This window comes from Zea mays, chromosome 5 (assembly GCF_902167145.1).
Source record: "Zea mays cultivar B73 chromosome 5, Zm-B73-REFERENCE-NAM-5.0, whole genome shotgun sequence".
NCBI classification, from domain to species: domain Eukaryota; kingdom Viridiplantae; phylum Streptophyta; class Magnoliopsida; order Poales; family Poaceae; genus Zea; species Zea mays.
The window spans coordinates 132,303,464-132,375,552 of record NC_050100.1 but is presented as its reverse complement, the minus strand read 5'-3'; positions in this window follow the sequence as shown (position 1 = coordinate 132,375,552).

Below are 72,089 nucleotides of genomic sequence, written 5' to 3'. Positions count from 1 at the left end.
AATGATGAAAGGGCCAGCATTGCTTAGCATAGTCATCAAAATTCTCAATCTTCAAGCATGACTTCTTTCAGACCACCGGCTCCGAGGGGCAGAGGAGGAAGAAGTTTCAGTGGAGGAAGGTTTAGCAACCAACCCAGGAAACTGTATTGTCTTTTTTGTGGTGAGGACAAGGGCCACACAACAAGGACATGCCATGTCACAATTCAAAAGCAGAAGGAAAATGCCGAAGCTGAGGCGCGGTAGAGTCAATCGAAGCAAGTCCTCCACACTGCTTCGTGTTACTCTCCATACATCCTAGAATACGTGAGTAATCAACAACCCCCGGCTTCTATTGCTTCGGCAAGCCATTCCCAAACTTCTTGGCCCTAGTTGCCACCACCACCACCACTGGTCCACAACCAACAGCCGGAAGGGCGCAGTCATACTCAGCAGCAACGTGACCTTCGGGAGGAATCTGAAGCTCGTATAGTCAACAACACTGTGCCTGAGTCAAAGCATATTTACTAAAAGGGCTACAATGGCTTGGCCAAGAAAATTGATGATCTGATGTATCTTAACATTTTCTGTCTTTTTTATTTTCTTGAAAGAAAAACAATACAGAAAGGATGAATTTTCAACTTGATATATTGATATTGTCGTTACACCATCAAGTGTGACAGCAGTGTAAGTCCCGAAGCTATGAAGTCGTTCCTAAGGGAGTGCAGTGTAAGTCCCGAAGCTACAAAGTCATTCCTAACGGAGCGCAGTGTAAGTCCTGAAGCTACGAAGTCATTCCTAAGGGAGCGCAGTGTAAGTTCCGAAGCTCAAAAGTCGTTCGTAAGGGGATGCAGAGCCAAAATGCCACCTAAGTGAAAGGTGAAGAAGCTCCAAAGTCGTTCCTAAGGGGGTGCAGCGCTTAAATACCACCTAAATCAAAGGTGAAGAAGCTCCAAAGTCGTTCCTAAGGGGATGCAGAGCTTAGCTCTGAAGTCGTTCCTAAGGGAATGCTGAGCTAAAATTCCACCTAAGTGAAAGGTAAAGAGACTCCAAAGTCATTCCTAAGGGAATGCAGAGTCTGAGTGTGTTTTCGTGTGGGTGATTATCTTCAACATAAACATCATATTGCATCATACCATCACATCATTTCGCATGGCATTACAACATACATCATATCGCATCGGCAACAAAACTGTGGAGAAGAAAAGATGTTTCTCCCAAAATATTTGATGGATTATGGAACAACGCACTGAAGCACAAAGTATACCTTCGGCAGATATAATTTTACACACCAAGGAAATCTTCGTCGATAATGATATTATACACAAGCTGTGGCATAGAATGGGTGATCTTTTCTTTGCAAAACATGAAAAGAAGGGAAGGTGTTTTTTCACCGAAGGCTCAAAAATGGTATGTACACAAATTTCATATATCATTTACATTAATATACATATAAAACACTTGATGTTTGACTCATACACAAATATTACATTTCCTAGTAAAACAAGAATCTATTCTTCCTTCAGAATTCTTTCAGCAACTTCATGTAAAAGTTTGTCGACGACTTCGTCAACAACTTCGTTTGCAATTTGCATAACATCTAGAGCTGCCTTCATAACTGGATCAGCTTCGGGGTTGTATGGCTCCGGTGGGGGAGAGAGGCCGGCTGTAATAAGTATATGATAGTGAGTTGCGAAAGTAAAAACAAACAACAAGGCAAAATATTTAAAATAAAAGTACCTATAATCATGGCACGTTTGGCATCTTGTTTAGCTTCGTCACGGGCGTCGTGAGATTCTTTCTCATTCTTTTTAATGGCTTCGTCAGCCATCTCACGTCCGCCCTTCATCCACACATCGGAGTAGAATTTGCCGCCGAGGGTAGAAGCTTCAACTAAAGGGTCCTTAATTGTCGGCGTTTCGAGACAGGGGGGTCCCTAAGCCGACGAGTGAGTGTGCTGCGTGCCCCAGCCCAGATGGGTCGAGCGCGTGGGCGAGCGCGAAGGGGGGAGAGGCGAGGTGGCCGGAGTCGAGCGTGAGAGAGGTGGAAGTCCCGCGGCCTTCGTGTTCGTCCCGCGCCCAGGTCAGGTGCGCTTGCAGTAGGGGGGTTACAAGCGTCCACGCGGGTGAGGGAAGCGAGCGGCCCCAAGAGAGCGCCTGTCCCGTCCTCGGTCCCGCGCGGCCAACCTTTTCTAAGAAGGCCCTGGTCCTCCCTTTTATAGTCGTAAGGAGAGGATCCAGGTGTACAATGGGTGGTGTAGCAGAGTGCTACGTGTCTAGCGGAGGGAGAGCTAGCGCCCTAGGTACATGCCAATGTGGCAGCCGGAGAGATCTGGGCACCCTGCTGGCGTGATGTCGTGGCTGTCGGAGGTGCGGTGGAGCCTGGCGGAGGGACAGCTGTTGGAGCGGTCGAGTCCCTGCTGACGTCGTCCAGCTTCCGTAAGAGAGCTGGGGGCCGCCGTCGTCATAGAGCGTGTGGAGCGCCATCATTGCCCCTCCGGCGGAGCTGGCCGGATGGGACGCCAGTCTTGTTCTCCATGACCCGAGTCGATTCGGGGTAGGATGATGATGGTGCTTCCTGTTGACGTGGCGGTCTATGCCCTAGGCAGGGCGACGTGGGGGTTCCTCCGAAGCCGAGGTTGAGTCTGCCTTCCGTTGCCGTGGCCGAGCCCGAGCCATGGGGTCGGGCGAGGCGGAAGTCGTTCGGCCGAGGCCAGGGCGGAGTCCGAGCCCTGGGGTCGGGCGAAGCGGAGTTTCGTCGTCTTCCGGGTGTTAGCCCGAGTCCGAGCCCTGGGGTCGGGCGGAGCGGAGTTCGCCGTCTTCCGGGTCTTAGCCCGAGTCTGAGCCCTGGGGTCGGGCGGAGCGGAGTTCCGTCGTCTTCCGGGTGTTAGCCCGAGTCCGAGCCCTGGGGTCGGGCGGAGCGGAGTTCGCCGTCTTCCGGGTCTTAGCCCGAGTCTGAGCCCTGGGGTCGGGCGGAGCGGAGTTCGCCGTCTTCTGGGTCTTAGCCCGAGTCCGAGCCCTGGGGCCGGGCGGAGCGGAGTTCGCCGTCTTCCGGGTCTTAGCCCGAGTCCGAGCCCTGGGGTCGGGCGGAGCGGAGTTCGCCGTGGCGCCTTTGGCAAGGCCTGACTACCTGTCAGACTCACTCTGTCAAGTGGCACTGCAGTCGGAGTGGCGCAGGCGGCGCTGTCCTTCTGTCAGACTGGCCAGTGGAGCGGTGGAGTGACGGCGGTCACTTCGGCTCTGCCGGGGGCGCGTGTCAGGATAAAGGTGTCAGGCCACCTTTGCGTTAAATGCCCCTGCAATTTGGTCAGTCGGTGTGGCGATTTAGTCAAGGTTGCTTCTGAGCGAAGCCAAGGCCTCGGGCGAGCCGGTGATGTGTCCGCCATAAAAAGGGGGCCTCGGGCGAGACGGAAGTCTCTCGAGGTCGGCTGCCCTTGGCCGAGGCTAGGCTCGGGTGAAGCGTGATCGAGTCACTCGTGTGGACTGATCCCTGACTTAATCGTACCCATCAGGCCTTTGCAGCTTTATGCTGATGGGGGTTACCAGCTGAGAATTAGGCGTCTTGAGGGTACCCCTAATTATGGTCCCCGACAGTAGCCCCCGAGCCTCGAAGGGAGTGTTAGCACTCGCTTGGAGGCTTTTGTCGCACTTTTTTGCAAGGGGACCAGCCTTTCTCGGTTGCATTTCGTTCTGGTGGGTGCGCGCGAGCGCACCCGCCGGGTGTAGCCCCCGAGGCCTCGGAGGAGTGGTTACACTCCTTCGAGGTCTTAATACCTCGCGTAACGCTTCGGCTGGTCTGGTCGTTCCCTCATGCAAACTGGCCGTAGCCCGGGTGCACGGTCGGGGCCCAAGCTCTCGGGCTGGTATGTTGACGCTGTCAACGATTTGGCCGGAGCCGGTTTTTGCGAGAGCAGCCCCCGAGCCTCTGCACAGGGCGAGAGGACGATCAGGGACAGACTCGACTTTTTACATACGCCCCTACATCGCCTTTCCGCAAGGAGGAGGGGGGGAGTGCGCCATGTTACCCTCGATGGGCACCGAACATGGTGTCTCCGGTGAGCTGCAAGCGGGTAATCCGAGTGGACGTCCGTGCCCCGTTCGTTGGGGGTCGGCTAGGGGCCCAGAGGCACGCCCAAAAGTACCTGCGGGTGATTTGCCGAACCCGGTCCCCTGGCGACGGGGTCCGAGGGCTCGATGCCTCCCTCCGATGGGATTCCGTTACTAGATCGTTCCCGCTGGTCTCGGAAATGTCATAGGGTACCTCGGGAGCGCAGCCCGAGCCTCGGTTATGTATCGAACGTACCCCTGGTCATCCCTCGCTCGGTGTCTGAGGCGACTGTGAACCCTTCGGGGGCCAGCCTTCGAACCCCTGATCAGTAATGGGTGCGGAGCCCGAGTAGCCTGAGGCGGCCATGGAACCCTTCGGGGGGCTGGCCTTCGAACCCCTGACCAGTAGTGGGTGTCGGGCCCACGCGATCTGAGGCGGCTGTTGAACCGTTCGGAGGGCCAGCCTTCGAACCCCTGATCAGTAGTGGGGGGCTCGGAGCCCGGTTCCTTCGCGGAGAAGGATCCCTTTCGGGGTATCCCCCTTTCCCGGTCCCTGTTGCAAGAGATAGAGAAAGAGGAAAACGGAAAAGGATACGAAATCGGACGACGTGGCATACCTTTTCTGACGCGGTTATTATGGCGAAGGTGAAGCGTCGCGCGCTCCTCCCGTCAGAGGCGCCGCCTGTCCCGCCGCGGAGTTAATGCGACGGGGCGAGTGGTTGGCGGGGCGGCCGTTGCGCGCGTGCGATCCGTTCGAGGAACGGGTCACGGGTGCACCGTCTCCACGCCGTGAGAGGAGGCTCTCTTGCTGTCTCAGGATGGGACGTGAGCCTGGCTGACGACGTGACCGCTGCGTCCGCCCGCCTGTCACCGCTATTACTGCCGGCCCACTTTCGGTCGCTTTGACCGACGCGCCAGGCTGGCGCTGTTGGGTCGCCTCGAGTCGCGGCATAGGCTCCGCAACCGAAGAGGCGCGATGGTGGCACAAGTGGCGGTGCGGTTGCTTGCATGCAGCAACTGGCGCGCCGGTTGCTCGACGCGTGGGCCTGGGTTCCCAAGCTGGCGTGTCAGAAGTCAGAGAAGCGCGTCCATCTGGCGCGGTTGCATGCCGCCTGCATGGCTGCCCGCCCCTTCTGCCCGTTGGTCTGGGCGAAAATGGGGGGTCGCTTGTAACCGCTGGACGGTCGTGCGCACCACGCGCGGCGGTTTGGCTTCTTCTGCCCTGAGCTGGTTTGTATGACATGCGGGACCCAGCCCCCGAGTCGCAGGGGAGGGCCTTGGAGCGTGTTGGAGAAGACTCAGCCCGCGGCGCCTGGGGGCGCACGTAGGGAGAGTTGCCTTTAAAAGGAGGGAGACTCCTTTCGGAAGGCAACCATGTCTTCTTCCTCCCTTAAGCGTCGTGTCTTCCCATCTTCCAAGCCCCCGGATGGGGGGTATCCGCCGCCTTTCCGCCTCCTCGTTGGAGGAACGCAACTCCATGGGAGTTGGTACCTCTCAGCCATCGTTCGGCTTCAAGGATTTTCATCACGCAGCCCGGTCGCACCCCTTCACCGGCGGTCACCCGAGATGGCGACCTCCGGCTTGATGGTGGGGGAAAGCGAGCCGGGCTGCGGCCTCCGCCCCTCCCTCAGCCTCAAGGATTTTCATCACCAAGGCTGGGGAGGGGAGAGTGCCGAGTTGGGGTCGGCCCCTGCGTGGGCGGTGGCCCGCTCCTTCACTCAGTGATGGGGGGAGAAGCGGGTATTGCCCGTGGCGCCCGGCAGCTGCAGCGTGCCCGGTCTTCAGCCGCGAGTGGCTTCGGGGCCGCTCGCGGCGCCGGCGTCCGCCACGGCAGCTGGAAGAGGTTCTTCCGCCGGCGCGGCGGCCGGGACCGGCCACGGGCTGACCTCCAACTTCTCGGCCTTCTGCCCGTCCTTGCCTCACAAGTTTTGGCATGGGCGGGGGCCTCCTGGCAGCGGCATCGACCCTGAGGTCAGTGCTGCCGCTGTTCGGCCCCCCGGAGCAGAAGTCGTCGTTGTCGCCGCTGCCGGAGCAGGTGACGGCGCGCCGTTCGTCGGCCTTCCGTTGCTCCGCAGGCCTTCCCCCTCGGAGTGGGGTCGTTCGTGCCTGCGGAGGGGGAACCGGAGTTCCGTTCGTAATGGCACTTTGAATGCCAGTGTTTTTTGTTCATTGCGGCTGTCGGGGCCTGAACATGTATGTAATTTCGGCGCGGAGCCGTGTTTTTTCCTCATTTTCGAGCACTAAGTCTCGCCTGTTGATTATCTGAACCGCTTTACCAAGCATGAGTCGCCCCGTGTCAAGGTGACGGGTGAGGTATCCATATCCCGGAGGCGTAGGAATCCCTCGGCCCGTTCGGCCTTGTTGTCTGGGGCTCCTCTAGCTTAGTTAAAGAGACCCCTCGGCCGCCCTTCGGTGGACCGAGGCCAGGGGTAGCGATATCAGTATGAACAGAGGCGGAGTTGGCTCGAGAATGGGAACCTGGTTGGCCGGAGCCTAGCCGTGTTGTCCGTCAGCGGAGCCGACGCCAAAGTCGATCAGTCGAGGCCTCGGGTCGGGCTGGCGCCCTTGGAAGCCGGTTGACCGAGGCCCCAGGGGTAACCGGTCGAGCCGCCTGCTCGGGCCGGATTCCCGGAGGAGTCCCTGGACCGCGTCGCCGCCCGAGGCTGGGTCGGGCTTTGCTGAAGACGTCGTCGATGCCGAGGGTGCTACGGCTCCCTTCAGCGTGAAGACCCGAGCCTGCAGGATCAGATCATCTTGTAGCGTGTGCTTTCTGCGGCCGCCGAGGCCAGAAAAACACACCCTCGCCACGCTTGCGAAGCTGCGTCTTTTTTCCTCTTGTTTCGAGCATCTGGACTCTGTCGGTAACAGGGATGTTTGTGTGAGCGAGAGTTGCTTTTCGTGGAAGGGACGAGTGAGGTATCCGTATCCCAGAGGCGTGGGAATCCCTCGGCTCGGTCGGCCTTGCCGCTTACGCGTACTTTCACCCGTCCATGAGGCCCTGTCCCCGACTTAGTCGAGAAAGCTTGAAGGACTGCTTCGGCAGGAGAGCTTCCGAACGTGAAGACTTGTTCGGTCCACGGAGTCGCTTTATCCGAGCGCAAGTTACTTATCGTAGAAGGTGATGAGTGAGGTATCCGTATCCCGGAGGCGTAGGAGTCCCTCGGCTCGGTCAGCCTTGGCTGCTTACGTGTACTCCGTCGTTTCCAGGATCCGCTTTCCGAAGTAGTCAAGAAGCACGAAAGAAATCCTGCTAAAAAGAGATCCTTTTTCGAGGAAAAATTCGACGCAGAGGGGGTCTCCCCCCTTTTAGCCCCCGAGGGAGGGTCGGGCTTTGCCGAGGCTAGGCCGACCCTTCCTTGACGACTAAACTTTGCGTAGGTGCGAGGTATATGAATAACTTGAAAACATCTTAAGGGTAGAAGCGACGTAGCTGTTTGATGTTCCAAGCGTTGCCGTAGATCTCGCCTTGATTGTTGGCCAGCTTGTATGTTCCGGGCTTCAGAACTTTGGCGATGACGAATGGCCCTTCCCAGGGGGGCGTGAGCTTGTGCCTCCCTCGGACGTCTTGCCGCAGCCGAAGCACCAGATCGCCCACCTGGAGTTCTCGGGACCGGACCCCTCGGGCGTGGTAGCGTCGCAGGGACTGTTGGTACCGCGCCGAGTGTAGTAAGGCCCTGTCCCGAGCTTCCTCCAGCTGGTCCAGCGATTCCTCTCGGCTAGCTTGGTTGCTTTGTTCGGTGTAGGCCCTCGCCCTCGGGGAGCCGTATTCCGGGTCAGTGGGCAAGATAGCTTCAGCCCCGTAGATCAGGAAAAACGGCGTGAAGCCCGTGGCACGACTCGGCGTCGTCCTTAGGCTCCAGACCACCGAGGGGAGTTCCTTCATCCATCGCTTGCCGAACTTGTTGAGGTCGTTGTAGATCCGAGGCTTGAGCCCTTGTAGAATCATGCCGTTGGCACGCTCTACTTGCCCATTCGACATGGGATGAGCCACGGCGGCCCAGTCCACCCGGATATGGTGATCCTCGCAAAAATCCAAGAATTTTTTGCCGGTGAACTGGGTGCCGTTGTCGGTGATGATGGAGTTCGGGACCCCGAAGCGATGGATGATGTTGGTGAAGAACGCCACCGCCTGCTCGGACCTGATGCTGTTCAGAGGTCGGACCTCGATCCACTTGGAGAATTTGTCGATGGCGACCAGCAGGTGCGTGTAGCCCCCGGGCGCCTTCTACAAGGGACCGACGAGGTCCAGACCCCATACAGCGAAGGGCCAGGTGATGGGTATTGTCTGCAGAGCCTGAGCGGGCAGGTGTGTCCGCTTCGCATAGAATTGGCACCCTTCGCAGGTGCGGACAATTCTAGTGGCGTCAGCCACCGCCGTTGGCCAGTAGAAGCCTTGCCGGAAAGCATTTCCGACAAGGGCTCGGGGTGCTGCGTGGTGGCCGCAAGCCCCCGAGTGTATTTCTTGCAGCAGTTCCCGACCTTCGGCGATGGAGATGCATCGCTGGAGGATGCCCGAGGGGCTGCGATGGTAGAGCTCCTCTTCGTCGCCCAGCAAGACGAATGACTTGGCGCGTCGTGCTACCCGCCGAGCCTCGACTTGGTCGAGGGGTAGCTCTCCTCGACGGAGATATTGCAGGTACGGGGCCTGCCAATCTTGATCTGGCGTGGCCCCGCTCTGCCCTTCCTCGACGTTCAGTGCCTCGCCCTCGGAGGACGAGGGTACCTCGGGCTGAGTCGAGGGTACCTCGGGCTCGGGCGCGTCGTCGAGCTTGACGGAGGGTTGATGCAGATCCCGGGAGAAGACGTCCGGGGGGACTGTCGTTCGCCCCGAGGCTATCTTAGCCAGCTCGTCTGCGGTTTCGTTGTAGCGCCGAGCGATGTGGTTGAGCTCGAGCCCGAAGAACTTGTCTTCCAGGCGCCGAACCTCGTCGCAGTAGGCCTCCATCTTCGGGTCGCGGCAGTGGGAGTTCTTCATGACTTGGTCGATGACGAGCTGCGAATCACCGCGGGCGTCGAGGCGTCTGACCCCTAGCTCGATGGCGATCCGCAATCCGTTGACTAGAGCTTCGTACTCGGCCATATTGTTGGACGCCGGGAAATGGAGGCGCAGCACGTAGCGCAAGTGCTTTCCGAGGGGCGAGATGAAGAGCAGGCCCGCGCCGGCCCCCGTCTTCATCAGCGACCCGTCGAAAAACATGGTCCAGAGCTCCGGTTGGATCGGAGTCGTTGGCAGCTGGGTGTCGACCCATTCGGCCACGAAATCCGCCAACACCTGGGACTTGATGGCCTTCCGAGGGGCGAACGAGATCGTTTCGCCCATGATTTCCACCGCCCATTTTGCGATCCTGCCCGAGGCCTCTCGGCACTGGATGATCTCCCCCAGGGGGAAGGATGACACCACAGTTACCGGATGAGACTCGAAGTAGTGTCGCAGCTTCCGCCTTGTCAGGATCACAGCATACAGCAGCTTTTGAACTTGTGGGTAGCGGATCTTAGTCTCGGACAGCACTTCGCTGATGAAGTAGACCGGCCTCTGAACGGGCAATGCATGCCCTTCCTCTTGCCTTTCGACCACAATCGCGGCGCTAACCACCTGAGTGGTCGCGGCGACGTAGACCAAGAGGGCTTCTCCGTCCGCCGGGGGCACCAAGACAGGCGCCTTTGTACGGAGCGCCTTCAGGTTGCCGAGGGCTTCCTCGGCCTCAGGGGTCCAAGCGAAACACTCGGCCTTCCTTAAGAGGCGGTACAGAGGCAGACCTCTTTCGCCGAGGCGTGAGATGAAGCGGCTCAGGGCCGCGAGGCATCCCATGACCCTCTGTACCCCTTTTAAGTCCTTGATGGGTCCCATGCTGGTGATGGCCGCGATCTTCTCCGGGTTGGCTTCGATGCCTCGCTCGGAGACGATGAACCCTAGGAGCATGCCTCGGGGCACCCCGAAGACACACTTCTCAGGATTAAGCTTGACTCCTTTCGCCTTGAGACACCGGAATGTCACTTCAAGGTCGAAGAGGAGGTCAGAAGCCTTCCTTGTCTTGACTACGATGTCATCGACGTAGGCCTCGACTGTGCGACCGATGTGTTCGCCGAACACATGGTTCATGCACCGCTGGTACGTCGCGCCCGCATTCCTCAAACCGAACGGCATGGTGACATAGCAGTACATGCCGAACGGCGTGATGAAAGAAGTCGCGAGCTGGTCGGACTCTTTCATCCGGATCTGGTGATACCCTGAGTAGGCATCGAGGAAGGACAGGGTTTCGCACCCAGCGGTGGAATCCACGATTTGGTCGATGCGAGGCAGAGGGTAGGGAACCTTCGGACATGCTTTGTTGAGACCAGTGTAGTCTACACACATCCGCCATTTCCCCCCTTGCTTCCTCACAAGCACAGGGTTTGCAAGCCATTCGGGATGGAATACCTCTTTGATGAACCCTGCTGCCATTAGCTTGTGGATCTCTTCGCCAATCACTCTGCGCTTCTCCTCGTCGAATCGGCGCAGAGGCTGCCTGACGGGTCGGGTTCCGGCCCGAATATCCAGCGAGTGCTCGGCGACATCCCTCGGTATGCCGGGCATGTCCGAGGGACTCCACGCAAAGACGTCGGCGTTTGCGCGGAGAAAGTCGACGAGCACTGCTTCCTATTTGGGGTCGAGCCCGGAACCGATCCGGACCTGCTTGGTGGTGTCGCCACTGGGGTCGAGAGGGACGGCCTTGACCGTCTCCGCTGGCTCGAAGTTGCCGGCATGGCGCTTCACGTCTGGCACCTCCTTGGAGAGGTTCTCCAGGTCGGCGATGAGGGCCTCGGACTCGGCGAGGGCCTCGGCGTACTCCACGCACTCCACGTCGCATTCGAACGCGTGTTTGTACGTGGGGCCGACGGTGATGACCCCGTTGGGGCCCGGCATCTTGAGCTTCAGGTAGGTGTAGTTGGGGACGGCCATGAACTTCGCGTAGCATGGCCTCCCTAGCACGGCGTGGTAGGTTCCTCGGAACCCGACCACTTCGAACGTCAGGGTCTCCCTTCGGAAGTTGGAGGGTGTCCCGAAGCAGACGGGGAGGTCGAGTCGCCGGAGGGGCTGTACGCGCTTCCCAGGGATGATCCCGTGGAAGGGCGCAGCGCCTGCTCGGATGGAGGATAGATCGACGCGCAGGAGCTTGAGGGTCTCGGCGTAGATGATGTTGAGGCAGCTGCCCCCATCCATCAGGACCTTGGTGAGCCTGACATCGCCGACAACGGGGTCGACGACGAGCGGGTATTTCCCCGGGCTCGGCACATGGTCGGGGTGGTCGGCCTGGTCGAAAGTGATGGGCTTGTCGGACCAGTCTAGGTAGACTGGCGCCGCCACCTTCACCGAGCAGACCTCCCGGCGCTCTTGCTTGCGGTGCCGAGCCGAGGTATTCGCCGCATGCCCTCCATAGATCATGAAGCAGTCGCGGACCTCGGGGAACTCTCCTGCTAGGTGATCTTCGTTCTTGTCGTCGTCGCGGGCCCTGCCACCCTCGGCGGGTGGCCCGGCCCTGTGGAAGTGACGCCGAAGCATAACGCACTCCTCGAGGGTGTGCTTGACGGGCCCCTGATGGTAGGGGCACGGCTCCTTGAGCATCTTGTCGAAGAGGTTTGCACCTCCGGGGGGCTTCCGAGGGTTCTTATACTCGGCGGCGGCGACAAGGTCCGCGTCAGCGGCGTCGCGTTTCGATTGCGACTTCTTCTTGCCTTTCTTCTTGGCGCCGCGCGGAGCAGACGCCTCGGGAGCTTCTTCCGATGGGCGGCCCTGGGGCTGCTTGTCCTTTCGGAAGATAGCCTCGACCGCCTCCTGGCCAGAGGCGAACTTGGTGGCGATGTCCATCAGCTCGCTCGCCCTGGTGGGGGTTTTGCGACCCAGCTTGCTCACCAGGTCGCGGCAAGTGGTGCCGGCGAGGAACGCGCCGATGACATCCGAGTCGGTGATGTTGGGCAGCTCGGTGCGCTGCTTCGAGAATCGCCAGATGTAGTCCCGGAGCGACTCCCCCGGCTGTTGCCGGCAGCTTCGAAGGTCCCAGGAATTCCCGGGGCGCACGTATGTGCCCTGGAAATTGCCAGCGAAGGCTTGGACCAAGTCGTCCCAGTTGGAGATCTGCCCCGGAGGCAGGTGCTCCAACCAGGCGCGAGCAGTGTCGGAGAGGAACAGGGGGAGGTTACGGATGATGAGGTTGTCGTCGTCCGTTCCACCCAGTTGGCAGGCAAGGCGGTAGTCCGCGAGCCACAGTTCTGGTCTCGTTTCCCCCGAGTACTTCGTGATAGTAGTCGGGGGTCGGAACCGGGTCGGGAATGGCGCCCGTCGGATGGCCCGACTGAAGGCCTGCGGACCGGGTGGTTCGGGCGAGGGACTCCGATCCTCCCCGCTGTCGTAGCGCCCCCACGCCTGGGGTGGTAGCCTCGGTGCACCCTTTCGTCGAGGTGAGCCCGACGGTCGCGTCGATGGTGCTCGTTGCCGAGGTGGCCCGGGGCCGCAGGCGCGGTGTTGCGCGTGCGCCCGGTGTAGACCGAGGCTTCCCGCATGAATCGGGAAGTCGCGGCATGAGGTTCCGAGGGATATCCTTGCCTTCGGGAGGCAGTGCTCTCGGCCCGCCGGGCCGCAGCGCCTTCCAGGAGATTCTTGAGTTCTCCCTGGATTCGCCGACCCTCGGTGGTTGACGGCTCCGGCATCGCGCGGATGAGCATTGCTGCGGTTGCCAGGTTCTGACCAACCCCGCTGGATGCGGGCGGCGGCCTGATCCTGACATCGTTGGCGACGCGGTGCTGGAGACCTTGGGGCAGGTGACGTATTTCTCCGGCCAGGGGTTGGCCCACCCATGCCTGTCCGACGTCCCGACGGATCGGCTCAAGCGCTCCTGTTCCCTCGTTGAGCCTGGCCTGCGCCTCGCGGACTTGCTCGAGTTGTGGGTCGTAACCCCCCGCCGGAGCGGGGACCACAACTAGCTCCCGTGGGATGTCGGCGCGAGGCACCGGCCTAGGGAGATCACCATCCTCCGGCATGCCAAGATGGTTGCCTTCGGAGGGATCCCCTAGCTCGATGTGGAAACATTCGCGGCTTGGGCCGCAGCTCTCGTCGCCAAGGCTGCGGCTTCCATCGGAACAGTCGGATAGGCAGTAGTCACATGCGGTCATGAAGTCCCGCACTGCACTGGGGTTGCCAAGTCCGGAGAAATCCCAACCGATGCTGGGATCGTCATCTTCCTCGGACCCAGAGGGCCCGTAGGTCGAGACGTCCGTCAGTCGGTCCCAAGGCGACCGCATACGAAACCTCAGTGGGGTTGCACTCGCCTCAATGAGAGCGCCCGCCAAAACGAGGTCGTTTGGCGGGTTGAGGCCGAGTCGAAATGACGCAAGATGGGAGTTAGTCGGTACCTTTTGGTCGACGAGGAGCGACGTAGCCACATCGGGGACTGGTTGCACCGTCATCTCTGGTTCGAGGGCGACGTCCTGCAGGCTTTCCGCGAGCGCGCCGGCGTCGTCTTCTTGCTCGGGGTCAGCGTGCCGCGGGGGGACGACGCTTGCCTCCGTCTTGAACGCGAGGTCGACGTCCGGCGTGCCTTCCGTCGGGGCGTCGGGGGCGTCGATTCGCTCGACGGCCGACGAAGCGCGGCCTCCCACCTGGCCTTGACGGCCCCGCCTCCTCCTCCGTTGGCGGGGGAGAAAACGGAGCGAGCCCGAATGTTGCCCTTCCACCACGCGGGGAAGACGTCGTCGATTCCGCCGCCGGCGGGCGGGTTGTCGGCCGCCATTGTCGTAGTCGCGCGGCGGTGGAAGAAGTATCATGTCGTAGCTGCCGTCAAAGGACATGAACTCGAGAGTCCCGAAACGAAGCACCGTCCCGGGCCGGAGAGGTTGCTGGAGACTGCCCATCTGGAGCTTGACGGGGAGCTGTTCGTCAGCACGCAGCAGGCCCCTACCTGGCGCGCCAACTGTCGGCGTTTCGAGACAGGGGGGTCCCTAAGCCGACGAGTGAGTGTGCTGCGTGCCCCAGCCCAGATGGGTCGAGCGCGTGGGCGAGCGCGAAGGGGGGAGAGGCGAGGTGGCCGGAGTCGAGCGTGAGAGAGGTGGAAGTCCCGCGGCCTTCGTGTTCGTCCCGCGCCCAGGTCAGGTGCGCTTGCAGTAGGGGGGTTACAAGCGTCCACGCGGGTGAGGGAAGCGAGCGGCCCCAAGAGAGCGCCTGTCCCGTCCTCGGTCCCGCGCGGCCAACCTTTTCTAAGAAGGCCCTGGTCCTCCCTTTTATAGTCGTAAGGAGAGGATCCAGGTGTACAATGGGGGGTGTAGCAGAGTGCTACGTGTCTAGCGGAGGGAGAGCTAGCGCCCTAGGTACATGCCAATGTGGCAGCCGGAGAGATCTGGGCACCCTGCTGGCGTGATGTCGTGGCTGTCGGAGGTGCGGCGGAGCCTGGCGGAGGGACAGCTGTTGGAGCGGTCGAGTCCCTGTTGACGTCGTCCTGCTTCCGTAAGAGAGCTGGGGGCCGCCGTCGTCATAGAGCGTGTGGAGCGCCATCATTGCCCCTCCGGTGGAGCTGGCCAGATGGGACGCCGGTCTTGTTCTCCGTGACCCGAGTCGATTCGGGGTAGGATGATGATGGCGCTTCCTGTTGACGTGGCGGTCTGTGCCCTAGGCAGGGCGACGTGGGGGTTCCTCCGAAGCCGAGGTTGAGTCTGCCTTCCGTAGCCGTGGCCGAGCCCGAGCCATGGGGTCGGGCGAGGCGGAAGTCGTTTGGCCGAGGCCAGGGCGGAGTCCGAGCCCTGGGGTCGGGCGAAGCGGAGTTTCGTCGTCTTCCGGGTGTTAGCCCGAGTCCGAGCCCTGGGGTCGGGCGGAGCGGAGTTCGCCGTCTTCCGGGTCTTAGCCCGAGTCCGAGCCCTGGGGTCGGGCGGAGCGGAGTTCCGTCGTCTTCCGGGTGTTAGCCCGAGTCCGAGCCCTGGGGTCGGGCGGAGCGGAGTTCGCCGTCTTCCGGGTCTTAGCCCGAGTCCGAGCCCTGGGGTCGGGCGGAGCGGAGTTCGCCGTCTTCCGGGTCTTAGCCCGAGTCTGAGCCCTGGGGCCGGGCGGAGCGGAGTTCGCCGTCTTCCGGGTCTTATCCCGAGTCCGAGCCCTGGGGTCGGGCGGAGCGGAGTTCACCGTGGCGCCTTTGGCAAGGCCTGACTGCCTGTCAGACTCACTCTATCGAGTGGCACTGCAGTCGGAGTGGCGCAGGCGGCGCTGTCCTTCTGTCAGACTGGCCAGTGGAGCGGTGGAGTGACGGCGGTCACTTCGGCTCTGCCGGGGGCGCGTGTCAGGATAAAGGTGTCAGGCCACCTTTGCGTTAAATGCCCCTGCAATTTGGTCAGTCGGTGTGGCGATTTAGTCAAGGTTGCTTCTGAGCGAAGCCAAGGCCTCGGGCGAGCCGGTGATGTGTCCGCCATAAAAAGGGGGCCTCGGGCGAGACGGAAGTCTCTCGAGGTCGGCTGCCCTTGGCCGAGGCTAGGCTCGGGTGAAGCGTGATCGAGTCACTCGTGTGGACTGATCCCTGACTTAATCGTACCCATCAGGCCTTTGCAGCTTTATGCTGATGGGGGTTACCAGCTGAGAATTAGGCGTCTTGAGGGTACCCCTAATTATGGTCCCCGACATTAATATTGTCAGCTGAGAGAGTGGATTCTGTCTGGGTCGTGGCCTTGACATGTTCACACCCATCCTTTTCTAAGATTGTCGCAATCCCTCGGGCACCGGAAAAAACACAAAAATCTCCGCGATCGCTAAGGATCTCATTGAAGGATTCGGCTTCTTCACCTATCCATTAGATAACACCCTCAGGGTCGCCGCGAATAAATCTCTATTCTGAGGAATATGCCCCCACCTTCGTAAAGCTATCTTTTAGCTTCTTTGCGCACTCCAAGGATTTTTCATAACACCTTTCCCTGGAATCACGAAGCTCTTCAACATTCTTTTCCAGCCTTAAACTTGTCCATTCACTTATTTCTTGCTTGGCTTTAGCAACTTCAAAATTTTCATTCATGTCTGCAACTTTTTTCTTCAGATCTTCAACTTCGGTTTTGTGAGTTTCGGCTTTGGCAATAAGCTTGGTGTAACACCCCTGGTGTTACTGGCACTAAAACTTGAGCATAACATCATATGCATTGACATTTCATATTGCTTGTCACACCTAGAATGCATTCACTAGGTAAAATTTCAAACAAGTTGTGATGTTATGATTTGATGTGTGGTTAACCCTAGGATAGGATACTTAACCCTGGATTAGGGCTTAGAGATGTAAGTGAAGTCAAGATGAGTAAAAATCTCAAGAGACATTAAAAATGTTCACAAGATATCAAGTGGATGGACTTTTGTGGCACAAAAACCCTAATGTGCCTAAAACCCTAAAAATAAACCCTAGAAACCCTAATTAAAACCCTAGGGGGTAGATGTAATTTTTGTGCACTTTTGGACCAAAGTGCAAATATCAAAGTAAAAGAGCACCTCAAACCAAATATCTTTCATATTGGAGAATTTGCAAGTTGAATAGTGGAATTTGGACCTATTTGCAAAAAAGTACCCCATGAACCTTATATGCTTAAGTCTGAATTCAGTTGAATGGGGTCAACATTGGAGCTCTATATCTCAGAATTCTTGAGGATTTTGCTCCAGATCAATATAGAAAACTTGTAGAGCTATGTAAAGAGAACAAATTTGATTAAGTGAGTAAGCCCTAGCACTACATAAAAATGGGAGAAAAATAGACCTGAAGTTGGTCTATCAGTCGAGTGTAGTTCTGAAATTAGACTGACAGTGAACTAGGACCAAGTTTGGGAGCTATTTTGAGTATGATCCAGTGAGTATTTGATTGTGATTGCTATAGCAAGATTAAAGCTGAATTGTAGGACTAGAACTTTGTTACAGAGGGATTAACGAGTTGCCACATAGAAATCAGAGATTAATGCCCTGCAAATTGCTCTGTCAGACAGACTGAATGGAGTTTTGATTGTATAGTAACTGAAGAAGATCGTTGGTGCAGTACACCTTGCCGTCGGCGACCCCCGCGCCTGGATTCGCGCCGACGATGCGATTCGTGCCCGTTGGCGCACAGATAACGCCTTGGGGTGAAAAGATCTTCACCGCAGATGAGATCGGGAGCTGGCCGCCGTACCCGCTTGCCTTATCGTCGGTCCAGATAACCTCGCCGGCATTGGCCGCTTACCGATGGTGCGCCATGTGCCTAAGCGCAATACCACATCGCAGTGAATCGCCTTAGCATGTCCGTTCATCGCCGGTACTCTTGCCACGGTGAAAGCCACGCATCTCTTGCGCCAGTGACCTCCCCTCTCTTCGGCCGCCAGCGCGCCTTCGCAAAATTGGACGCCGCCGCTGATAGAACCTATAAATTACCGCCCAAGTGAGCTTCGCTAAGTAATCACGCATCCAGCGCACCCACTCGTGTCTCAGATTGTCCACCAGAGAGCTCTAATTTAGAGTTTCCCCCAATTCAATTCTCCGCGCCGTCGTGAGTGAGCTCGCCGTGGCCAGCCTTCTGCAGGTCCGTTCACTCCATCCTCACTCTCGTTTCAGCACCCTTGTGTGCTATAGATGCTCATCGACCTAGCCAATTGAACTAAACCGCGTTAGATCACCGGGAACACCTCTATTTGTCATCTGTTCGCGCCATCACCGTGGACAGAGTGACTGTGAGCTAGAACTTTGCAATTGATTGAGGGGTTATGGTCGTTATGGGTGCAATTAGGTGTCAGCCACACCTGAGCGCCGGTCATTGTGTTATCCTGCCGGTACAGGCTCGTCGGAGCCACTGCTCCACCGTCCATGGTCGGGGACCTCAACTTGCGAAGGAATAGAAAGGGAGGGGCCTCGACGCAAATGTCAGTGACACATAGAAATAGTGCGCAGGACTCTTAACTAGTTTTTCAAATGGCCAGGGTCTTCTGTGCAAACCTGGCAACGCGGGCGCGCACGGACGTGCGTTTCCCTGGACGTGGGCCAACTGAGGCCGGTTTCAGCCCATTACTATTCATCTTTTTGTTTTTCTTTTTCTGCCAGACTTAGGAAATTTACAGGAAATTATAGAAAAAATGATAAAAATATGAGACCAATTTTGTTGGACTCCTAAATTTCTCTAGTATTTAATAAAAATGGTTCCAATATTTTTAGCCCAAACCAGGAATTATGTAGTATTCAAGAAGGCCAAAAACTAGACTTTTGGAATTTTAGAAATTATTTGAAGACTTCAAAAATCATAAATTTTTTTGGATAAACTTAATTTGATAATTAGAACCCATGGGTGAAGTTTGACATGTGTTGGACATTGTTTGATTCCCAAACCCAAAACCCTAGCTCCTTAGGGTAAAATTGTCTAACCCTACTAGGGTGTTGACCTAGAAGACCCTAGTTTCCCTAGTGCACCGTGAAGAAAAATTGTATTCAAGATACAACTTGATGTATCTCTACTATCTTTGCATTCTCATAAGCATTACATGAGCATTCATGGTTATATATGGTTATGTATAGAAAACGAAGAAGAAGTGACTGTTCAAGAAGAGGAGACTGCACCATCAACTGAGAATCCACCTGCCGGGAACTGTTTTTTTATATTTGTGGAACAGAGCCCGACTCCCCTACAATACAAGGCAAGCCCCGGTGCATTTGCCACCTCCTTGCTGTTTTAAATCTTTATCACCTTATATGATGCATTAGGTGATAGGAGTTGTGTGCTAAACCAATTGCTGCATTTCCTTCCTTGGAACTGTTTACTATTCCTTGATTACCTATTTTATTAAAAGGTTTTCTGATGCTTAGTCCTGCTATAGAAAAACAAATTTTTTGTTTTGAAACAAAAGGTGGTGCTTCACAATGGAAGGGATTTTTCCAAAAATAAAACTTGATGGTGGATCCATCACGACCATGATAGGTTCAACATCGGAAAAGATGTACCTCTGCCAGGTACCAAACTTTGGGTTTTAAATGACAAAGCTGAGACCGGGCGGGTGACTTGCATGAGAAGAGAGTATCGGTGTAGTGTCTCCGTCTGAGTCGCTTAAGGACCATGTCGATGTGGGCCTGCTGACCGAGGACCCTTTAACTGGTCACATGCCTCGTCATGGGTAAGCTTTGCCTCGGGCAGACTAATACCAGAAAGGCCAAAACGCAATGGGAGTGGAGAGATGGTGAGAGTAGCGTGTACCCTCCGTGGCAAGAGGCTGGACGGTGGTGTATCTGTGCTCTCGGTTGGCGTGAACCCGGTCTGGTCTTAAGAAACTCGGTGGCGAGTTGACATATGCAAGGGTTAAGTGCTACATATGTCGTGTGATTGGAGATCCTCAGCTGAGTATTAATCGATTCAGATCGCTGTTACTTCTCGGATATGAAGACTTGGTCACTGACTTACACGTAGCATTCCAGTGAACTAAAAGGGTTGATAAAAGACTGCTAGTGCAGGTCAAGTGCTTGAACTAGGGTAGAAAGAACTCTAGTTACAGGTAATAACCTAACATGCTGATAAAACTGGATTTTTAAGGATCCATTTTTAGTAAGCATTTCTGCAAAACAGAGTCTTTGATACTTGATCAGCCTTACCTTGATTCCCTCAAACTAGCATATCCTTGAGAGTCTTTTCTTTTGACGGGTAAGACTTGTGAAAGTACACTCCGTACTCAGGGTTTTCGAACCCATGTTGTTGTAGGTGAGGAAACAACAGACTTTTACTATTTTTGTTCTTAGGTGGTGCCCAAAGAAGAACCTCAGCAGTGAAGCCGCGGGAGGATGTTGGCCTCCCACTAGGTGTTTTTGCCTCCCAAGTCTGTAATAATAATACTTTATGCACTCGTACACCCTGATTTTATAATAACAATAATACTCTTTCTCTATATTTGAATGAATGTAAATTAAGTTATTGTAATTACTTCCGCTATTCTTTCCTCAGATGTGATGTAATATCTGCGTGACGGGGTGAAGCGATCTTGGGCGAGGAAATGAGGATACAGTTACCGAACTTGTCAAGTAATTATGTGCATCTACAGGGTTGTCCAAGGTCCGTTGGACAAGGACAACTATAGGTGGGCCTAATAATTTGGGAGGTTCCATCACACTTGGCTTCACTGATTTTCAGTCTATCCACTAACGAGAGCAGAATTCTATCTTTTTCAAGGGCTTCATTCCTCAGTGTGATGACCTCTGACCGAAGGTTCCGAAGTCCAATTCGGTAGCTTTCGTCATCGGCCTCTTTCTAAGCCCTTAAAGCTTTACTAAGAATTAAGCCCTAATAGCAAAAATATATGTGTGAGAACATAAAAACGATAAGAAAACCAATAAACATAACTTATTTTACGAGCAAAAGTATCTATACCTTCAAGCTATTATAAGCAAGGCTGTCTGCAAGATCATCCTTCGACATCGCAGATAAGCCAAGCTCTAGCTTCGGGAATCCCACATTCTTTGCCATTTCTCGACAAACAGATAACTCCTTGTTGTCCGGTAGGCAATATAGAAAGTCATCTTCGTCAATGCCGTTGAATACCAAGGATCCTGGGGCATACTTCAAATCCTTGGCATATTGCCTAGCTTCGGCAATTTGTTCCTCTGTTAGTTTTTCCCTGCAGCATGACGCACTATAAATTTTAAATCCTCAGAAGGTGCATCAGGAACAGGAAATTCAGATCCTTCGGTAGCCTTTTCTTTTTCTAGCGGCAATGGTACTTTACTGGCATCCGAAGATCTCGATTCAGTTTTCTTTTCAGCAATCTCCGCAGGCCCCGCTTCGGCGATAGCTGACGGCCCAGCTTCAGTTTCAACCTGCGTCATAGCAGCTTTGGCATATTCCTTTGTATTTTTGTCTCCCATGCTAGGTGCCTCTACACGGGTAGGAGTTAATATCTTTGTGGATTCCGTAACAACATCCAATACACTTGCCATTCTCCTTCTTTTCGGAGTTATTGAAGCAGTCTTTTGAACCTTTGGCAGTTCCGCTTCTTGCAATAAACTCATGGAAGATTCTGGCTGCTCCACTACTGCTTTCGGGATTGGTTCTTCAGCTGATTCCACCCTAGCTTCGACAGTAGCGGGGTGACTTGGCCCAATGATAGAAGAAGTCCCTTCAGCAAACTTCGGCACTTTGGCCGTTTCAATATATCTAGGCTGATGTGTCAAAACTTTATCCTTTTTCACATTCGGCGTAGTAGAAATAGCTGAAGCAGCAGCCTTCCTCTTTTTTCCTGCTTTCGCGAGGGATAGCAATAGTCTGGGTAAACAAAGCCAATAACATCAAAAAACCTGTTTAACCTTTTCATGCCTCGTCCTCCGAAGGTAGACGTCATGGTATCATCTTTGGCCCTTGAGTAGGCACCAAACAACTCATCGCTAGTTGCTTCGATGGCATCCAGCCAATCATCATTCGGCTCATCGAATTGGCTCCTGTACTTGAAGGTGTACTTCAGATAGACCAGACCACCTTTGATGGACCCAACAGCAGTTTCCTTCGGCATCTCCCACCCACTTGAGAGCGACCACACACTATAAGCAATATGCTCTTGGACTAAGTCCCTAGTGCCTATGTAGGTTCATACTGTGTTATAAGCAGCTTAGCACGCTTGAATTTCGTTTCCAAGGGCAAGAGATGGTCTTCTAATGCCGAAGTGAGACCATATGGGACATTGGATAATCCCCTTGATATCTTCTCTCTCAACCAGGTCATTCTTTACATAGAACCATTCTTGCATCAAGGCTCCTGGCCATCTCTTCTGGAATGTTGGCACTGGATTGCTTACTTCATAATGGGTTACGAAGCCATAACAACTGAAATTGTTGTGGTATTGCTCTTTTCCAACATCCTTCATCTCATAAGTTAATTCATGCAAGTTGCAGAAACATTTCGCATTCGGCTCTTGTCCTTGACTCCTCATGGCCCAAATATAAACCCCTATTCTGATGATGGCTTTAGGGGTAAGCTGATGATGGTAGACTTTGAAGGTTTTCAACACTTCAACTAGCACATTATCCAAAGGGAATTGAAGCCCCGCTTTCATAAAACTTCTGTAGAAAACTACCTCGTCAGCTTCGGGCAGAGGGACATTACTCTCTCCCCCAGCCCGCACAATAGAAATGTCACAAAAATACCTTCCCCTCATGGCATCAATCTATCCTTATTTGATTGTCGACTTTCCGAAAACAACATGGCTTGGCCTCCAGGGCCGATTTTCAGCATCCTCGGTTTCACTCTCAGCATCAAAGTCTTCACTATCACTGGAATCCTCAGATATTCCAGCTAATGTTTCATGTGCAATTTTTTAGCATTAGTCCTCTCCACAGCTTCGTAAAACTCAGACAACACCGCGTCCACAGTCTTCTTCTCACCAGCCATCAAATCAAAACTTGTTGAAATGTCGAAGCTCAAACTCGTGAAAAACAAGAGAATTTAAAATAGCAAACATAGTGTGAGCAACTGAAACAACACAAGAAACACTTTCAATACGAGCTCATATATATATATATATATATGCATAGCGCCCCACAACTTGTTGGGTCCAGCATGTTAGTGACGTTCGCTATTCTAGCGAAGGGAAGGTGTTTTTTCGGACCTTCGGCTAAAGGCCTTCGTCCTTGTCGCAGTCTAAATTTGTTACAAAGAAACAAATCAATACTGCGAGGGGCTACTGTTGGGGGCATTCATCTTCTGAAGGTCCTCAAAAACGTGACTAACCATATGTTTTCAGCACAGTATAGATTATCACAGGAGGTTTTGGCTCCCGGATAAAAGACCTTCTCTAAATGGCGAAAGTATACGTGGAATAAAGAAGCAGCCCGAAGGTGATAGGAGTAAGCGCCGAAGCTATCGCCAGAGAGCTTCAGCTTGATGTGGTGATGAAGACCAAGGACGTCACCAACTTAAAGGGGGAAAGACCACTTAGCTTGTGATAAATTGTATTGTAATCACGAGTAAACATCAAGGGCACGAATGTAATTTTGTCCGGGTTGTGTCCCGTGCCTATAAATAGATGAACAGTAGCACCGTACTGTTCAGGCTAGATTGTAATCTCTCTCTCGCGTCACTCTCATTCCCACCTTCTGACAAGCCGAAGGTATTAATGTAACATGAATACTATTTATGTTCATCCATATTCATTGAGTATAAATGCCAAATAATATATTGATATATGTGTATATTTATTATCTTTACCTCGTTGTATCTCATTGTTTTATAACTTATATTCATATGCTAAAATGATGAAAGTATGTTCTTCATGACCTTCGTCTGAAGATCATTATATCTGAGAGGAGATAATGCTTCGAAGGACGAAGGTCTTTAACCATTAACAATTGTGTTGCCTTGTTCTTGATCTATAGCATCTGAGAATGAGTGACCAACAGATTCCACCTTACCAGGAGTCGATGTCTATATCGTGGCCCAACAGGCCACAAGTGTATTATCTCTCATATGCGTGCCAAACGAAAGAACATCTTAAGGGTTAGGATGTTGTGTATAAGGTATCACCGCACGATAACTTACCTGTTCCAAACGATGAAGATTATAACTTAGACTCAAACACATATGACAGAGAGTTCTTCTAAGAAGATGAGCTAGATGGGCAATTTGAGATAGACTTAACCGAAGCTATCAGAATGGAAGTAGATTTTGAAATGGTTGTTGATGAGGAGGATGATGAGGTGCAAAACGAGAATCACTTAGAAATACTTGAAGACAATGACATTAATGACGAACTTGCACCTTCAAATGGTGTTGACTATGAAATGGTTGATAGTGATGATGAGACTTATGCTCTGGCTTACCCGAACACATATGAAGATTATTTTTAATCGATGTAATGCTATATTTTATTTATTTTGCATCTGTTTCTAAATACATCTTTTTTATCTGCGCTTATTTGCTTACTCTTAATTGTAGGTTGTTGGACAAAGATGGTGGGCGGTGGCACTAGTAAGAATTTGATCACTGGTGATGATTTTCTCGTGACGCTGGTTACTTCAGTCACAGATTGATACCTTTCTATGACCAAATTTACATCTTCATCAAAAACTACAATTGACGAAGATTAGGCTTGAATATGAATGACGAAAATGACATGAACGTCATAGAAACAAACTTTTGACGAAACAAATTCGACATAGATTAGATTTGATATCGTCATCGCTAATTTGCCTTGTTTGGTCGACATAATGATGAAATAAATTGGTCACGGATGAGTTTTAGTAATCGTTGCCCCAGCCTAGCAAAAAAACAATTGCTCCCGCAGAGCTTCGAACCAGCGACCTGACCTTGCACAGGTAGTAGTGTTACCACTAGACCACTCGCTTGTTGTTATAACCAATGAGTGTTTTTAACCTATAATCCATTTACACTATAACCTATTCCCGTTGTTAAGCGTTTGGTTGGACCAGGCCGTATTGCATTGGGCTATGACCGGACACAAATCGTCGGACACAAGACGCCGCCACGGTCCTCCTCCTGGTGATCCCGCGCCATGCCGAGCAGCAAGGTTTCCCTCCTCCTGGTGATCTCGTGCCGTGCGCTGTGTCCTCTTCATCTTCCTCCGCCGCCACACACATCGCCGGTGAGGACCACCCTCTTCCTCTCCCTCTCCCTCTCCCTCTCCCTGTGGTTCACTATCGGTGATTTTGCTACTAGGTCTGCTAGTAGTCAATGTGCTTCATCTGATTTAGAAAATTCAGAAATCAAACCAAACGATATATTGTTGTTTCTGAATTTTCTTCATCTGTATTTCCCGATTCAACCAAACCCCACATGCGTTCTGCTAGATGTTTTTATTACCGGACTATCGAAACAGCAGAAACAGAATGGAAAACAGGACAGCGACAAGGCGGGAAGAAAAGCCAAGGTCTAAAGTGTTGTTTTTTGACAATAAGGTTCCATGTATGTTTGAATTTTATTTCATATATGCATGTGTTCGATGTGGTTTTCAATTTTGTTCAATTTAATCATAGTTAGGGAGTTAATGCAAGTTTTAATTTATTGTCAAAATAGATGGATAGAAGATGGGTTTATGGGAAACAATTCACACCTGCATATGTGAAAGGAGTTGAAGAGTTCATGAATTTTGTTAGTGAAAGATACCCCAAAGACACACACATTCGTTGTCCGTGCGTGAATTGTCTTAATCAAAGGTTGCAACCTCAGAGTGAAGTAGAAACCCATATACACATTTACGGAATGTCAACTACATACATGAGGTGGATTCATCATGGGGAGTCGACAGATACAGAAGTTGAGGGTATAGAGGAGGAGGTCGAAGGATATGATCATGACTTTGGGATACATATGGATGTGGACGATGATGATCATGGAGTACCAGAGATGATAGGTGAACTGTTTGTAGCGGCAGAGGCTGATGGAGAAGAGCCAAGATTTACAGGAGTTCTTGGAGATTCAAAGAAGGCGCTTAGTCCATGTTCTAGCCATTCAAAATTTTCTTTTATGGTGAGGATGTTGTATATGAAGTCTCGTTATCGAATCAGCAATACATCATTTTCAACAATGATGAAGCTGATGTCAGATGGTGTCGGGGACCATAATTAGGGGTACCCTCAAGACGCCTAATTCTCAGCTGGTAACCCCCATCAGCATAAAGCTGCAAAGGCCTGATGGGTACGATTAAGTCAGGGATCAGTCCACACGAGTGACTCGATCACGCTTCACCCGAGCCTAGCCTCGGCCAAGGGCAGCCGACCTCGAGAGACTTCCGTCTCGCCCGAGGCCCCCTTTTTATGGCGGACACATCACCGGCTCGCCCGAGGCCTTGGCTTCGCTCAGAAGCAACCTTGACTAAATCGCCACACCGACTGACCAAATTGCAGGGGCATTTAACGCAAAGGTGGCCTGACACCTTTATCCTGACACGCGCCCCCGGCAGAGCCGAAGTGACCGCCGTCACTCCACCGCTCCACTGGCCAGTCTGACAGAAGGACAGCGCCGCCTGCGCCACTCCGACTGCAGTGCCACTCGACAGAGTGAGTCTGACAGGCAGTCAGGCCTTGCCAAAGGCGCCACGGCGAACTCCGCTCCGCCCGACCCCAGGGCTCGGACTCGGGCTAAGACCCGGAAGACGGCGAACTCCGCTACGCCCGACCCCAGGGCTCGGACTCGGGCTAAGACCCGGAAGACGGTGAACTCCGCTCCGCCCGACCCCAGGGCTCGGACTCGGGCTAAGACCCGGAAGACGGCGAACTCCGCTCCGCCCGACCCCAGGGCTCGGACTCGGGCTAAGACCCGGAAGACGGCGAACTCCGCTCCGCCCGACCCCAGGGCTCGGACTCGGGCTAACACCCGGAAGACGACGAAACTCCGCTTCGCCCGACCCCAGGGCTCGGACTCCGCCCTGGCCTCGGCCGAACGACTTCCGCCTCGCCCGACCCCATGGCTCGGGCTCGGCCACGGCAACGGAAGACAGACTCAACCTTGGCTTCGGAGGAACCCCCACGTCGCCCTGCCTAGGGCACAGACCGCCACGTCAACAGGAAGCGCCATCATCATCCTACCCCGAATCGACTCGGGTCACAGAGAACAAGACCGGCGTCCCATCCGGCCAGCTCCGCCGGAAGGGCAATGATGGCGCTCCACAAGCTCTATGACGACGGCGGCCCCCAGCTCTCTTACGGAAGCAGGACGACGTCAGCAGGGACTCGACCGCTCCAACAGATGTCCCTCCGCCAGGCTCCGCCGCACCTCCGACAGCCACGACATCACGCCAGCAGGGTGCCCAGATCTCTCCGGCTGCCACATTGGCATGTACCTAGGGCGCTAGCTCTCCCTCCGCTAGACACGTAGCACTCTGCTACACCCCCCATTGTACACCTGGATCCTCTCCTTACGACTATAAAAGGGAGGACCAGGGCCTTCTCAGAGAAGGTTGGCCGCGCGGGACCGAGGACGGGACAGGCGCTCTCTTGGGGCCGCTCGCTTCCCTCACCCGCGTGGACGCTTGTAACCCCCCTACTGCAAGCGCACCTGACCTGGGCGCGGGACGAACACGAAGGCCGCGGGACTTCCACCTCTCTCACGCTCGACTCCGGCCACCTCGCCTCTCCCCCCTTCGCGCTCGCCCACGCGCTCGACCCATCTGGGCTGGGGCACGCAGCACACTCACTCGTCGGCTTAGGGACCCCCCTGTCTCGAAACGCCGACAGTTGGCGCGCCAGGTAGGGGCCTGCTGCGTGCTGACGAACAGCTCCCCGTCAAGCTCCAGATGGGCAGTCTCCAGCAACCTCTCCGGCCCGGGACGGTGCTTCGTTTCGGGACTCTTGAGTTCATGTCCTTCGACGGCAGCTACGACATGATACTTCTTCCACCGCCGCGCGACTACGACAATGGCGGCCGACAACCCGCCCGCCGGCGGCGGAATCGACGACGTCTTCCCCGCGTGGTGGAAGGGCAACATTCGGGCTCACTCCGTTCTCTCCCCCACCAACGGAGGAGGAGGCGGGGCCGTCAAGGCCAGGTGGGAGGCCGCGCTTCGTCGGCCGTCGAGCGAATCGACGCCCCCGACGCCCCGACGGAAGGCACGCCGGACGTCGACCTCGCGTTCAAGACGGAGGCAAGCGCCGTCCCCCCGCGGCACGCTGACCACGAGCAAGAAGACGACGCCGGCGCGCTCGCGGAAAGCCTGCAGGACGTCGCCCTCGAACCAGAGATGACGGTACAACCAGTCCCCGATGTGACTACGTCGCTCCTCGTCGACCAAAAGGTACCGACTAACTCCCATCTTGCGTCATTTCGACTCGGCCTCAACCCGCCAAACGACCTCGTTTTGGCGGGCGCTCTCATTGAGGCGAGTGCAACCCCACTGAGGTTCCGTATGCGGTCGCCTTGGGACCGACTGACGGACGTCTCGACCTACGGGCCCTCTGGGTCCGAGGAAGATGACGATCCCAGCATCGGTTGGGATTTCTCCGGACTTGGCAACCCCAGTGCCGTGCGGGACTTCATGACCGCATGTGACTACTGCCTATCCGACTGTTCCGATGGAAGCCGCAGCCTTGGCGACGAGAGCTGCGGCCCAAGCCGCGAATGTTTCCACATTGAGCTAGGGGATCCCTCCGAAGGCAACCATCTTGGCATGCCGGAGGACGGTGATCTCCCTAGGCCGGTGCCTCGCGCCGACATCCCACGAGAGCTAGCTGTGGTCCCCGCTCCGGCGGGGGGTTACGACCCACAACTCGAGCAAGTCCGCGAGGCGCAGGCCAGGCTCAATGAGGGAACAGGAGCGCTTGAGCCGATCCGTCGGGACGTCGGACAGGCATGGGTGGGCCAACCCCTGGCCGGAGAAATACGTCACCTGCCCCAAGGTCTCCAGCACCGCGTCGCCAACGATGTCAGGATCAGGCCGCCGCCTGCATCCAGCGGGGTTGGTCAGAACCTGGCAACCGCAGCAATGCTCATCCGCGCGATGCCGGAGCCGTCAACCACCGAGGGTCGGCGAATCCAGGGAGAACTCAAGAATCTCCTGGAAGGCGCTGCGGCCCGGCGGGCCGAGAGCACTGCCTCCCGAAGGCAAGGATATCCCTCGGAACCTCATGCCGCGACTTCCCGATTCATGCGGGAAGCCTCGGTCTACACCGGGCGCACGCGCAACACCGCGCCTGCGGCCCCGGGCCACCTCGGCAACGAGCACCATCGACGCGACCGTCGGGCTCACCTCGACGAAAGGGTGCGCCGAGGCTACCACCCCAGGCGTGGGGGGCGCTACGACAGCGGGGAGGATCGGAGTCCCTCGCCCGAACCACCCGGTCCGCAGGCCTTCAGTCGGGCCATCCGACGGGCGCCATTCCCGACCCGGTTCCGACCCCCGACTACTATCACGAAGTACTCGGGGGAAACGAGACCGGAACTGTGGCTCGCGGACTACCGCCTTGCCTGCCAACTGGGTGGAACGGACGACGACAACCTCATCATCCGTAACCTCCCCCTGTTCCTCTCCGACACTGCTCGCGCCTGGTTGGAGCACCTGCCTCCGGGGCAGATCTCCAACTGGGATGACTTGGTCCAAGCCTTCGCTGGCAATTTCCAGGGCACATACGTGCGCCCCGGGAATTCCTGGGACCTTCGAAGCTGCCGGCAACAGCCGGGGGAGTCGCTCTGGGACTACATCCGGCGATTCTCGAAGCAGCGCACCGAGCTGCCCAACATCACCGACTCGGATGTCATCGGCGCGTTCCTCGCCGGCACCACTTGCCGCGACCTGGTGAGCAAGCTGGGTCGCAAAACCCCCACCAGGGCGAGCGAGCTGATGGACATCGCCACCAAGTTCGCCTCTGGCCAGGAGGCGGTCGAGGCTATCTTCCGAAAGGACAAGCAGCTCCAGGGCCGCCCATCGGAAGAAGCTCCCGAGGCGTCTGCTCCGCGCGGCGCCAAGAAGAAAGGCAAGAAGAAGTCGCAATCGAAACGCGACGCCGCTGACGCGGACCTTGTCGCCGCCGCCGAGTATAAGAACCCTCGGAAGCCCCCCGGAGGTGCAAACCTCTTCGACAAGATGCTCAAGGAGCCGTGCCCCTACCATCAGGGGCCCGTCAAGCACACCCTCGAGGAGTGCGTTATGCTTCGGCGTCACTTCCACAGGGCCGGGCCACCCGCCGAGGGTGGCAGGGCCCGCGACGACGACAAGAACGAAGATCACCTAGCAGGAGAGTTCCCCGAGGTCCGCGACTGCTTCATGATCTATGGAGGGCATGCGGCGAATACCTCGGCTCGGCACCGCAAGCAAGAGCGCCGGGAGGTCTGCTCGGTGAAGGTGGTGGCGCCAGTCTACCTAGACTGGTCCGACAAGCCCATCACTTTCGACCAGGCCGACCACCCCGACCATGTGCCGAGCCCGGGGAAATACCCGCTCGTCGTCGACCCCGTTGTCGGCGATGTCAGGCTCACCAAGGTCCTGATGGATGGGGGCAGCTGCCTCAACATCATCTACGCCGAGACCCTCAAGCTCCTGCGCGTCGATCAGTCCTCCGTCCGAGCAGGCGCTGCGCCCTTCCACGGGATCATCCCTGGGAAGCGCGTCCAGCCCCTCGGGCGACTCGACCTCCCCGTCTGTTTCGGGACACCCTCCAACTTCCGAAGGGAGACCCTGACGTTCGAAGTGGTCGGGTTCCGAGGAACCTACCACGCCGTGCTAGGGAGGCCATGCTACGCGAAGTTCATGGTCGTCCCCAACTACACCTACCTGAAGCTCAAGATGCCGGGCCCCAACGCGGTCATCACCGTCGGCCCCACGTACAAACACGCGTTCGAATGCGACGTGGAGTGCGTGGAGTACGCCGAGGCCCTCATCGCCGACCTGGAGAACCTCTCCAAGGAGGTGCCAGACGTGAAGCGCCATGCCGGCAACTTCGAGCCAGCGGAGACGGTCAAGGCCGTCCCTCTCGACCCCAGTGGCGACACCACCAAGCAGGTCCGGATCGGTTCCGGGCTCGACCCCAAATAGGAAGCAGTGCTCGTCGACTTTCTCCGCGCAAACGCCGACGTCTTTGCGTGGAGTCCCTCGGACATGCCCGGCATACCGAGGGATGTCGCCGAGCACTCGCTGGATATTCGGGCCGGAGCCCGACCCGTCAGGCAGCCTCTGCGCCGATTCGACGAGGAGAAGCGTAGAGTGATTGGCGAAGAGATCCACAAGCTAATGGCAGCAGGGTTCATCAAAGAGGTATTCCATCCCGAATGGCTTGCCAACCCTGTGCTTGTGAGGAAGAAAGGGGGGAAATGGCGGATGTGTGTAGACTACACTGGTCTCAACAAAGCATGTCCGAAGGTTCCCTACCCTCTGCCTCGCATCGACCAAATCGTGGATTCCAGTGCTGGGTGCGAAACCCTGTCCTTCCTCGATGCCTACTCAGGGTATCACCAGATCCGGATGAAAGAGTCCGACCAGCTCGCGACTTCTTTCATCACGCCGTTCGGCATGTACTGCTATGTCACCATGCCGTTCGGTTTGAGGAATGCGGGCGCGACGTACCAGCGGTGCATGAACCATGTGTTCGGCGAACACATCGGTCGCACAGTCGAGGCCTACGTCGATGACATCGTAGTCAAGACAAGGAAGGCTTCCGACCTCTTCTCCGACCTTGAAGTGACATTCCGGTGTCTCAAGGCGAAAGGAGTCAAGCTTAATCCTGAGAAGTGTGTCTTCGGGGTGCCCCGAGGCATGCTCCTAGGGTTCATCGTCTCCGAGCGAGGCATCGAAGCCAACCCGGAGAAGATCGCGGCCATCACCAGCATGGGACCCATCAAGGACTTAAAAGGGGTACAGAGGGTCATGGGATGCCTCGCGGCCCTGAGCCGCTTCATCTCATGCCTCGGCGAAAGAGGTCTGCCTCTGTACCGCCTCTTAAGGAAGGCCGAGTGTTTCGCTTGGACCCCTGAAGCCGAGGAAGCCCTCGGCAACCTGAAGGCGCTCCTTACAAAGGCGCCTGTCTTGGTGCCCCCGGCGGACGGAGAAGCCCTCTTGGTCTACGTCGCCGCGACCACTCAGGTGGTTAGCGCCGCGATTGTGGTTGAAAGGCAAGAGGAAGGGCATGCATTGCCCGTTCAGAGGCCGGTCTACTTCATCAGCGAAGTGCTGTCCGAGACTAAGATCCGCTACCCACAAGTTCAAAAGCTGTTGTATGCTGTGATCCTGACAAGGCGGAAGCTGCGACACTACTTCGAGTCTCATCCGGTAACTGTGGTGTCATCCTTCCCCCTGGGGGAGATCATCCAGTGCCGAGAGGCCTTGGGCAGGATCGCAAAGTGGGCGGTGGAAATCATGGGCGAAACGATCTCGTTCGCCCCTCGGAAGGCCATCAAGTCCCAGGTGTTGGCGGATTTCGTGGCCGAATGGGTCGACACCCAGCTGCCAACGACTCCGATCCAACCGGAGCTCTGGACCATGTTTTTCGACGGGTCGCTGATGAAGACGGGGGCCGGCGCGGGCCTGCTCTTCATCTCGCCCCTCGGAAAGCACTTGCGCTACGTGCTGCGCCTCCATTTCCCGGCGTCCAACAATGTGGCCGAGTACGAAGCTCTGGTCAACGGATTGCGGATCGCCATCGAGCTAGGGGTCAGACGCCTCGACGCCCGCGGTGATTCGCAGCTCGTCATCGACCAAGTCATGAAGAACTCCCACTGCCGCGACCCGAAGATGGAGGCCTACTGCGACGAGGTTCGGCGCCTGGAAGACAAGTTCTTCGGGCTCGAGCTCAACCACATCGCTCGGCGCTACAACGAAACCGCAGACGAGCTGGCTAAGATAGCCTCGGGGCGAACGACAGTCCCCCCGGACGTCTTCTCCCGGGATCTGCATCAACCCTCCGTCAAGCTCGACGACGCGCCCGAGCCCGAGGTACCCTCGGCTCAGCCCGAGGTACCCTCGGCACAGCCCGAGGTACCCTCGGCCTCCGAGGGCGAGGCACTGAACGTCGAGGAAGGGCAGAGCGGGGCCACGCCAGATCAAGATTGGCAGGCCCCGTACCTGCAATATGTCCGTCGAGGAGAGCTACCCCTCGACCAAGTCGAGGCTCGGCGGGTAGCGCGACGCGCCAAGTCATTCGTCTTGCTGGGCGACGAAGAGGAGCTCTACCATCGCAGCCCCTCGGGTGTCCTTCAGCGATGCATCTCCATCGCCGAAGGTCGGGAACTGCTGCAAGAAATACACTCGGGGGCTTGCGGCCACCACGCAGCGCCCCGAGCCCTTGTCGGAAATGCTTTCCGGCAAGGCTTCTACTGGCCAACGGCGGTGGCTGACGCCACCAGAATTGTCCGCACCTGCGAAGGGTGCCAATTCTATGCGAAGCGGACACACCTGCCCGCTCAGGCTCTGCAGACAATACCCATCACCTGGCCCTTCGCTGTATGGGGTCTGGACCTCGTCGGTCCCTTGCAGAAGGCGCCCGGGGGCTACACGCACCTGCTGGTCGCCATCGACAAATTCTCCAAGTGGATCGAGGTCCGACCTCTGAACAGCATCAGGTCCGAGCAGGCGGTGGCGTTCTTCACCAACATCATCCATCGCTTCGGGGTCCCGAACTCCATCATCACCGACAACGGTACCCAGTTCACCGGCAAAAAATTCTTGGATTTTTGCGAGGATCACCATATCCGGGTGGACTGGGCCGCCGTGGCTCATCCCATGTCGAATGGGCAAGTAGAGCGTGCCAACGGCATGATTCTACAAGGGCTCAAGCCTCGGATCTACAACGACCTCAACAAGTTCGGCAAGCGATGGATGAAGGAACTCCCCTCGGTGGTCTGGAGCCTAAGGACGACGCCGAGTCGTGCCACGGGCTTCACGCCGTTTTTCCTGGTCTACGGGGCTGAAGCTATCTTGCCCACTGACCTGGAATACGGCTCCCCGAGGGCGAGGGCCTACACCGAACAAAGCAACCAAGCTAGCCGAGAGGAATCGCTGGACCAGCTGGAGGAAGCTCGGGACAGGGCCTTACTACACTCGGCGCGGTACCAACAGTCCCTGCGACGCTACCACGCCCGAGGGGTCCGGTCCCGAGAACTCCAGGTGGGCGATCTGGTGCTTCGGCTGCGGCAAGACGTCCGAGGGAGGCACAAGCTCACGCCCCCCTGGGAAGGGCCATTCGTCATCGCCAAAGTTCTGAAGCCCGGAACATACAAGCTGGCCAACAATCAAGGCGAGATCTACGGCAACGCTTGGAACATCAAACAGCTACGTCGCTTCTACCCTTAAGATGTTTTCAAGTTGTTCATATACCTCGCACCTACGCAAAGTTTAGTCGTCAAGGAAGGGTCGGCCTAGCCTCGGCAAAGCCCGACCCTCCCTCGGGGGCTAAAAGGGGGGAGACCCCCTCTGCGTCGAATTTTTCCTCGAAAAAGGATCTCTTTTTAGCAGGATTTCTTTCGTGCTTCTTGACTACTTCGGAAAGCGGATCCTGGAAACGACGGAGTACACGTAAGCAGCCAAGGCTGACCGAGCCGAGGGACTCCTACGCCTCCGGGATACGGATACCTCACTCATCACCTTCTGCGATAAGTAACTTGCGCTCGGATAAAGCGACTCCGTGGACCGAACAAGTCTTCACGTTCGGAAGCTCTCCTGCCGAAGCAGTCCTTCAAGCTTTCTCGACTAAGTCGGGGACAGGGCCTCATGGACGGGTGAAAGTACGCGTAAGCGGCAAGGCCGACCGAGCCGAGGGATTCCCACGCCTCTGGGATACGGATACCTCACTCGTCCCTTCCGCGAAAAGCAACTCTCGCTCACACAAACATCCCTGTTACCGACAGAGTCCAGATGCTCGAAACAAGAGGAAAAAAGACGCAGCTTCGCAAGCGCGGCGAGGGTGTGTTTTTCTGGCCTCGGCGGCCACAGAAAGCACACGCTACAAGATGATCTGATCCTGCAGGCTCGGGTCTTCACGCTGAAGGGAGCCGTAGCACCCTCGGCATCGACGACGTCTTCAGCAAAGCCCGACCCAGCCTCGGGCGGCGACGCGGTCCAGGGACTCCTCCGGGAATCCGGCCCGAGCAGGCGGCTCGACCGGTTACCCCTGGGGCCTCGGTCAACCGGCTTCCAAGGGCGCCAGCCCGACCCGAGGCCTCGACTGATCGACTTTGGCGTCGGCTCCGCTGACGGGCAACACGGCTAGGCTCCGGCCAACCAGGTTCCCATTCTCGAGCCAACTCCGCCTCTGTTCATACTGATATTGCTACCCCTGGCCTCGGTCCACCGAAGGGCGGCCGAGGGGTCTCTTTAACTAAGCTAGAGGAGCCCCAGACAACAAGGTCGAACGGGCCGAGGGATTCCTACGCCTCCGGGATACGGATACCTCACCCGTCACCTTGACACGGGGCGACTCATGCTTGGTAAAGCGGTTCAGATAATCAACAGGCGAGACTTAGTGCTCGAAAATGAGGAAAAAACACGGCTCCGCGCCGAAATTACATACATGTTCAGGCCCCGACAGCCACAATGAACGAAGAACACTGGCATTCGAGATGCCACTACCAACGGAACTCCGGTTCCCCCCTCCGCAGGAACGAACAACCCCACTCCGAGGGGGAAGGCCTGCGGAGTAACAGAAGAACGATGAGCGGCTCGCTGCCGCCCGTTCCAACCGCGACGACAACCACCCCTGCCCTAGACAGCGAAGCGGCTTAGGCAGCAGCTTTGGGGCAGGTGTCACGGCAGGAGGGCTCTCCCCCGCTGAGGACGAGAACCAGCCATTCCGGCAGGGAGACGGAGACCCAGGGCCACTAGCGCCCTACCTATCCCGGCATGGCTGGAGGAAGTCTCCGTGGGGCTCAAGGACGCCCTTCACCCCCGGGCGCGGGGGGAAGAAAAGGGCAGCCGACCCACGCGGGGGCAGCCCCCCGACTCGCCTCATCTTCCATCTTGGCCTGGATGACGAAAATCCTTGAGGCCGAGGGAGGAGTAGAGGCCGCGGCCTGGCCCGCTTTCCCCACCGTCGAACTAGAGGTCACCATCTTGGGTGACCGCCGGTGGCGGGGTGTGGCCAGGCTGCGTGATGAAAATCCTTGAAGCCGAACGATGGCTGAGAGGTACCAACTCCCATGGAGTTGCGTTCCTCCAACGAGGAGGCGGAAAGGCGGCGGATACCCCCCATCCGGGGGCTTGGAAGATGGAAAGACACGACGCTTAAGGGAGGAAGAAGACATGGTTGCCTTCCGAAAGGAGTCTCCCTCCTTTTAAAGGTAACTCTCCCTACGTGCGCCCCCAGGCGCCGCGGGCTGAGTCCTCTCCAACACGCTCCAAGGCCCTCCCCTGCGACTCGGGGGCTGGGTCCCGCATGTCATACAAACCAGCTCAGGGCAGAAGAAGCCAAACCGCCGCGCGTGGTGCGCACGACCGTCCAGCGGTTACAAGCGACCCCCCATTTTCGCCCAGACCAACGGGCAGAAGGGGCGGGCAGCCATGCAGGCGGCATGCAACCGCGCCAGATGGACGCGCTTCTCCGACTTCTGACACGCCAGCTTGGGAACCCAGGCCCACGCGTCGAGCAACCGGTGCGCCAGTTGCTGCATGCAGGCAACCGCACCGCCACTTGTGCCACCATCGCGCCTCTTCGGTTGCGGAGCCTATGCCGCGACTCGAGGCGACCCAACAGCGCCAGCCTGGCGCGTCGGTCAAAGCGACCGAAAGTGGGCCGGCAGTAATAGCGGTGGCAGGCGGGCGGGCGCAGCGGTCACGTTGTCAGCCAGGCCCACGTCCCATCCTGGGACAACAAGAGAGCCTCCTCTCACGGCGTGGAGACGGTGCACCCGTGACCCGTTCCTCGAACGGATCGCACGCGCGCAACGGCCGCCCCGCCAACCACTCGCCCCGTCGCATTAACTCCGCGGCGGGACAGGCGGCGCCTCTGACGGGAGGAGCGCGCGACGCTTCACCTTCGCCATAATAATCGCGTCAGAAAAGGTACGCCACGTCGTCCGATTTCGTATCCTTTTCCGTTTTCCTCTTTCTCTATCTCTTGCAACAGGGACCGGGAAAGGGGGATACCCCGAAAGGGATCCTTCTCCGCGAAGGAACCGGGCTCCGAGCCCCCCACTACTGATCAGGGGTTCGAAGGCTGGCCCTCCGAAGGGTTCAACAGCCGCCTCAGATCGCGTGGGCCCGACACCCACTACTGGTCAGGGGTTCGAAGGCCAGCCCCCCGAAGGGTTCCATGGCCGCCTCAGGCTACTCGGGCTCCGCGCCCATTACTGATCAGGGGTTCGAAGGCTGGCCCCCAAAGGGTTCACAGTCGCCTCAGACACCGAGCGAGGGATGACCAGGGGTACGTTCGATACATAACCGAGGCTCGGGCTGCGCTCCCGAGGTACCCTAGGACATTTCCGAGACCAGCGGGAACGATCTTGTAACGGAATCCCATCGGAGGGAGGCATCGAGCCCTCGGACCCCGTCGCCAGGGGACCGGGTCCGGCAAATCACCCGCAGGTACTTTTGGGCGTGCCTCTGGGCCCCTAGCCGACCCCCAACGAACGGGGCACGGACGTCCACTCGGATTACCCGCTTGCAGCTCACCGGAGACACCATGTTCGGTGCCCATCGAGGGTAACATGGCGCACTCCCCCCTCCTCCTTGCGGAAAGGCGACGTAGGGGCGTGTGTAAAAAGTCGAGTCTGTCCCTGATCGTCCTCTCGCCCTGTGCAGAGGCTCGGGGGCTGCTCTCGCAAAAACCGGCTCCGGCCAAATCATTGACAGCGTCAACATACCAGCCCGAGAGCTTGGGCCCCGAACGTGCACCCGGGCTACGGCCAGTTCGCATGAGGGAACGACCAGACCAGCCGAAGCGTTACGCGAGGTATTAAGACCTCGAAGGAGTGTAACCACTCCTCCGAGGCCTCGGGGGCTACACCCGGCGGGTGCGCTCGCGCGCACCCACCGGAACGAAATGCAACCGAGAAAGGCTGGTCCCCTTGCAAAAAAGTGCGACAAAAGCCTCCAAGCGAGTGCTAACAGTCCCTTCGAGGCTCGGGGGCTACTGTCGGGGACCATAATTAGGGGTACCCTCAAGACGCATAATTCTCAGCTGGTAACCCCCATCAGCATAAAGCTGCAAAGGCCTGATGGGTACGATTAAGTCAGGGATCAGTCCACACGAGTGACTCGATCACGCTTCACCCGAGCCTAGCCTCGGCCAAGGGCAGCCGACCTCGAGAGACTTCCGTCTCGCCCGAGGCCCCCTTTTTATGGCGGACACATCACCGGCTCGCCCGAGGCCTTGGCTTCGCTCAGAAGCAACCTTGACTAAATCGCCACACCGACTGACCAAATTGCAGGGGCATTTAACGCAAAGGTGGCCTGACATCTTTATCCTGACACGCGCCCCCGGCAGAGCCGAAGTGACCGCCGTCACTCCACCGCTCCACTGGCCAGTCTGACAGAAGGACAGCGCCGCCTGCGCCACTCCGACTGCAGTGCCACTCGACAGAGTGAGTCTGACAGGCAGTCAGGCCTTGCCAAAGGCGCCACGGCGAACTCCGCTCCGCCCGACCCCAGGGCTCGGACTCGGGCTAAGACCCGGAAGACGGCGAACTCCGCTCCGCCCGACCCCAGGGCTCAGACTCGGGCTAAGACCCGGAAGACGGCGAACTCCGCTCCGCCCGACCCCAGGGCTCGGACTCGGGCTAAGACCCGGAAGACGGCGAACTCCGCTCCGCCCGACCCCAGGGCTCGGACTCGGGCTAAGACCCGGAAGACGGCGAACTCCGCTCCGCCCGACCCCAGGGCTCGGACTCGGGCTAAGACCCAGAAGACGGCGAACTCCGCTCCGCCCGACCCCAGGGCTCGGACTCGGGCTAACACCCGGAAGACGACGAAACTCCGCTTCGCCCGACCCCAGGGCTCGGACTCCACCCTGGCCTCGGCCGAACGACTTCTGCCTCGCTCGACCCCATGGCTCGGGCTCGGCCACGGCAACGGAAGACAGACTCAACCTCGGCTTCGGAGGAACCCCCACGTCGCCCTGCCTAGGGCACAGACCGCCACGTCAACAGGAAGCGCCATCACCATCCTACCCCGAATCGACTCGGGTCACGGAGAACAAGACCGGCGTCCCATCCGGCCAGCTCCGCCGGAAGGGCAATGATGGCGCTCCACAAGCTCTATGACGACGGCGGCCCCCAGCTCTCTTACGGAAGCAGGACGACGTCAGCAGGGACTCGACCGCTCCAACAGCTGTCCCTCCGCCAGGCTCCGCCGCACCTCCGACAGCCACGACATCACGCCAGCAGGGTGCCCAGATCTCTCCGGCTGCCACATTGGCATGTACCTAGGGCGCTAGCTCTCCCTCCGCTAGACACGTAGCACTCTGCTACACCCCCCATTGTACACCTGGATCCTCTCCTTACGACTATAAAAGGGAGGACCAGGGCCTTCTCAGAGAAGGTTGGCCGCGCGGGACCGAGGACGGGACAGGCGCTCTCTTGGGGCCGCTCGCTTCCCTCACCCGCGTGGACGCTTGTAACCCCCCTACTGCAAGCGCACCTGACCTGGGCGCGGGACGAACACGAAGGCCGCGGGACTTCCACCTCTCTCACGCTCGACTCCGGCCACCTCGCCTCTCCCCCCTTCGCGCTCGCCCACGCGCTCGACCCATCTGGGCTGGGGCACGCAGCACACTCACTCGTCGGCTTAGGGACCCCCCTGTCTCGAAACGCCGACAGATGGATACCCTAACAGTGAGTTGCCAAAATCATATGATGAGGCCATGAAATATCTTAAAGAATTGGGCCTTGGATACGAAAACATCCATGTGTGCAAGAACAATTCTGTGTTGTTTTGGAATGTTAATGCTAAAATGAATGAGTGCCCAGTATGCAAGGAGTCTAGATAGAAAGATGAAACTGGTTCGAAGCGGGTTCCACATAAGGTATTAAGGCATTTTCCACTCTTGCCAAGGTTGAAAAGAATTTTTGCTTCAAAACAAACTTCTGAGGAAACACGATGGCACAAGAAAGTGAGGAAGCCAGTCACCAATCTGATGAGCCATCCAGCTGATAGGGAAACGTGGAAGGACTTTGACCGAAAGTACCCAGGTTTTGCAGATGATCTGAGGAACCTGAGGCTAGCCTTAGCTACCGATGGATTCAATCCATTTGGCAACATGAGTACCCAATACAGTATGTGGCCAGTGCTTGTGACACCGCTTAATCTCCCACCATGGGAATGCGTGAATCCAGCAAACTGCTTTATGTCTTTACTCATCCTAGGTCCAAGATGCCCAGGAAAGGATTTTGATTTGTTCCTTAAGCCCCTAATTGAAGATCTGCTCAAGCTATGGAAGGGTGTCAAGACCTATGATGCATGTACTGGTAGGAAGTTCGACCTTCGTGCTACTGTACTATGGTGTATACATGATTATCCAGCGCTGGCCACGTTATCTGGGCGAATAACAAAAGGGTATTATGCATGTATTTATTTCGACAAGAATCCATTGTCTCTGGCAAATAAGGAACAAGTTATGCTACATTGGACATCGTCGTTACCTTAAAGGGACACATTCATGGCGGAATAGCTTGGATTTTAATGGTAACCGTGAAAACAAAGTTGAGCCTGGCATGTTTACTGTGGATGAGGTCCTACAAGAGCTAGAGAAGGTGAAAGATGTCAGGCCAGGGAAGCAGGCTGACATTACTGGAAATAAAAGGAAGCGTAGTGATGGTCCAAAGATTTATAGCCAGAAATCTGGGTTGTGGCAATTGCCATATTGGAAAGGTTTGATGCTTCCACATAATCTCGATGTGATGCACATAGAGAAAAATGTATGTGAAAATATTCTCTGCACATTACTCAGTATACCAGGAAAGTCCAAGGACACACATAATGCAAGGCTAGATTTGTATGATATGGGCATAAGACCTGAACTGCACTTGCAACAAGATGGCAACTCGGCCTGCAGGGCTCCACCTGCTCCATATGTGTTGGGGAAGGATTAGAAAGTCGAGTTTTGCAAGTTCCTCAAAGGTATCAAGTTTCCTGATGGATTTGCGAATAACCTAGCAAGATACATAAGTGAAGATGGTTCAAAGGTGGTTGGAGAACTGAAAACACATTCTTGCCACATACTCCTACAGAGAATCATACCCGCTAGCCTTAGAGGACTGGTGAGGAAGGATGTATATGAAGCAATTGCAGAGCTGGGGACCTTCTTCAGGGAACTATGCAGTAGAAATCTACGGATAGATGTTCTGAAATGGCTGAAAGGAGAAATTCCATTGATCCTATGCAAGCTTGAGAAAATCTATCCACCTGCCTTCTTTGATGTCATGGTGCACTTGTGTGTCCATCTTCCCGATGAGGCACTGCTTAGAGGACCTATTCAGTATGGATGGATGTACCCAATAGAAAGGCGACTAGGCACTTTGAAAATTTTTGTAAGGAACAGGGCTAGGCCAGAAGGATCAATTGCTGAGGCATATATGGCAAGTGATACCTTGACATTTTGTTCTAGGTACATGAAGGATGTTGACACTAGATTTAACCAGGATGATGATAGTGGTACAGAGATGCCATTGCCTAATGACATCTCTGTTTTTAAGCATGGTGCTACTCTTGTTGGAGCTACTAAGACTGAGTACATTGATGATGCTATCATGAATAAGTTAGTTTGGTATGTGCTACATAATGCTGATGAATTAGAGGAATATTTGAAGTAAGTATCGTTTACATGTTTGAGATTTAATTTATGTTTTATTTATTACATTTGAAGACATTCTTATGAATAAAGTATGCCATGCAGTCTGTACAGGGAGGAGCTATCGCAGCAAGGTGCACGTCCAAATGATGTTGATCGAATGGTTCAACAAGGATTTGTAAAGTGGTTTATGTCCCATGTAAATCACTAAACTTTTATGTTATAGGTTTACTAAATTTTTTGGTATGCATATGTAATTGTTGAGCTGAGTAATTTTGTTGCGACAGATTGAGAAGAAACGTAATGAGAATCCCGAATTGGTTAGCGAAGGACTGTGGGCACTGTCATGTGGCCCAGCTCGGCGAGTTAAGACTAGTACAACTTGCAAGATTAATGGAGTGCGGTTTAGCACAGTGGATCGTGAGAAGTTCATGCAGACACAAAATAGTGGTGTAATGACTGAAGGTGAACATAATGAGGAGAACATAGATTTTTATGGTGTCTGATCCTTAAAGAGGTAATTGAGTTACAATATAACTCGAATTATCAAGTTCGTCGGACGGTGGTTCTATTTCGATGCGATTGGTACAACCAAGTAGGCAAGACTGTGGGCATTCGAGATGACAGACATTTCAAATCCATCAATGTGTAGTCATTTTGGTACAAGTCTGATCCTTTTATCTTGGCAGACCAAGCGAAAAAGATATTTTACCTGGAAGACACAACTCCACAATGTAAAGATTTCTGAGTTGTGCAGAAATTTGAACCTAGGAATATTTATGATGTGGCTGAAAAATATGAGGGCAATAATGATGTGCATCAGGATGATTATTGTTCTGATACTGAGCATATAGTGCAAGAAGGTGATGATAATCAGGTTCTGCACAATGTTGAAGGTGGAGAAGCCACTCTAATAGAAGGCAATTTAGAGGAACTAATAAGAAAAAAGAAGGAAGCGGCTATTATTCTTGAAGATAGTGAGTATGAGGATGGAGATGATACCATGCTTGAATATTTTAATGATGGTGGCGACGACAACAATGATGACATGTCCATAGAAGATGAAGATGAGGATTTCTAGTATTGATAGTTGATTTATGAACAAGCCTATTCTTCAGACGAATAAAACATTTCTGATACTGACCATGGCTTGATTGAATGAATTGAACTCATGAGCAGCGTATGCCAGGGAAGACGTCAACTTCATGAACTCGCGATCACCGATCATCAGCATCGGCAGTGAAAATCTTGGATATCTATTGCACTGTGCAGTTTGACAAAAAGGTTTATAATGGCGTGATGGTGGATGTCTGGACAATATGTTTCTAATGGTCTGGTTGTGGCTTTCTGAACCTTGTTAGGCTGAGAAGCTAACTGTAGTGGCACAAAGAATCTAGGATTTAAAGTTGGACCACCTTAAAAAAACTGTGGATCTGTCGTTACTAGCTAACTGTAGTGCCCAAGTGTTTAGTTACTAGCTACAGAAATAGTGAAATACTGAAATGTGAATCCTGTGGATCTGTCGTTACTCGTTTTGTTTTCTTTTTCTAAAAACATTATTATGTACCATTTTTCAATCGATGCTGTCATCAATCAGAAAACCTTTTTTCTAGTAGCAATGTACCATTTGTAAGTGCCATTCATTTCCGTTTTTTCTTTTTTTTTAGAATGATTCGTAAGTGCCATTAGTTAAATAGAATTGCGCTCTTTTACTAATGAACAAACTTGACTAGTCTAATGGTAACCCCTCCCTACTTTGAACTTAGCGTCCTAGGTTCAAGCTATGTGATAGATATATTTTTTTTGTGTTTGTTGACATTTTTCAATCATTTTTGTATTTTTGTTTTATTTATTTAGATGTAGGGTACCAGTTTCTCCAAATCATTTCAAATTTTTTTGGGGTGTTGATGGAGGTGTACCATGATGTTGTGTGCCGGTGCAATTTTTAGAACTAGTTTAACTATTAATGTAATTATTTGTTATTTTACTAAAGAATAAGTGGTAAAAAACCTTAGGTAGCTAGAAAAATCTAAAAACTTGCATGTACACTTCATTTTGGTGTACAATATTGACAAAAAAATTTCAATTTATTCTGATAAAGTGGTGACATACATCCTCAGAAAAGGCATACATCTCTCACATGGAGTCTAGTTACTCAGTGAGATATGTTCATGCTTGTGTTGGATCTATACTCTCACTTTCTCCAAATCATTTCAAACTTTAATGGGATGTTTATTGAACCAACCTATGATGTTGTGTGCATTTATGCATTTTTCAGACCTAGTTTACCAATTACTGTAATTATTTGATGCATTTCTTAAAGATATTTCTTACAATACCATAACCTAGCTATAAAAATCTAAAAACTTGCATGGACCATTAATTTTGGTGTACAATGTTGACAAAAAAGTTTCAAATCCTTCGGACAAAGTGGTGACACACATCCTAAGAAAGGCATATATCTCTCATATAGAGGCTAATTATTAAGTGAGAGATGCTATTGCAAGTGAGAGATGTATAGTATCAGTATGTTAAAATTATTTCCAAATATTATATAACATGATCATAAACCAAACTAATGTGTCCATGAATAGATAATTGCAAAAAAATCATAGAGAGAAATAAAAACAAAGAATAAATAAAAAAGGTAGGCAAAACAAACAATGTCTCCTTGCGAGCTCGATCTTTGAGTTAGCAGGTCAAACCATTGGGCTATTCAAGTGTTTTCAATATGTACCCAGCGCTACTATATTTAAACTTATTAGCCTCCGCATTGCCAAACAAATTGGGCGCCAAAAAACATTTTTCGGCGTGGTCACTAAAAAACGCCGCCAAAGACACAACCAGTACCTCCTCTTCTTTCTCCCCTACTCATCCTCTTTCTCCCCCACAATTTTCTCCGACCCTAATCACTGCCGCCGGGACACAATCGCCGTCGACGACCTACCTCCTCGACCAGGTACCTCACCGCCGTCGCTGGGACACAACCGTCATCGATGACCTACCTCCTCGACCAGGTACCTCACCCCCGCCCCCTTACCTCTCATCGCGTCGATGAGCTGCGTCGTCGCCGACTTCACTCGCTGCATCCCACTCTATCTCATTGCCATCCGCATTTCTCTTGCCCCTTCCACCTAACACGCCCCATCCACATTTCTCTCGCCTACCCCTAAACCCTAACCATTGCTGGATTTGGGTCATCGCCGACGACCTTGATGGTGAAAACAAGGAGGCAAAGAAGTCAGAAAGGTCCACAACAAGAAGAAGGTAAGCCACATGCAATCACCTGATTAAGTTAAAGGATGATATGTTTTGTAGATTTGTCCCAGCAGCTAGCAGGCCACCATCGTTTGTTGTTCCATGACAATATATATGACACTTCAACTGGCATTGTTTGGATAATAATTAGTAATTAGAAATGGTAGACATCCGGATCCATAAGACAGTGCCACTAATTAGAAATGGTAGACAACTAGCAGGTTCTAGTTTGAATCGTTGGGCCGTGTATAATATCTATTTGCTCTAATCTATCTTACCTCTAATCTATAACCTCTCACATCTTATCTATTTGCTCTACACATGGCACTACTAGCTCTTTCCTCTTATCTTCCCTGCAAATAGTAGTACCTCTTAGCTTTTAGTAAAATCCTTTATATTATCTAATATGCACAGTGTGCTTATTCTTATCTATCTTGCAAGCAGTTCAACATGAGATAACTGATTATGAGAGAAGACAGGATAAACAAGTGGAGAAGAATATAAAGAAGATGCAAGATTTGGGTCTGAACAAATATACTTCTGTTCTAAATAAATCTTTACCACCATCTGCATCAACAAAGGGGAAAATGCAGCAAACAAGAAAACTAATAGTTCAGATTCGGATTCATATGTCTCTGTCTATCTCCTTGACGATGATGATCAAGGAGATACTAATGATGATGACACTGAATCTTATGAGCAGCCACAACCCTTGGCAATTAAGGTGCTCCTTCTATCTTCAAAGTAGTGGATGTCAAATAGTTGCATTGCATTTCAATGTTTTTAATCTGGTGTTTAATGTATGCTCATGCTTTTAGATTCATCTTCTTTATTTCATACCTCTTAATTAATATATGGTCTTGCTTTTAAATGCACATGACTATTTTTTGTGGACAGTATCCTAGAAGTGCTAGAAACACAACCCTTGCTTCAGAGAAGAAGACAAACCCCAACATGGCTCCAGGAATTAGGTTCAGCAAGAGAGTGAGGGCAGGTCCACAACCAGAGGAGCAACCTTCAAAAAGGCTTCACTCTACAGAGACAGATGGCCACAATGTACATGAACCAACCGATGCTAATGATGACATACCAAACAGACCTACTACACCTGGACTTGCTGATCATTTTAGCAGAGCTGCAGACGAAGACATGACATCTGCTGCTCATGACAGTACAAGTGATGCTGAAGGCAATGTAGCTAGAGATGAAGAAACTGAAGGCAAGTTATAGTTTTTTCAGTCAAATATGGCATCTCTTTTGCTGATTTGCATGAAACAAAACAATTTCATTATTCAATAAATGCGAATTCTATTTTGTAGCTCCTACACAGCGAGCACCAAGGAGACCCAGGGCAGCAACTAAGGGAAAACAACTGGACAGGATGACTAAAGATATGCAAAGGAGATTGCCCATAGCTGTTGAGGAAGGCAAAAAAAGGCCACATGAACCTGTTCAAGCTGCCAAGTTTGCATCAGAGGCTGGCATCATTATTTGGGAAACCATGCCTATCCTAACTCATTGGAAAGATTACAAGGACGACCAGAAATACTACAACAGCTTTGTGTCACATCTAAATGTAAGTGCATTACTGATTCTATGGTTCACTTGTATACTGCTTAACCTGAATTGACTAACTATGGAATTGTCATATGCATAGGGGCGCTTGTCCGTTAACACTGAGGACAAGGCAACAAAGGAAGCTTACACCGATATGCTACGCTCTACGGTAAAAAACCAGCGTTATCGGCTCAAGCATAAATACTTCAATGGTGTACCTACAAATGAGATTAGGACAACTTCTCCTGTATCTTACATGACTGGTGAACAGTGGAGGGCATTAGTTGCAAAGTGGTCTGATCCAAAGAACATGGTATGGGTATCTTGTCATATATTCTTCTTTCACTATAAGTTTGCAAAGGATCTTCGCATATTGAACCTATGATCTAATCTGACATGTTCATTCTCTTATAGGAAATAAGTGAAAAGAACAAGCAGAACTGCAGTAAAGTCAAGTTTCATCAGGCTATGGGTTCTCGCTGCTATGTGGCACACTTACATGCATATGTAAGTAAATATTACCTTGTACTACTACCTGCACTTTTGCACTCAACAACTTCTATTGCATTTGATCTGAGAAAACTTCGCTGTGATTGTTTATCCACGAAACAGAAGCAGAGAGAAATAGAGAAGAACCCAGCTTAGATCAGACTGAAGAACTAGATGCAGTGGACGCCTTCAAGACCTGCCATACCAACTCCAAACGTGGCCTGAGTGAACCGGTAAGAGAAGCACTTGTAAGTTCATTTGTTTGCTTTATTTAGTGTATTTTTATGAGATCATATGAGGCAACACAGTTCATCATTCACTTGAAATATTGGGTAGAGATCAAACACATTTTGCAGGACAATATCTCTAACTAAGAAAGATTTAGGAAGAGTTTTGCTACTCTCTAGTATCCTTCCACCATTGATGAGTTTCACATTATTGTCAGCTCCAAATCTGCTATAATTTGTCATCACTAGATGTCACATCTTATCAGTTTTTAATTTTCAGAAAATAGAAATTTTATTGCCTGATTGTCCAACTGACAGTCTTCTAGAAAGGAACACGATATCAGAGATCATTTGTGCCTAAATCTCTGCATTTTTACCTCTCAAAAGAAAATGCCAACTGCAATCAGTTTTTGTCAGTGTAGCATTGGTTATTATTTCATTATAAACACCTTGTGTCATATGTCTTCCTCAAATTATTGCAATAACTAACAATTGGCATCTTGTTATTGCTCATTAGCATTAACATGTAATTGTTTTCTGTCCATGATATTTCAGTCTGATATGGAGGCTTTGAGGGCTGAACCTATTGCTGAAGGTGAGATGCCAACATCCAGTGTGCAGCTTGTGTCCAAGGTGTTGTCCCAGAGCAGCTCACACTAATTCCTGAAGAGCGTTGGCATCAAAACACCGGCATCCTCCAAGTCATCATCATCAAATCGAAGTGAGCTTCGGGAAAAACTTGCAGCTGAAGTGACAACTGCTGTTCAAGGTGAACTCGACCAACTTAGGAAGAAATGTGAAGAAGCTGAGGAACAGTAGGCGAGGACACAAAGGGAGTTGGAGGAGTACAAGAAGATAACAGAGAAGAACAACAAAGAGATGGAGGAGACCAATGTGCTCATCAAGAAGCTCTTGTCCTTGCATGTAACGCTTCTTCTTTGACATGAGGGCCGCTGGTCAGAGCTGTTGTGTTTGGCCTGTTCTTTGACATGAGGGTACCCAAAATCTCAAGTTGCTCGTGGGTGGCAACTTTTATTATATGATTTTGTTTGTGCAAACACAACTGAAATGTTAAGTCAAGTGGTAATGCTGTGAACTGAGTTCAGTGTTGTCCACTTAGTTTGTATGCTCACTGGAATACTAGTTTTATTCATCTACGGAATATGGAATTGTGTGCTCATTCCTCTATTCTAGTATCTTTTGCAATTTCCAATAAAATTATTCTCTGCACTACTGTGACCAAACTGGTGGCATATAATAAACATATGCCACGTCAGCTCTAACGTCAGCTACCACGTCATTAGCCACGTCACCGCTGACGTCATACGCCAGCATGGTATACGCCATCGGGACCCTTCCTAACGGCTATGAATGACCAAAACACGGCTCTATCTATGACGAAACCGGACCGTCACAGAAAGGCAACGACGTTAACGACGTCGTCAGCTTGCCCGGGCAGACGACGGATTATGATGGAAATGTGCCTTCATCCATGACCAAACCTGATCGTCATAGATTGAATTCACTTCCATGACAACATGTATTTCGTCACAGAATGGATACACATCTATGACGAAAATGGGCAGTCCGTCACAACAGACCAAATGTGACGCGACCCCTATGACCAATTCATAATCGTCACAAAATCATCACAAAGCTTTATCTGTGACGATACATGCATATTCCGTGATGAAATACGAACGTCATCGATGATAAGATCTCTACTAGTGTGGGATGAGGACGAGGAGGGGGAGGAGGATTACCTGTAGGATGGAGGAGGAGGCATAGCAGGACGACGATGCTCAGCAGCAGGTGGAGCAGCAGGCCATTGTTGAAGAGGCACAACAGGACGACGACGATGCTCAGTAGGACACATCATGTTTTGGTGCCTCAAGTTCGAGGAACGTCTACTTGTGAGGTCCTGTGCGTCTCCCTCAGCGACCCATACTTCAAGACAGGTGGCCGCTAATTCGGTCAGATGGGGAGAGGCATGTAACTTTAGATGTTCTCGCTGCTTGTTCATATTATGTTTTCAAATTCATAATAGAAACTTATACTTTTTATTTATCACTTGGACATGTCTTAGAAGGTTGTTGAGAATGCAAGGGGTCACGGCCACAACCCCAATGGCATCCACGGCCTTATGTGCAGGGAACACTTCCCTGGACTGGTTGAGTATGCTGGAGTGACGGGCCCAGCCTACACCTTCGACCACTACGCCGTCGCCCCCGATGTAGTTGATCGGGATGGCAAGGAATTCAACAACAAGGCGGAGCGGATGAAGCAAGAGCTATGGGTATGTCTTCCTATATTGTAAAATACATCGCATTTGTTCACTACTACAAAACATGTTATATGAGACGGTTAATTTTCAGTTTTTAAAACGCTTATGAAGTGTCCAAATTTGATGGAGTCGTAAAAGATGTCCCACATTTAAGATGGTTATAAACCGTCTTAAAAGATATTATATAAGATAATTTTTAATTTATAACCGTTTGTAAAAGGTATTTGTTTAAGTCATTTTGTCCGATAAACCGTCTTAAATTATGTATTTGTTTAAGACACTTCTTTTAAAGAACCGCAGAGAATACAAACATTATAAGTCATAAAGTATTTATCAAACTGTCTCGAATATCCTACAATAATAGACGATTACAATAGGAAAACCATCTTATTTAGGTGACTAATACTGGACATTTTAGAAACCGTCTTATTTAGGAGACTGATATTAGACATTTTGGTGACCGTCTTATTAAGATTTAAACGAAATGACTTACACGGCAGTACATTCTTCAATTTATAATCATTTTTTAGATATCACGTTATAATAATTTGAAAGAGAAATATACATAAACATATATTGAACAACATTATAATTAATATAATATAAATAAGTACCTTTTAATGTCTCATAAATAAGCATTGTCAAACAACTCATACATAAGTGTACTCTAAATCTAAACTAAAATACAATTGTTCGCACTAATGTTTGATCCCTCTTTACTTTGAAAACCCATTTGAGTCCTATAGCCTTAGTATCCCTTGGCAGATCAGCAATCTCCCAGGTCTGATTTTCTTGAATTGACTTTAGTTCAACCTCCATAGCTCTTTTCCAGCAGTCCTGTGGAAAGAGCCTGTCCCACACAAGCAGGTTCATCAGCTGACAGCATGCACACTCCACTATACTCAAAGTCATGCACTTGTTCAGTTGCATCAAACAAATCAGTCAATGTTCTGAACCTGTATGGTCCTGACCTTGAGCTCTCTGATTGTTGAACAGATGGAGTTCCCATCCCTTGATTTTGCATCATACTTGATATTGGAGTGTATGGAGAAGCAGGTTCATTAGCTTGTCCTGTTCCACTGCTTTGGCCAACTGAATTTTCTCCTCCTGTACTTTGATCTGACAGTGTTGGGTTACTATCATCCCCAGCTGTTGCCATGTTTTGGTCAGTTAGATCATAGTGAACAATAAAAGTGTCATTCTCTTGTTGATCTGTGCTGCACTTTGAACTGTCCCAGTCCCAAGGTCTCCCTTCTTCAAATACCACATCTGAAAATACATTGTATTCTTAAAATACGTTAGCCAATACTTTTTGTCCAGAAATGGAACCTGTTCATTCTTTGTTTATTGCAATAAGTGATACATGCAATAGTAGAAAAACAAACTACAATTCATAAAGGTATTCAATATTTATCTGCATCAGATGTCAGGCCCTTCACCTGGTTTTGCAGGTCACTACAAAAACTTGACAGATGAACCGAAACTGTTGGAGAAAAGAAGGCAAAAAAACCTCCCAAAAACACTTTTTGGCTGCTCCCAAAAACAACACTTTTTGGCTCCACTCATGATCAAGACTAAATCACTCTAGACCTTGTCAGTCCAACAAACAGAGTTTTGATCACTATATGGTTATTTTTCTATTAAATAAACCTGGTAAGACTACGATACAATGGAAGATACTGCTGGCTAATTATTGTGCATGCATTTTATTGCTACAAGGAGTATAGGAGAGGGTACCTGGCAATCTCTCAATAACCGCTCGTTCTTGCAGCTGAACATTATTACATACAACAGAACCTTGGATGTGGCAACCATCTTCAACAACAACAAGATTCATCACAACCGAGTTGACAATCTGTAGCAAGGGTGGAAATGATCTCTTTCATGACAAGGAAGTAAAGAAGCTTCAACCAAAATGGAACTTAAATTTGGCAAGGATACCTTATAGGGTGTTTACAGCTACATCAACTACTCCATATGGTACTGGCTTGCCTCTCTGTACTCTGTGAAGAACTCCATTTGCACTGAGTTCTATAGGACCACAATTTCAAGTACAGATTGAAGTTACAAAATACATGTAGTGAAACAACCTATGGCTAATTGAACAATAGTATATCATTGCGAGCTATTAATCCGCAGATCATATGGCATGGCCGCATAACATGCGTCTACAAGTTTATAAAGCTAGGATCTTCTCCCTTAAGCATCAGACAAATGGGGAAGTATAGAAGATTGTAGGTACCAAAGCTAGAAAATATTGTTTACTTACAAAAGCTCCACCAAGCTTGTCGAGCATCCAATGCTTGGGCTTATTGAGCCTCTTCAAGTGCTTCTTCAATCCCCTAGCCTGGATTGCAAAATAATAATGATCAACAAAAGCGCAATAGATTCCAATATGGCATTCATAGGTGACTCATCCAGATTGCATCAGCTGTTAAAAGTAACAGCAACTACAAACTACTTGAAAACAAAAGACCCTTTTCATACATGTCTATCTCTATTACTTATATATGAGTAGTGCCATCGTCAGCACCTCCTGTATGTATACCTAGGACGACATCAGCTGGCGAGGGGCGCGGGGATGCACGGGCGTCTTGGACGGGCTCACCCTGAAAACACACTAGAACGACTCTGTTATCCAACCGCCCAGAAGAGCTCCTTCCTCAATGCAAAGCGTAAGAAGATCAGTCAGAGTTTTACCTTATTGGCAAGGATCCCAGTACCACACCACTACAGTTGAGAGCGGCAGTAGCACTTTCTGCCAGGAAAAAAAATATTGAGGCCCAGTCTTAAAACAGCTCACAGAATAATAAGGCATTTGAACGGCAGACCAAACAACTTGCAGAATAAAAAGAAGCTACGCAACTTTGAAGGTGAAGGTATGCTTAGCTGACCATCACGAATCTCAGTTTTAGCCCATGGAGCGGGGTCTGTTGCTCATGTCTGCCTTTCTGTCCTTTTAGATAACCAACACCAATAGTTCATGCAAAACTATTATCAACTGTTCCATTGTACATGTATAATACGTGGAAACAAACACAGTCAGTAGCCACCAATACCCATTCCTTATGCCAAATTTGTGACATGAGATGGAAATAGTACATCAATAACCCTTGATATACTGAAATCCAAAATTAAAGACTTCAGCTATGCTATAAAATTAAACATTGATAAAATGTTCCAAGCAAATTGTAATATATAATTAGATAGGATACAGAGATATAAATAAGTGAATGTAAGACCTGGTAGAGCGCATGACTAAGTTCTTGTCTTGCTGTGTGTAGCTGCCGCTCCAAAGCAAAATTAGAAAGCATGAGAACATCCCACTCCTGCAAAATTCAAGAAAAACAAGTTCGGGTAGAGCTATAGAATCATGATTTGCATCTTTGGATAGGCCACAGTAATAATAATGTATATCACAGAGATATTAAGTATCATGATGATCAGTGCATCCATGGGTAGTAATGGCAATCAAAGTATTTCAAGTGATTCCCAAATAAGGTCAGTTGTTAGATTCACTTAGTTTATTCTTAAAATAAGGTCAGATATCAGGTTCACTTTCAAATATAAGCCCAGAAAGGCACTTGAGATGCATGGTTATTAATATCCTTAGGAACAAGGCGCAGAAAATGCACGTGACACATCGCACTTAAACCCAGAAAGGCACGTGCCTGAGCAAGTGTGCTGCAGTCAGAGTGCATTCAGATAGTTATGCTGTGCCATACCTTGGCACATACTTTTTTTTCTTTTACCTACCTCGATAACACCACACTTAACAAAACAAAGAAAGGTTGACAACACCTCATAATCAAATTTTAGACATTCTAAAATAAGCTTAGAAAAGATAATTGGACCCCTTACGTTCTGAAAAATCCCAAGGAGTCCTGGAATGCTTGTAGCCTGCAAAGGCCTAGGCTTCACGACCTGCAAAGAATGTAGTTCTTGAGTTTTGGCAGATTGGGACAGCAGTAATAAAATACTTTAGGTGTATATGAGACTATCAAGGTAGTTAATGAGTATACAATATATGTTGTTGTCCTAATCAGAAACACTAATCGATGTGGATGCAGAAGTATAAACAGAGTGCACAACATCAAATTCCACCATTGATTCAAAAACATATCAATTTAGTTCTTGAAAGTTTAGCATAGCAATCTAAAATTTTAATTTTTATAGGTGCAGATAAAAATATCGGGTGAAGCTATTTCGTGGATTTCATAAGTTCATTTTTTTTAAAAAAATATTGCAAATAGCAAATGAAGCTTGAACATGTCTTTTTCAGCTACATGGATAGGGTATTCTAACATCATCAGAAAAGAAAACACTAAAGAACCTAAAATGGATCTAGGATTGACCATGTATATGTCATTATAGTCCCATAAAAGTAAACTACAACTCCACATCATTTTTTTGCCACATGTATCTAGGTAGTTAAAGTGAAAACACTGCCCAACCAATGAAAATATCGATATACAAAAGATTATGCAGTGGAAACAAATTGATCCCTAACCTAACAGCCTTTTTATGTGCTTTCTTTTACACAAAAGATTATGCAGTGAAAACAAATTGATCCCTCCCCCACTCACGCTCGACACGTAGGCTCAGGTGCGTGTCGGTCGCTCCCATCCCGCCAGTAGCCTCGCGTCCTCGCCTCCAGTCCTCCGCACACCGGCCGGCGACCTTTCATGCGTGCCTCCCGCTCTCCTCTTCCCTATTGTGAACTGTTAACGGCGCCGGGCCCCAGCGGCTGCGCTGCGCGCAGCCGGCGGACAGTGGGAGCCTGTATCCATTGCTCCACTAAGGCAGCTGCACTGCTTTGGGAGCGCTTATGCCCTGGTAAATCCCCTCCTAAACCCTACCATTTGGCCATGGTGCCACCCCATAGATTCCCCATGGACACCTTGGAGATGCGCTGCTGCTAAGGCGACACCTTACGCGTCCAGGCAACGCGATCGGGATGCCTTGCAGGCCAGGCTCGCCTTACCGCTTAAGCGACGCCTTAACAACTATGAGAGCAACCATACAAGACATAATTTAGCTACTGATGCTCATCGCCTTCCTCACTTAGTATCAAGAGCAACGTTGTGAACACATATTGCCTACTGATAATCTAAAGCCCATACCACATGCTACTGGAAACTTTGACTCAACATATTGATAGCCTACCAGAGAAACCATACCTTGTTGGTCTTGATCGGCACGATATCATCCATAGTAAGCTCCTCCTTGGTGATGGGGCACTTGCTATGGTCCTGCAATGTCGTGGGCATCGCCATCACGACATGAATTTAGCATAAACATTGGGCATCGCCACCATGACATGAATTTAGCACAAACATTTTTCCCAATCCCAATAAAAAAATTGCAGCGCGAGATCTGAGGCCAAGCTACAGACCTCAATGTAGCGCTCGATGAGCCGCCGCTCGAAGAGAAGCCCCGACATCTTTGACACCACTGGCTCGTCCGGCACCTCACCGGAGACTACAGGGAAGCGACACGGGATGAGTTAGCTCACGAAACGACGGATCAGAGAAGCTAGGGTTAGTAGACAGACATGCGAGGGAGGGAGAGGGGCATTACTCGCGTAGATCATGGCGGCGGCGAGGGCGAAGGTCGCGGCGCGGGAGAGACAGAGTGGCTCCTCGAGCAGCCTCCCCCACGGCGAGCTCCTGGGCAGATGTGGTGGCAGGACGGGAGCAGGCGACGGCGGCGCAGAGCGAAGGTTTTGCCTCTAGGGTTTTAATTTGAGTGGAGTGGGAAATTTTTGTCATCCTGGCATCTTTTTCGTTTTAGCCCTCTTCAAGTCTTCATTGGCGTCAGTGCTTCGATAGTGGTCTTGACTTGCAGAAAATTGGAAGCATGCTCCCTCGAGAGTTTCGCGGTGCCAGCAAGTGTGGGCTTGGAGAGAAAAAATTGCTATTTTAGCCATTTTAACGTGGGCTCACTGCTATTACGTGACACTCTGTCTATGACTTGTGGGACCATTTATGTCTATGATTTGTGGGTCTGGTGGTAAAATAGAGAAGTCCACAACTGAGAGTGACAAAATAGCAAATTCCCCGCTTGGAGATGAGCTGTAAGATCAGCCCAACTCTTTGGTGAACAACCATCTATAAGCGTGCAGCGGATTAATTTGAAATAGCGGTGAGGGGTTATTTGTAAAAAAATGACGCGGGACGATCATTGAAACTGGTTTATAGTATGATGTGAGACTTAACCCTCTGGTTTAGATCCCGTTTCGTTTGAGCTGAATATACTAATTAAATGTCTAAAGCATAGCCTGGAGCCTGCCATGTCATGAATCATGAAATGACAATAAAACATAAACAAAAGTATATCCTGGGAGTTTGGGGCGCCGCGCTGAGGGCACTGAAGACGACGGATCTTGCCTCTCAGCCTCGACGATGGGCGTCGGACGAAGGAGATGGCATTAACCACCGCTATATTAATAAAATGTATTGTATATATGTGTAATACGGATATAAAGAGAAATATCTGTGGCATTAACCACCGCTTATCAGGTTGCTTATACCGTACAAAGAGATGATATTATAACTATAAATATATTGTTAATGAGAAAATAAAAAATAATCATATTTCAAATGTATAATTTTATTTGAAGAAGTTTCTTATTTAAGCAAGATTTTTTACCTATAAGATATATAGAAACCGTACAAACATGCAGTCAGCTAACTAGTTCATTTTAAATTCCAAAAAATATTTAGTTCAATCTAATCAGAATTTACTATTGACTACGTTTTTTCATAATATGTCTTATCAGAAATATCATACGAGACGGTTTTATGTTTACAAGTTTCTAGTATACTCACTAACATCTAAGACAATTTTGTATAGTCTAGATGACTCTAATAATATCTTTATTTGAGATGGTTTCATATACAGAAGTGTCTAATATACTAACCAAAATAAAAGACACTTATTGTAAACTTAATGCCTCAAAAGGTATATTTATTTGACACGGTTTTCAAAATCAAACTGTATTAAATCAATATAAGACATTTACAACCATATATCTGTCTCAAAAACCTTCTTCATTAAAGACGGATGTCCAACAAACCCTCTTACCTTACTCAGCACCATATGATAAAAGACGCTTCTATAAAATACACTGATATTTGTCTTAAGATGTATGTATTAAATAAGCATATTTCTAGTAGTGGTTGCATGTTCTTGAAATAATATATGCATACATCGTCTTTGTATGCAGGATTTCTTTAGATGCGAGGCTGGATACGAGACCATGGTGGATGTGGTGGCTACCACGAGCTGTAAGAAGCTTGTCATGGACATGCACTACGAGGCGCGAATCTAGGCCATCGTCAGTTACCATGGCTTCGTCCTTGGGGAGAAGGTGACCAAGCAGGACGCCCGAACCATGTCATTAACTCAGGATCAATACTTGAAGGTAAATAGAGAACTTTAATATTCATGAAAAAATTGCTTAATTTTATCTTATGATATGTCGTGTACTTGTTTTACTTTGTAGATGATTCCTTATTGGTGCGTCGCACATCCTTAGTGCTGGGGGAAGATGGTGGATAGGTGGTGCTCGCCTGTGTGGGACGAGGCGCACAACGCTAGCTGGGAACAACGTATGATGATGCAAGGTCCCTCCCACCACCAAGGCAGTCGCAGCCTCGGCAAATATGCAGAAGCATGGGTATGTGCTTATCACACCCGGTTTTGGAAGGCAAACCGAATGCGAACCATATACGTGCCAGGATCAGAAACTCACGTACACAATGATTACATAGTTGGACATCATCACACATTGCTCAAAATAAATAACGGAAATAGTACTTTATTACATCAAGATGTCCAAGACATCCATAGAGTCATTAACTTAAGTCATAGTCATAATCAAAGTCCGGATACGAAACATAGAATGATAAGGCCTTCACAGGCAGCTGACTAGGGGTTTGCCACTAAACACGAGTAGAACTCATCGAAATCCTAAAACTCCTGAAAGTCCTCCATGTTGCCTTCATCTTCTCCTGAGCACTGATTGCAATTGGGACAACCTGGGGTTGGGTGGGTTTTAAAGCAAGGGTGAGTACACATCAATGTACTCAGCAAATGTCTTGTTTGGCTAAAGTGGACTAGCTGTATGTGGAGTTAAGCTCAAAGCAGTTGCTTTTAGTTGATCAGGTATTTATTACTAGTAGAAAGCCAAGTTTTAGTGATAAACCCAAGTTATTACCCAGAAGTACTCCATCCAGGAGGAAATACCAAGAACCATAGTTATAATCATCACCATTAACCATCATCATAAAAGTATCCTAAGTTATTCTAATCAAAGGAGCACACAAGGCTGCTCATAACCGCGAGCACGGCTGATATACCAGTTTCTAACACTCTGCAGAGATTACACACTTTACCCACGAGTTGTGATTCCTTTTTGCCTCGGGTCGATCAAACCCTTAAACACTACCAAGGTGAGTCGGTAAGGTTTCACTACGTAGCCTTTACAAAGATTCCCCTGGTGTGTAGTTGCTCGTTAGGTTTCGCCAGTCGTACAAACATAGTACTCCACCCTAACGTGGGTGACTAACAAAACCAAATTGAATGAACCTTGGCACCCACCTTAGCAGAGCAAGCACTATGCCCCGGCCCCCATTGATGGCACGACGGCAAAGCCAACTACACCCCCAAGCTCATCTAATTAAACAGATAAGGGCGTCCCATTCCACCCTCATGGTTAAACTGTTTTACCAGGTGGTCATCCAGCGAACAGGTCCTTACGGAGAGGTACTCAGGAAACAGCCCGAGTCCCCTAAAGTACCACAAGTTCATCATCATAATCAAGATAGCATCATCATATCATAAACATTCTCGTCATGTTCATTGATTAAAGTAAAGCAATAGCATAAAGCTAACCATAATAACCCAAAAGGTAATCAAGGACAAGGTAAATACAAAGCTAGTCAATCTTTAGGTTGATCATGGTATGCGAGACAATGGGTTATAGAGTAAATAGGACACAATGGGTCAGAGGACACATGCCTTCACTAGGTTGTTACTCAGGGAAGTCTCCTACAACACACTCAGAAACCTCGGACTGCTCGTTGTCTACGCAAAGCAATCATTCATTCAACACATTTGGGAAATGACAAATAAACAGTACACCAATCATATGCAACAGCGTGAACACTAGTTAAATAGAAAAGTATACACACCAAAAGTGAAATCTAGGTTTTAGGGTAGACTAATACACCTAGAGGTTTGTGGTTCTCTAAGTACTGCCTATCTCAGTGGATTACATAACTTAACTATAGCTATCTTAATAAATTACCAAAGTTAATCTAGGGGTGTGATCATATATCACATGGGGTTAATTTCACAAAGTTAACCACTTAACTATTCATTAGTGTTTCCTTTTTATGTTCCCTTTTAATAAATAATCCATCACTTTAACATAACGTATTTTCTAGTCATAAAATTAAGACATGCAAATAGTGAAAGATCATAATTTAAACAGATAGAGAATAATATTATGAACATTTTGCAATTTGAACCACCCAAATTGGAGTTCATATGCAAAAGATAAGAAATTCACAAGTTTTAGAATCCAAAAACGCTAAATTAGACCTATTTCTGTGATTAAAATAAAGTTCAGGGGCTTCTCTACAAGAAACGAGGGGCCTGAGCGCAAGAAACAGGACTGCAGGTTATATTTCCAGGAAACCGGGGGTCACTTATACAAAACAGCCAAGCGAAGGGGTACGGGGAGTCCTCGACCGTTTAATCTTAGATCAATGTTCGAGAATAGATCCAAGTGCGAGCGCACGGGCGCGGGCATGGGATGACAAGCGGGCCAGAGAAATTAGTGGCTCTAGGGCGAGGCAGGCTGACTGGCCGGGCCCAGATGTAGGGCACGGGTGAGGGAACGGGCTTGAGCGGCTGGATCCCGAGCGGACGGTTAGGATTAGATCTGTTCTAATTAAATATAGGCCGCTTGATCTCAGATGGACGCCCGAGATCTCACGACAAGCTTGGGCAGGGTCTCCCTGGCTACCAGCGGTGGCGGCACCCGACTTTGTGGTGGAGCTCCACCGGAGGCGAGGGCGTGGGCATGCCGGGGGCCCTGCGAAGGGCTCAAGTGGGTTCAGGATGACGTGGCAAACATAACCGTGGGCACGACACCGGGGCAGGAGCACCGGAGGGTTGCAGTCTATGGCGGGATGGATCGGCGGCGCCGCAGCTCATCTGTGGCGAGCGATTGCGCACATACAGGGGCAGTAAAGGGGAAATCAGGGGCATAGGGAGGTTTGTTACCTCGAGAGATGGCTCTGTGACATTCAAATAGCAGCAGGGACGCGGTGAGGCCTCGGGTCGACGACGGTGGGGCTTCGACTGCACGGTGGATGTTCGGTGAGCGCGAGCAGAGAGAGATAGAGGGGGAAGGGGCAAACCGAGGGGCGTCCCGAGTTGGTGGCGTTGAGGCGGAGCCCACCAAGGCAACGAACACGCCGGGGACTCGACGGCGGCCATGGAACAAGTCCGAGACCACGGTGGACGACGGTGGAGCTCCTCTGGTGCGCATGCGGTGCGAGGCAGGTGCTGGGGTTCTGAGAGTGCGCGAGCATGGGAGGAGGGAGAGCGAGTGGGATGCGAACAACTAGTAATGGCTGGGGTAGGGCAGGCGCGGCCTTTGCGTGCGCCATGGGCAAGGAGTCCACTACGTAAGCGCGGGTCATGCGTGCGGGAGGTTTGGGTGGGACGGGTCCACGGGCCAGCGATAGAGGGTGCGCGCACGGGCGGTCAGCGCTGACGGGCGAGGCCTGCTGCGCAGAGAGAGAACGGGGTGCACGCGCGAGGAGAAAGGGCACCGACAGGACGGCCCCACTGGGCAGAGGGAGAGAGGGAGCGAGTGCGCGAGGGCGAAGGGAATGGTGCTGACAGGTGGGTCCCACCACACAGCGAGAAGGGGAGCAGGCGCGTGCGGGCATGCAAGCTAGGCCGAACGCAGAGGGTGGGCTGAAAACGGTTTTTCCTTTTTTCTTTTGAATTTCTAACTTCTTTTCTTTTTATTTTCTCTATGGAATTCAAATCAAATCAAACCACAATTCAAATTCAAATATTTCAAACATGTGCATCAACCAAAAACAAAGTTTAAGCTCAGCATGATGCAAACATTCATATCTCCCCTAAGTTTTAGTATTCTAAAGACAATAATATATCTATCACATAATTAACCAAAAATTCTATTAAAGAGAATGGAAAACAAAATCTATAGAGGTGAGAAAAGGAGTAACACTTGAATTTGGTATGTATTAGACAAGAAATTTTATACCCCTAAATTTAGGATGTACAAACCTATCCCCTTTAAAAAGAATCTCGCCCTCGAGATTCAGGGTTGGCTAGCAAAGAGTTCGAGATATTTGGCTTTCAAGTCATCTTCTTTTTCCCAAGTTGCTTCTTCCTCTAAATGGTGATCCCACTTGACTTTACACATTCTGGTGGTGCTTCTTCGAGTGACCCTATCTGTTGTCTCCAGAATCTAAGTTGGCTTCTCGATATATGTTAGGCCTTCTTGGACTTTGAGATCCTCAGTTGGAAATTGCTCTTCTGGCACTTGCAAACACTTCTTTAGCTGAGACACATGGAACACATCATGCACAGCTGACAGACTTTCTGGTAGGCTGAGCTGATATGCCACTTCTTGAGGTCTTGACTGGATCTGGTACGGTCCGATTTATTGAGGTGCTAGCTTGCCCTTGACTCCGAACCTTCTGAACCCTCTGATCGGTGGCACCTTCAGATAAACATAATCTCCCACTTCGAAACTCAGTTCTCTTCTTCTGGTGTTGTCATAGCTTTGCTATCTGGACTGCGATGTCTTCAGATTCTTTCAAACCATTCTGATATTCTTTTCAGCTTCAAGCAAAATGTCTAGACCAAACACCTGCCTTTCGTCGGGTTGGTCCCAGTGCAACGGAGTTCAACAATTCCTCCCATAGAGTGCTTGGAACGGTGACATCTTCAAACTGACCTGGTAGCTATTGTTGTAGGAGAATTCTGCATAAGGTAGCCTTTTATCCCAACCTGACTTATCATGTAAAGCACAAGCCCTCAACATGTCTTCTAGGATTTGGTTGGTTCTTTCAGTCTGACTGTCTGTTTGTGGTTGATAAGCTGAACTGAACTTGAAGTACGTGCCCAAGGCTTCATGCAACTGCTACCAAAAATGAGAAGTGAACTGGGTTGCTCAGTCGGACACTATCTTCTTCGGAACACCATGCAAACATACAATCTAGGACATATATAACTCTGCAAACACTGCACTATTGTAGTTGGTCTTGACTGGTATGAAATGAGTCGCTTTTGTTAAGCGGTCCACTACTACCCAGATGGAGTCATAACCAGCTTGAGTGCGAGGCAGACCGATAATAAAGTCCATCCCAATCTCATCCCACTTCCATAGAGGAATCTGCAATGGCTGCAACAAACCTGCGTGCCTTTGATGCTCTGCCTTAATTCTCTCACAACTGTCGCATATGGCCACATACTCTGCGATCTCCCTTTTCATTTCATACCACCAGAATCTTTTCTTTAGGTCTTGGTACATTTTCTCACTGCCAGGGTGTATGGAATAAGCTGTCTCATGAGCTTCCTTGAGGATCATCTCCCTAATCAATTTGATGCCAGGAACACACAGCCTATCTTTGAACCATACTATGCCTTCCGTGTCTTCTGAGAAATCTTTGCCTTTTCCATCCAGGATCAGCTGTCAAATTTCATTGATCTTCTCATCATTTTTCTGCCCATCTTTGATATCTCGTTCTAGAGTGAGTTCCAGCTCAACTGTCACTCCTTGGGTACTGTTTAGAAATCCGAGACTCAGTCTATAGAATTCCTTCGCTAGCTCATATGGCATCGAATGAGCGGCCATCATGTTGACTTGGCTTTTCCTGCTCAAGGCATCTGCAACCACGTTAGCTTTGCCCGGGTGATAATGTTTCCCCAGCTCATAATCTTTGATTAATTCTAGCCATCTTTGTTGTCTCGTGTTTAGCTCTGACTGGGTGAATATATACTTGAGACTCTTGTGGTCCGTTTAAATATCACTTCTGCCCATATAAATAGTGCCTCCAGGTCTTTAATGCATGAACCACTTCTGCCAATTCCAAGACATGTGTGGGGTAATTCCTGTCATGAATCTTCAACTATCGGGACAAGTATGCCACTACTCTCCCTTCCTGCATTAACACACATCCCAGACCAATGTACGAAGCATCACAATACACTGAGAATGGAAAATGCACATCAGGTAGGATCAACACCGGTGTTGTAGTAAGCTTCTTATTCAATGTCTCAAAGGACTCTTGGCAATCTAGGGTCCACTTGAACTCGATTTTCTTCGCTAGCAGGACTGTCATTGGTTTGGCAATCTTGGAGAAACCTTCAATGAAACTCTGATAGTATCCAGCCATTCCAATGAAACTCTTGATTCCTCAGAAATCTTTTGGTGCTTTCTAATCTAGAATATCTTCCACCTTCTTCGGATCCACATTTAATCTGTCTCGGTTTATGATATGACCCAAGAACAGAACTTCACTTATCCAGAACTCATATTTGCTCAGCTTGGCATACAACTGACAATCACGTAGCCTCTGCAACACCTTCCTCAAATGCTCTTCATGCTCTTGCTCTTTCTAAGAATATACTAGGATATCATCGATGAACACCACTACGAACTTGTCAAGATAGTCCATGAACACACTATTCATCAAGTACATGAAGAAAGCAAGTGCATTTGTCAGACCGAAGGACATGATTGTGTACTCATAAAGCCCATACTTGGTGATGAATGTTGTCTTCAGTATGTCCAAAGGCTGGATCCTGAGATGATGATAACCTGACCTCAGATCTATCTTCGAGAACACACTGGCTCCTCCCAACTGGTCGAACAGATCTTCTATTCTAGGCAGGGGTACTTGTTCTTGATAATGACTTCATTTAGAGCTCTGCAATCTATGCACATCCTCTTCGTACCATCCTTCTTCTCCCTCCACAAACAACACTAGGGCGGCCCAAGGCGAGGTGCTGGCTCTGATGTAACCCTTCTCCAACAACTCGTCTATTTGTTTCTTGAGTTCCACTAGCTCTGGTCTAGACACTCTATAGACTCTTTTAGAAATGGGGTGGTGACAAGGATAAGCTCTATGGAAAATTCAACTTTTCCCTTAGGTGGCCTGCATGGTAAATCCTCGGGAAACACATCCGAAAATTCTGATACTACTTTGATGGCTTCGAGCGAATTGACCGAATTTTTTGCATTTTGGTCCTTCATCGGAAAAAAATTCACGTTTGGACCCTAGAAAATTTTAATGTCATTTTTGGACCCTTTACTCAGCGCCGTAGCCTGTGGCGCCGAGGTAACACAGCTCGGCGCCATAGGCTATGGCGCCGAGGTACGTGCTGCGTTGGCACAAACGGATGTCGTGGCGCCGACGTGGCGCCGAGCTCGGCGCCATAGATCTTGGCGCCGAGCTCTGTTCTGTATAGAAAACTTGTCTAGCTCAGTTGGTAAAATACAAGGCTCTTAACCATGTGGTCGCGGGTTCGAGCCCCATGGTGGGCATTTTTTAATACTTTTTGTCTTTTTCACTTATTTGTTTTTTTTTGTTGTCCATATTTTTCGTTTATATCGCTGATTTGTTTGTCCTGATTTATTTCTCATCCAGTTTTATTTTTGTGACTGATTTGTTTATTCGTCCAGATTTTTTTATCCGGCGAGCACAGCAGCTGTGTGCCACAGTGCTCACAAGCCGTCAACTTCTCCCCTTGTTTGTTCAGCTAACCACAATAAAAATCAAATGAGAACACTCTTACTTCAATCATGATCAAATAAAAATATTATATTTTCATTGAGTTCTTTTGAACATAAATTTTAAATACATAATAACATATTACCAGTAAAAAGCACACATATTCCTTTTTTTCTTCTGCACTAAATAAAAGTATACTCCATTATATACTTGTCTCATGGATGATATATTTTAGAATTTATTGCATATCAGCTGTTGTGATCGCCGGATTAAAAAAATCTGGACGAATAAACAAATCAGTCACAAAAATAAAACTAGATGAGAAATAAATCAGGACGAACAAATCAGCGACATAAACGAAAAATATGGACAACAAAAAAAAAATAAGTGACAGACAAAAAAAAGTATTAAAAAATGCCCACCATGGGACTTGAACCCACAACCACAAGGTTAAAGGTCTTGTATTTTACCAACTGAGCTAGACAAGTTTTCTGTACAGAATGGAGCTCGGCGCCAAGATCTATGACACTGAGCTCGGTTCCACATCGGTGCCACGACGTCCGTTTGTGCCAACGCAGCACGTACCTCGGCGCCATAGGCTATGGCGCCGAGCTGTGTTACCTCGGCGCCACAGGCTACGGCGCCGAGTAAAGAATCCAAAAATGACATTAAAATTTTCTAGGGTCTAAACGTGAATTTTTTTTCCGATGAAGGACCAAAATGCAAAAAATTTGGGCGAATTGAGTGCCTCACTATGGGCAGTGATCTGGTGACAGCTTCTTTTCTTTTGTCCAGACAATACTAAATCCACCAACACTTCCTCTCCTAACAAGGACACTAACTTCAAGGTCCTCTTATCGCAACTAAGGCCTGCTTGGTACTTGGTCAACCAATTCATCCCTAGGATGACATCTATGTCTACATCCCGGGTACCCATTACTATCAGATAAGCGGGGAACTCTATCCCCCTTATTTGAACTCTTGCACTTGGGCAAAATTTATCTATTTGGGTCCTCCCACCAATTGAACTAACCCTCATAGGTGGGTACATGGGTGCTACCGGTATGTTGTGTGTTTCTACCCATGATGTAGTCACAAAAGAATATGTGGCTCTAGTAGCAAATAACACATTTGTGGAATGAGATTCGATTGAGAACGTACCTAGTGCCACTCCTGGGGTCTCCTGAACTGTGTCAGCCACCAGGTGGTTCACCTTTCCATACTGGGCGCGGGGCTGTCCATGGTTGTTTGCTCCTTGCTGGGGTACATTTTGTCTTGCTGGGGTGTTGGTAGCTGATTGTTGTTGAGTTGCTTTCTTTGGGCAATGCGACGCCCAGTGGCCTTGTTCTCCACAGTGGAAACATCATTGGCCTCCTCCTTGCACTGGGGCTGTCTGATTGCTTTGATTGGTTGCTGGGGTAGGAAGGCGAGGTGCCTAGTTGTTCTGGCAGTATACTGCTGCTAAGGAAACTGCCTCTGAAACTGCTGCTGATGCTGATGTTGATGCTAGTGCTGGTGTTGGTGTCCCTGGGGGTGACTCTGCTTGAACTGCTAGGGTGGGTTGCCTGAGAAACAGGGACGACTGCTGCTCCCGACCTAAGGTCCACGAATCTTGCGCTTTCGGTCTTCCATCTCCCGGCACTTCCTCTCAGACATTATGGCTCTATCAATTAGGTGCTGAAAGGTAGGGAAGGTATGGTTCATCAACTGGTAGTGAAGGGTGTCAACCAAACCTCTCAAGAACCTATACTGTCTCTTGGCATCCGTGTTGACATCCTCAGGTACATAGCACGATAGTTGCAGAAATTTGTTCATGTACTCACTGACAGACAGGGGGTCTTTCTTCAATGCTAGAAATTCTTCCTTCCTCACTATCATCAAACCTTCAGGAACGTGGTACCAGCGGAAGTTGTCTCTGAACTCCTCCTAGGTGATAGCTTTAGGGTCAGCATGGGTGGCGAGGTAGGACTCCCACTAGGACTGTGCTGCTCCCCTTAGCAGACGGGGACCATATAGAACCTTCTCTCTGTCATTGCACTGAGCGGTATGCAGCTCCCGCTCCACCATGCACAACCAGTCTTCGGCGTCCATGGGGTCTGCAGAGTGGGAAAACACATGGGGATGACCTCTCATGAACTCCGCACATTTGTCTCTTGTCTGCGGCATCTGCACTTGTGGTTGAGGTTGAGGCTGCTGCTGCTACACCTCTTGCATGGCTGCCAGGGTCTGACCAATCGCTTGAATCGCCTGAGTCTGCATCAGAAACATCTAATCTATTGTCATTAGGGGTGGTGTTAGCAACTGTTGCAGGGGTGCCTCATTCTGTGGTGCTTGCTGCTCTGGCTGGGAATGCCTTCCACCTCGGCTCATGTTGTTAGACATTTGTAGAATGCATACACACATTAGATCTAACCTTGCAGTCTTTCAGCATAAGGAAATATATATAGAAGTCTTCACAACACTGAATAAATGAGCATCTCCACTGACTTTCAACACAGCCAACACAACTTCTCAGATAAAGAGGAAACTGGAAATAAAAGGTTGCCCAACTAAATGACTAATTACCCAAATGTACTACCTTCAAGAGGAAATACCAAGAACCATAGTTATAATCATCACCATTAACCATCATCATAAAAATATCCCAAGTTATTCTAATCAAATGAGCTCCCAAGGCTACTCATAACCGCGAGCACGACTGATATACCAGTTTCTAACAATCTGCAGAGGTTGCACACTTTACCCACGAGTTGTGATCCCTTTTTGCCTTAGGTCGATGAAACCCTCAAACACTACCAGGGTGAGTCGGCAAGGCTTCACTATGTAGCCTTTACAAAGATTACCGTAGTGTGTAGTTGCTCGTTAGGTTTCACTAGTCGTATAAACACAGTACTCCTACCTAAGTTGGCTGACTAACAAAACCAAATTGAATGAACCTCAGCACCCACCCTTAGCAGAGCAAGCACTATGCCCTGGCCCCCATTGACGGCACGACGACAAAGCCATCTATACCCCCAAGCTCATCTAATTAATCAGCTAAGGGCGACCCGTTCCACCCTTATGGTTGTACTGTTTTCCAGGGCGATCATCCAGCGAACATGTCCTTACGGAGAGGTACTCAGGAAACAGCCTGAGTCCCCTAAAGTACCACAGGTTCATCATCATAATCAAGATAGCATTATCGTATCATAATCATTCTCATCGTGTTCATTTATTAAAGTAAAGCAATACCATGAAGCTAACCATAATAACCCAAAAGGTAATCAAGGACAAGGTAAATACAAAGCTAGTCAATCCTTAGGTTGATCATGGTATGCAGGACAATGAATTATTAAGTAAATAGGATATAATGGGTCAAAGGACACTTGCCTTCACCAGATTGCTGCTTAGGGAAGTCTCCTACAACACACTCGGAAACCTCAGACTGCTCGTTGTCTATGCAAAGCAATCATTCTTTCAACACATTTGGGAAATGACAAATAAACAGTACACCAAACATATGCAACAGGGTGAACACCAGTTCAATAGAAAAGTATACACACCAAAAGTGAAATCTAGGTTTTAGGGTAGACTAATACACCTAGAGGTTTGTGGTTCTCTAAGTACTGCCTATCTCAGTGGATTACATAACTTAACTATAGCTATTTTAATGAATTACCAAAGTTAATCTAGGGGTGTGATCATATATCACATGGGGTTAATTTCACAAAGTTATCCACTTAACTATTCATTAGTGTTTCCTTTTTATTTTCCCTTTTAATAAATAATCCATCACTTTAACAAAACCTATTGTCTAGTCATAAAATTAAGACATGCAAACAGTGAAAGATCATAATTTAAACAAATAGGCAATAATATTATGAACATTTTGCAATTTGAACCACCCAAATTGGAGTTCATATGCAAAATATATGAAATTCACAAGTTTTAGAATTCAAAAACACTTAATTAGACATATTTCTGTGATTAAAATAAAGTCCAGGGGCTTCTCTGCAAGAAATCAGGGGCCTGAGCGTAAGAAACTGGACTGCAGGTCATATTTCTAGGAAACTGGGGTCACTTTTACAAAACGACCAAGCGAAGGGGTACGTGGTGTACTCGGCCGTTGGATCTCGGATCAAAAGCTGAGATTAGATCCAAGCGCGAGCGCGCGCGTGGGCACGGGCTGACAAGCGGGCCAAGGAAATTAGGGGCTCTAGGGCGAGGCAGGCAGACTGGCTGGGCCCAACTGCAGGGCACGGGTGAGGGAACGGACTCGAGCGGCCGGATCTTGAGCGAACAATTAGGATTAGATCCGCTCTAACTAAATCTGGGCCGCCTGATCTTAGATGGACGCCTGAGATCCCGCGGCAAGCCTGGGCAGGGTCTCCCTGGCTGCCAGCCGCGGTGCCGCTTGACTCCGTAGCAGAGCTCCACCGGAGGTGAGGACGCGGGCACGTTGGGGGCTCTAGGGCACTGGGAAAGGCTCATGTGTATTCAGGATGACATGGTGAACATAACCGTGGGCACGACATCGACACAGGAGCACCGAAGCATGGCAATCTGTGGCGGGGTGGCTCGGCGGCAGCCCAGCTCAACTCTGGCGAGCGATTGCGCACATACAGGGGCAGGAAAGGGGAAATCAGGGGTATAGGGAGGTTTGTTACCTCGAGAGAGGGCTCTGGGACCATCGAACGATGGCAGGGACGCGGTGAGGCCTCGGGTCGACAGCGACGGGGCTTTGGCTACATGGTTGAGGTCCGATGAGCGCGAGCAGAGAGAGATAGAGGGGGGAAGGGGCGAACCGAGAGGCGTCCTGAGTTGCTGGCGTTGAGGCGGAGCTCACTGGGGCAATGGACACGACAGGGACTCTATGGCGGCCGCGGAACAAGTCTGAGACCACGGCGGTGGAGCTCCTCTAGTGCGTGCGTGGTGCGAGGCAGGTGCTGGGGTTCTGTGAGTGTGCAAGTGCGGGAGAGGGAGAGCGAGTGGGTTGCAGACAGCTAGAAATGGTTGGGGTGGGGGCAGGCGCGGCGTCGGTGTGCGTCGTGTGAGTGGGGTCCACGGCGTACGCGCGGGTCGTGCACGCGGGTGGTTTGGGGCGACGGGTCTGACGGGCGGGGTCCATGGGCCAGCGTGAAAGGGTGCACGAACGGGGCAGTTAGCATTGACGGGTGGGGCCCGCTGCGTAGAGAGAGAACGAGGTGTGCGTGCGAGGAGAAATGTTGTAGATAGGACGGTCCCACCAGGCAGTGGGAGAGAGGGAGCGAGGGAGTGAGCGCGCGGGGGCAAAGGGAACGGCGCCGATAGGTGGGTCCCACCACGTACCCCACACACAAGCTAGGCCGGACGCAGAGGCTGGGCTGAAAACATTTTTTCCTTTTTCTTTTGAATTTCTAATTTTTTTATTTTCTCTATGGAATTCAAATCAAATCAAACCACAATTAAAATTCAAATTCAAATATTTCAAACATGTGCATCAACCAAAAACAAAGTTCAAGCTCAACATGATGCAAACATTCATATCTCCTTAAGTTTTAGTATTCTAAAGAAAATAATATATCTCTCACATAATTAACCCAAAATTCTATTAAAGAGAATGGAAAATAAAATATATAGAGGTGAGAAAAGGAGTAACACCTGAATTTGATAGGTATTAGAGAAGAAATTTTATACCCCCAAATTTAGGGTGTTACAACGCTCTTTTATATTTAGGTATATAACATCCGATTAGGCATGATTTCTAACTATCTCGTTGGTTTTCTTGTAGTCGGTGTCACATGGTGGTAAACCTTGCTCCATCTTCTCGGTGTATGCTATGTCCCACAAGGGCAAGGCGATGTCCGATGTCACCTACAACCCGTAGGATGGGCCTGAGGCGTATAGCAACCGCGCCATCTACAGCCGCCTAATTGAGTACATTGCCATGTCACAGGAGGTCCATGGGCCAGATTACGATCCAAGGACTGAGGGCATCGACGGAGATGTCCTCAGGAGGTCGGAGGAGGCAAGAGGCATGGGCGGTACTGGATTGCCGATGTTGCAATCGACTCGTCATCCACTCTCGCTCTGTCTCAGGTGCGAGCAAGGAGCACGAGCGCGAGCCTAGCCATACGACCTCGGCAGGACAGCTCACATCATTGGATACAACAACTACATGTTAGTGCTTCTATAACTCGTCATTCCTTGATTTATACACCTTCTCTTTGAGTTATTATAACATTGGGGTGAAATATTATAGACCCAGCTAGAAGAAGAGAGGAGGGAACGGCTGGAGATGGAGGCAAGGTGATGGTGGAGTGGGAGGCGGAGCGGGTGGCTCGCTTGACAGATCTACAGAGGATGGTGGAGATGTTCCAATACATGTAGAGCCTTGGCGCGACACAGGGTTTTCCTCCACCACCTCTGTTGTTCCCTCCAACTGACCCTGCTCAGTTCCATACTCCTATGTGTATCAAAATTCTAGTCCTGCACGATATTTATTCATCTGGTATAACACATGCAATCTCTTCTCTGTGTAGGGACAATCTGCGATGTCCAACAACCCTCATGGATCGCCCAGCCCATCGCCGCACTAGTCCAGCCGCCAACCTCGATGAGATACTTTGTGCACATGATCTTATCTTTGTTGGTGGTGTTAATACTTTGTGAGATAACTTGGTCTGAACCTGTTGATGTTGGTAATGCTTTGTGAGATACTTGAGAAATATGTTTGTGAGTGTTGGAGACTTATGTTTGTGTTCAAACTTGTTTGATGTGGTGATATCTGTGAGATTTATGGTCTTTGTGAGATATGTGGTGTGTACGATGTATTTGATGATTTTGTGATGTATATGTAATGTATATGTGATATATCTTTTGTTTATTTGGATGGAATAATAAAAACAAATAAAAAAGGGGTATTCTAGTCGCTTTACTAAGTGTAACACATGGGAAAGAGGTACTTTGCCGAGTGTCAAGGTCATAGCACTCAGCAAAGAAGGCACACCTGGTAACCGGTAATGCTTCTTTGCCAAGTGTTGTGGCCTTGGCACTCGGCAAAGAAGCAAACTTTGCGGAGTGTCTCCTAGTGCACTCGACAAAGGAACTGGTAAAGGGGTCCGCTGGTGCTCCCTTTGCCGAGTGCTAGTTCAGAGGGCACTCAGCAAAGAGGGATCCTTTGCCGAGTGTCACCTAATACTCTCGGCAAAGGAACTGGCAAAGGGGCCCACCTGGTGCTTCTTTGCCGAGAGCCGATACAGTAGACACTTGGCAAAGAGCACGCCTTTGCCGACTGCCAGTACAATAGACACTTGGCGCAGTCGCCATCACTGGCATCTTGACGACAACTTTCCTTGTCGAGTACCGAATGACACTCGACAAAGTCTTTACCGAGTGAACGACAAAAAGTACTCGACAAAGAAACCATTGCTGATGTACAGGTCACCGAGACTTCTTTGTCGAGTGTCACACTCGGCAAAGTGTTTGCCGAGTGTTTTCCAGGTTTTGCCGAGTGCTTCACGCACTCGACAAAGCATCTGTTTCTGGTAGTGCTTTCATAGCAACTAATAAAAAATCTTAATTACCAAAAAACCTATCTTCCTCTCTCTCCATGCATACAAATATGTCTCGTGGATAAACTGATTTAAAGAACTAAACATTAAAAATGAGAAAAGATAGACAAAATCTAACCATGTTAAGAAACCTTATTTGAGGAAATAGAGAATATAACCTAATTATACTCTTCTCTCACACATGGTGAAACCCTATATCCAAAATCACTACCGGAATCCAGGTCTTTGCCGAGTGCCAGTAGCTTTGTCGAGTGCTTTTTGTCGGGCACTCGGCAAAGTCCCACACTCGGTAACGAGGTCGTTTACCGAGTGTAGGACACTCGGTACAAAAAACACTCGACAAAGACCTCTTTGCCGAGTGCCGAACTCTCGGCAAAGGCGGCGCTCGGCAAAGAACCGTTAGCGGCCGTCTAAAGCTGACGGTCGTTAACATTTGCCGAGGGCCGGTGGTTGGCACTCGGCAAAGAGGCTTCTTTGCCGAGTGTCAACCAGCTGACACTCGGCAAACACCTCTTTACCGAGTGCCTTTTTTGGGCACTCAGCAAAGTATATTTTTATTTTTAAAAGTTTGGCAACCAAACCTTTTGTGGTATGTTCCTACACTATGTAGACCTATATGTACCATATTGGGACAATTATAACAGTGTTTTCAATAGCTAGTAGATTTAGTTCGTTTATTTGAATTTCTTCGGAAAATTCAGATTTGAACTGCAAGTCACTCGAAACATGGAAAACTGTGCATGCAAAAATGATACCCATCCTATCTAGCATAAGTTACGACCGATTTCAGGAGCGGACCGGAAACTTC